The 72,089-nt window shown below is 43.1% G+C and overlaps 5 protein-coding genes across 5 annotated transcripts in view; 1 reads left to right on the forward strand and 4 right to left on the reverse strand.

The window, feature by feature from the left end:
* The first annotated feature begins 15,517 nt into the window (after window positions 1-15,517).
* On the forward strand, window positions 15,518-17,669 carry LOC118560308 (tripartite motif-containing protein 16-like). The gene is made up of 2 exons (XM_036131223.1): window positions 15,518-15,553; window positions 15,814-17,669. Exons 1-2 carry the CDS (start codon window positions 15,518-15,520, stop codon window positions 17,452-17,454), a joined length of 1,677 nt encoding a protein of 558 aa, XP_035987116.1. The 3' UTR covers window positions 17,455-17,669.
* Window positions 17,670-25,350: 7,681 nt separating this feature from the next.
* LOC105920112 (E3 ubiquitin/ISG15 ligase TRIM25) lies at window positions 25,351-28,002 on the reverse strand. The gene has a single exon (XM_012855617.3). It carries the CDS (start codon window positions 27,978-27,980, stop codon window positions 26,322-26,324), a length of 1,659 nt encoding a protein of 552 aa, XP_012711071.2. The 5' UTR covers window positions 27,981-28,002; the 3' UTR covers window positions 25,351-26,321.
* A 31,569-nt stretch (window positions 28,003-59,571) lies between these two features.
* Window positions 59,572-72,089, reverse strand: part of LOC118560330 (E3 ubiquitin/ISG15 ligase TRIM25-like) — a 75,132-nt gene continuing 62,614 nt past the window's right edge. Inside the window, exon 2 of the mRNA XM_036131271.1 lies at window positions 59,572-59,768. The gene's annotated coding sequence lies outside the window, so the exon portion shown is untranslated. The remainder of the gene's footprint in view (window positions 59,769-72,089) is intronic.
* Window positions 59,785-61,440, reverse strand: LOC118560336 (tripartite motif-containing protein 16-like). Its single transcript, XM_036131278.1, has one exon. It carries the CDS (start codon window positions 61,438-61,440, stop codon window positions 59,785-59,787), a length of 1,656 nt encoding a protein of 551 aa, XP_035987171.1.
* Window positions 69,457-72,089, reverse strand: part of LOC118560341 (proton channel OTOP2-like) — a 2,931-nt gene continuing 298 nt past the window's right edge. The window contains exons 2-6 of the mRNA XM_036131297.1: window positions 71,898-72,034; window positions 71,761-71,819; window positions 70,774-70,916; window positions 69,829-70,679; window positions 69,457-69,745 (exon numbers count right to left, since the gene is read on the reverse strand). Of these exons, the coding sequence (XP_035987190.1) occupies window positions 69,575-69,745; window positions 69,829-70,679; window positions 70,774-70,916; window positions 71,761-71,819; window positions 71,898-72,034 (1,361 nt within the window). The 3' untranslated portion in view covers window positions 69,457-69,574. The remainder of the gene's footprint in view (window positions 69,746-69,828; window positions 70,680-70,773; window positions 70,917-71,760; window positions 71,820-71,897; window positions 72,035-72,089) is intronic.

Below are 72,089 nucleotides of genomic sequence, written 5' to 3' on the forward strand. Positions count from 1 at the left end.
CAGAGGCATCAGCCTCAGACCCGGTAAGCCGCTGGCTACCCGCAGCAGCCCCCGCCAAGACCCCGGACCCAGTGGCCCGCACCTCCTCCAGGCCCCAGACTCCGAGCCGCGATCGGAGATCGGGGGTGTGCAAAAGACCCGCGATCGGAGATCGGGGGTGTGCAAAAGACCCCCGATCCTCCCTACGCCCGCTCAGATGTTGTGTTGTTGCATGTTGATCTCAGGTGTGTTTAAAACTGGGAGCACCGAAGGGAGTGCAAGGCACAGCCCACCCCCCCTCCGGAAGGAAGCTGGTGCCAGTGCCCCCCCCCCCTCCAAGCAACTACCCAGAACCCTCAATGTCTAAATGCGAGAGGAGGTGAAGGGAGCCGCCCGAGGTGAGGCTCACACAACATAAGCCCCCCCCCAGACGTCTTCCTCCCACCCCCCCATATCGTGGCCTACATGAATGTGCGTTGTGAAAATGTTTGGAGTGAAAGTGTCTAAAATGCATGATAAAATTGGGGAGAGGGACGTCACCAAAAGGTGGCAACCTCCAGTAACGCCCTCTCCCCAAGGACCTACATGTGTGGCGGCGTGATGGAGCAGGCAGAGGGAGGAGTCCGGGGATGGGGAGCAAAGGACTGGGAAGCCAACCCAGGGAGCCAGCTCCCCTACTGACTCCGATAGGCACCCCCGCTCCCCGAAAGCCCCACCCGGAGAAAGGGGCCCCTTCAGCGGCACCACCATAGCCCGGGGGCCGGGGAGAGGCCGCAGGGCCCGCCAGCCAACCACACACCAGGACCAACACCTCTACCTCCCCCAGCCCACCCCCCAAGCCTACTGGCTTTAACCCCCCCCCCCCAATAAAAATTAACAATAATAATAATAATAATAATAATAATAATAATAATAATATATATAAATAAATAAATTTAAAAATAAGTTACAGTTTTTTACAATTGCTATGACAGATTTTTCAATACTTTTAACAATTTTCCAAAACTCTTAACACAGTTAGCACTACATCCACATGTGTAACCTATACAATTAACACATTTCTTCTTGCTTTAACACATAATGCATACAATTAATGCAAATTAAAATTGCTTAAACTCCTTTTACACACCGGCTCAAACAAGACCAAAACAGTAGAATTTTACAGCCAAATTTACCAATGCTTTAACACTGTATGTCAGAACAGATAACACCACGTTCTAAACCTAACCTTACAGGCTAAAGTCAAGGTGAACAACTCTTCATATTGAATTGAAACACAAATATATTCCCTGTATTTTATTCCATTGCTAATGAGAAACATCTGATTGAAGTTATGCAGTTGTTGAAATCACAGATAATTCCCATCTAGGAAGCACACTCAAGTGTTGATTTTCTTTCAATCACATGATCATGTGCTATAAAAGAGGACTCTTTGGGCTGGTCTTGGCTGGAAAAGGAACAATTTGGAGCAACACAATGTGAGAAATAAATAAATAAAGAAAGAAAGAAAGAAAGAAAGAAAGAAAGAAAGAAAGAAAGAAAGAAAGAAATGCCTGCACAAGGGCGAGGAAGACGTGTACCAGGACAAGGTAGAGGGTTGGGAGTAAGAATGCGTGGTGGTGCTCAAAGAAGGACCAGAGATAAGATAAGATAGTCTTTATTGATCTCAGATTGGAGAAATTCACTTGTCACATCGGCTCAATAGTCAGGAGTAGGAAAGGGTTATATACAGTGGATCAAAAAGAAAATGAGAAAAACATAAGAATATATAAAAAAAAAGAATACAAAAGAAGTCAGAGTAGGCAGATGATGTCATGTGTACCGGTTATATACACACACATATATATATATGTACACACATATATGCACACACACACACACATATATATATATATATATATATATATATATATATATATATATATATATATATATATATATATATATATATATATATATATATATATATATGTGTGTGTGTGTATATGCGTGTGTGTATATGTGTGTGTATATATATATATATATATATATATATATATATATATATATATATATATATATATATATATATATATATAGGTAACTGATCAAATTAGAGCCACTATCATTGACCATGTCATAAACCACGGGCTATCACACAGTGTTATGAACGTGAGTCAGGCAAACCCAGTATTCAAGCCAAACAAGTGAGGTGAAGGCAAAAAACAGTATTTAATAATAAAACTGGGACAGGCAAGGCTCAATGGTCAAAATGGCAGTCCAAAATCCGGTACACAAAAGGCAGTCCAAAATAGGCAGAGGTACAAACAGGGCAAAGCAAGCTCGGATAACCATGGGACAGAAACTAGTCGGTAAACCGGTAAATCAGTCAGACAGGGCAGGAAAAACAGATCAGGGAACAGGCTGGCTCAGAATCAAAAAGGCTCTCGGGTTATCATCAACAGGTCAATCAAGAAAAGAACGCTGGAACAAAACTCACGTGGCACATTAACGTGGCTCGTTAATGATCTGGCAGAGAACTGAAGACCGAGGCAGAACTATATAGTGGAGTGAGCAGGTGAACGGGAGTGAAGACTAATTACAAGTGACAGGTGGAAACTGAACTGAACTGATTGGCTAGTGACTGGAGGTTGACAGGTGAGCAGATCTGATAGGCTGGTAACTGGTGTTTGGGGAGTGACAGATAAACAGATTGAGTGAGCTGGCAGATTGCTGGGAAGAGACAGAACTGAACTGGAAACATAAATAAAATCAAACTACAATAAAATCTAACCTATTCCATAAACCAAAACTAATACAGAACCTAAACCTAAGACTAAACAAGAAAGAGCCCAAAACCAAAACTGATTTTAAAAACCTGAGAGTTAACTAATACATCAAAATTAACAAACAGCTGAAACAAAACCCAAATCCTGACAGAGCCCCTCCCTTAAGGACGGATACCAGACGTCCTTAAACAAGACAAATGATAAACAAAAACGGACTAGACCGGGCGGGTGGAGGGAGGTGCAGGACGGAGGGCTAGAATCAAATAAATGTCCAAATATAAACTCAAACAAAACAAGACGAATCAAGTTCTCAGGCGGGCGTCCAGGAGGACGGCCCCGACGAGTCAGGTTCTCCGGTGGACGTCCCGAAGGACGACCCAGGCGTGTCAGGTTGTCCGGCGGACGTCCCGAAGGACGGCCTCGGCGTGTCAGGTTGTCCGGCGGACGTCCCGAAGGACGGCCTCGGCGTGTCAGGTTGTCCGGCGGACGTCCCGAAGGACGGCCTCGGCGTGTCAGGTTGTCCGGCGGACGTCCCGAAGGACGGCCTCGGCGTGTCAGGTTGTCCGGCGGACGTCCCGAAGGACGGCCTCGGCGTGTCAGGTTGTCCGGCGGACGTCCCGAAGGACGGCCTCGGCGTGTCAGGTTGTCCGGCGGACGTCCTCGGCGTGTCAGGTTGTCCGGCGGACGTCCTCGGCGTGTCAGGCTCTCCGGCGGACGTCCTCGGCGTGTCAGGCTCTCCGGCGGACGTCCTCGGCGTGTCAGGCTCTCCGGCGGACGTCCTCGGCGTGTCAGGCTCTCCGGCGGACGTCCCGGCGGACGACCCCTGTGAGACAGGTAATCCGGCGGGTGTCCTGTAGGACGGCCCCGGTTAGCAAAGATGTCCGGCGGCCGGTGGCGGAACAGGTCTCTCATAGACCGGCGGCGGAGCATGTCTCTCGGAGACCGGCGGCGGAGCAGCAACCTCTGAGGCCGGCGGCAGAACAGGACCCTCAGGAACCGACGCCTGGAGAGAGAGAGAACAGAACCTGGCGCCGGACTAAGAGCTAGAAGAGACGCCTGGCTAAAGAGTTCAGGAGGCGCCTGGCTACAGAGTTCAGGAGGCGCCTGGCTACAGAGTTCAGGAGGCGCCTGGCTACAGAGTTCAGGAGGCGCCTGGCTACAGAGTTCAGGAGGCGCCTGGCTACAGAGTTCAGGAGGCGCCTGGCTACAGAGTTCAGGAGGCGCCTGGCTACAGAGTTCAGGAGGCGCCTGGCTACAGAGTTCAGGAAGAGCCTGGCTACAGAGTTCAGGAGGAGCCTGGCTACTGGCTTCAGGTTCAGTCGGCCCCTGGCTACTGGCTTCAGGTTCAGTCGGCCCCTGGCTACAGGCTTCAGGTTCAGACGGCCCCTGGCTACAGGCTTCAGGTTCAGACGGCCCCTGGCTACAGGCTTCAGGTTCAGACGGCCCCTGGCTACAGGCTACAGGTTCAGACGGCCCCTGGCTACAGGCTACAGGTTCAGACGGGGCCTGGCTACAGGCTACAGGTTCAGACGGCCCCTGGCTACAGGCTACAGGTTCAGACGGGGCCTGGCTACAGGCTACAGGTTCAGACGGGACCTGGCTACAGGTTCAGACGGGACCTGGCTACAGGCTTCAGATGCTCCCAGACCCTTTAACACCCAGAACCTCATCAGTAACCCTTCCAGAACCTCCGACAAAGACAGTTTGGTCAGCCACTTGGGAAATTGGCTGTCAAGCCAAAGATGAGGGGGTAAGAGCTTCAGAAGAGGTCCAGGGGCCTCTAAGTCTCCATGGGGCTCTGGGTGCTTGTCTTCTCGGCGAGACCCCCGACGGAGCTTGTCGTTAGGGCGAGGGCCACGACGCCGCTTGTCGTCTGGGCGAGGGCCACGGCGCCGCTTGTCGTCTGGGCGAGGGCCACGGCGCCGCTTGTCGTCTGGGCGAGGGCCACGGCGCCGCTTGTCGTCTGGGCGAGGGCCACGGCGCCGCTTGTCGTCTGGGCGAGGGCCACGGCGCCCAGTGTCCCGATGAGCCCCCGAGTTGCGGCCTGAAAGAGGGCTCGTCTGAACCCCCTCATCGTGGGCCAGTGGTAGACCCTCCTGGGTTCCCACGTCGCAGACTGGCGGCGGACCCTCCTGGGTTCCCACGTCGCAGACTGGCGGCGGACCCTCCTGGGTTCCCACGTCGCAGACTGGCGGCGGACCCTCCTGGGTTCCCACGTCGCGGGCCGACGGCGGACCCTCCTGGGTTGCAGCGTCTCGGGCCGGCTGCGGACCCTCCTGGGTTGCAGCGTCTCGGGCCGGCTGCGGACCCTCCTGGGTTGCAGCGTCTCGAGCCGGCTGCGGACCCTCCTGGGTTGCAGCGTCTCGAGCCGGCTGCGGACCCTCCTGGGTTGCAGCGTCTCGGGCCGGCTGCGGACCCTCCTGGGTTGCAGCGTCTCGGGCCGGCTGCGGAGCCTCCGGGGTTGCAGCGTCTCGGGCCGGCTGCGGAGCCTCCGGGGTTGCAGCGTCTCGGGCCGGCTGCGGAGCCTCCGGGGTTGCAGCGTCTCGGGCCGGCTGCGGAGCCTCCGGGGTTGCAGCGTCTCGGGCCGGCTGCGGAGCCTCCGGGGTTGCAACGTCTTGGGCCGGCTGCGGAGCCTCCGGGGTTGCAGCGTCTTGGGCCGGCTGCGAAGCCTCCGGGGTTGCAACGTCTTGGGCCGGCTGCGCAGACAGTGCCGCTTTATAGCTGCCGGAGGCCGGCACTGGAGCTGAGGTAGGAGGCGGGTCCTCTGGGACAGGAGCAGGTGCCGGGGCGTCGACTGGACCCTTGGGGACAGGATTGAGTCCACTATAGAAACCCTGGAGAGCCGCTCTATAGTGCCCCTCGACCTCCTTTAATTTAGCCTCCAGCTCCTCTGAATACTGGCTGAAAAGAGCCTCCCTAAGGTCTTTAATAATAGGGGCAAAAGCTCTTAACTGGTCCTCCAGAGCCAGATCCTCAGCATCACGGGCGCCACCAGGAGGCGCTGTGGGCTGCTCAGCTCTGGGGAGCACCGGACTCCGATCCACTGGGCAGGAAGTGGCAACGGACGGGCGCGGTACTGACTCGCCTGTCGGCCGAACAGAACGGGTGAAGGAGCGACCCACAGGTTTCCGTCCCCTCCTCCGACGGCGGGACGGCAGGACTTGCTGGAGGTTTGATTCTGTCGGTAGAGCCGGGATCGGCGGAGCCCACAGCGTTCCCTGCATCTCCTCCTCTGGAGGGAGAGAGAGAAAAAGATCCGGGCGAAGATCCCGCACCACCTCCGCTTCGACCTCCATAAACAAAGTTGGGTCTGGATAAAACCCATGGGCAGAGCCGACAGCGGTGTCGCTGGGTGAGTGATCCCTTCTATTCTGAGCAGAACCTGAATTAGTGACAAAAAGCCCTCCCAATCGTAAGCTCGGAGCAGGCAGCGGGTTACTGCTGCTGCGGCTGCTGGAGAGATGGCGTCTGGGACCGATACCAGGGGGACAGAACGCCAATCTGGAACCCTCCCAAGCCATAGCGTGTGGAGGGGAAAAAAAAAACAACCTCTAAAAACTTGTTGGGCGATAGGTTTTAGTAAGGCCAGATCATTCTGTTATGAACGTGAGTCAGGCAAACCCAGTATTCAAGCCAAACAAGTGAGGTGAAGGCAAAAAACAGTATTTAATAATAAAACTGGGACAGGCAAGGCTCAATGGTCAAAATGGCAGTCCAAAATCCGGTACACAAAAGGCAGTCCAAAATAGGCAGAGGTACAAACAGGGCAAAGCAAGCTCGGATAACCATGGGACAGAAACTAGTCGGTAAACCGGTAAATCAGTCAGACAGGGCAGGAAAAACAGATCAGGGAACAGGCTGGCTCAGAATCAAAAAGGCTCTCGGGTTATCATCAACAGGTCAATCAAGAAAAGAACGCTGGAACAAAACTCACCGTGGCTCGTTAATGATCTGGCAGAGAACTGAAGACCGAGGCAGAACTATATAGTGGAGTGAGCAGGTGAACGGGAGTGAAGACTAATTACAAGTGACAGGTGGAAACTGAACTGAACTGATTGGCTAGTGACTGGAGGTTGACAGGTGAGCAGATCTGATAGGCTGGTAACTGGTGTTTGGGGAGTGACAGATAAACAGATTGAGTGAGCTGGCAGATTGCTGGGAAGAGACAGAACTGAACTGGAAACATAAATAAAATCAAACTACAATAAAATCTAACCTATTCCATAAACCAAAACTAATACAGAACCTAAACCTAAGACTAAACAAGAAAGAGCCCAAAACCAAAACTGATTTTAAAAACCTGAGAGTTAACTAATACATCAAAATTAACAAACAGCTGAAACAAAACCCAAATCCTGACACACAGAGGGTGGTGAAAGAGTACAGCCAAATATCAGCTGGGACACAGTGGCATCTATTGTCCGTATTTTCGAGGAAACCAACAGTTAGGATATTGCTTCTCCTACTCCAAAGTGTAAATACTTTAAAATTACCCTTTATAGTTTTAGAGTGACTTTATGCCTCCAGTCTCTGATATGTAACTACTTGTAACTATAAGCTCCTGAATGAATATGAATATATATATATATATATATAGATAGATATATATATAAATATATATATATTAGGGCTGGGCAACGATTAAAATATTTAATCGCGATTAATCGCACTGATTAATCGCACTGATTAATCGCGATTAATCGCATTGTATTTACAAACTCCAAGAATGAATTCAAAAGTAGTGTAAAGAGCACTTTTATTTTAATGTTCTGCTGCCATATGAACAAAAGTGTTGTAACATTTGTAGCACTTATCAGTAACACATATTTAGTGTAAAGCTCAACTTAAACATGTAAAACAAAAAATAGCAATAATAATAAATTAAAGCTTATTGCCACTGACAGGGAATTCTCTTTATGGGGAAAAAATCTACCAAAAACAGGCAATTTCTGAGGTAACAGCAGGGAGCAGCATTACCATTTTATGTTCAATACCAAAGTTTAACTTGGCAGTGGTTACAACTAACTTGTTTCTGTCATATTCGTTGCTGGAAGAACTTTAAACTGAAATGCTTGCTAACTCGATATGCTTGCGTTTATTTGACGTTAACACGCGGTTTTTTGTTGTTGCTTTCTCGCGCGCATATAGTGAATGGCAGGGGGAAAACAGGCAAAAATACATGGATACTTTGAAACGAGAAGCGACTTCACCGACGGCGTCGATGCAGACCCCCCCCCGCTCCGCTCCGCACAAAACTTGTTCCGGCCGCCAACTCACCGCCTCGCCTAAGCTCGCTCGCGGTACCTGCGGGAAACACCGCCTTCCGCATGTCGGCTTTGTTTTTTTCCGGCCAGCACCTTTCTTCCTCTGAATCCGAGGCTTGGCTGACAGCGAGGTTATTGGCGCATTATCGCCACCTACTGTTCTGATTCAAACCCCTACACCGCAGCAACAGACCTTCACAAAATAAAAGCATGTGACCAACATGCGTTAACGCGCGTTAAAGAAAATATCGCCGTTAATAGTCTAATGAGTTAACGCGAAATTAACGCGTTAACTTGCCCAGCCCTAATATATATATATATATATATATATATATATATATATATATATATATATATATATATATATATATGCACCTGACACATCCAAAATAATGCAGTTTCTGTAATTTCAGCTGATGATAGTGTTTTTTTTGTCATTGTGTTATGATTGACTAAATGTTCCTGTTGGAAGAGAACATGTGTTAGTGTTTTGAATACTTATTTAATTTTGAAACATGTTTGCAGTGTTTTTTAGTGTATTATTGTATTTTGAAAATTAGTTTTGGAGTTTAGTTTGCGATGTGTGAATTTGAACATGAAATAAACAGTTTTGCCAATTGTGTGTTTTAGGTGTGTTGGTGCGTTAAGAGTTTAGGAAACCTGTTAAATGTATTGAAAACTGTGTCATAGCAATTGTAAAAAACTGTAATAAGATGGGGGACCCTGGCCAGCCAGTCCGCACGAGCCATCCCAAACCCAACCCCCCAGGTGAAACCCGCACCGGGAGACTACATGGACCAGGACCGGGACAGGGGGCCGGACACAAGCCCACCAGAACGCACTAGCAGAGTGCCAACCCAAAGAAGGGGAAGAGCATTTGCCCTGAGATGTTAATGACCATGCCCCCCTACCAGCTCAACAGGCCCAAAGGCCCCCCAGCGCACCAGAGGCCCCGTGCAGGGGCAGACACCCGGGCACACGCCGGCCCAGACCCCAAGCGGCACACCCCCCGGAACCGGAACCCCCGAGGCCCCGCCGGGGCCCCCGCCCGAGGGCGGCGCACCCCAGGGACCCCAGGCCCCCAGACCCACCCAGGACCCACCCAGCGACAGCACAGCTACCAGGTCAGTAACCCACGTCTGTCACCGCATAGCTCCCCAAGAGCGCCGCAAGCGGTGCTGTGGGCCACCCGTAGGCCTCCGAAGCTCCTCCCAGATGGGGGCAACAACCCCGGAGTCAGACCCACCAAGCGCCCCACTCCAAGTGCCCCCAGAGTCCCAGGAACCCCTCCACCCAGCCACTGCGCCCTGCAGGAAGCAACCCACCGTCCCCCATTCCACTAAGTGATAGTGCTAATCAAAGGAGCCCAAAGAGATCGAACAGATGTGGATGCAGATGCTGTCTCAAGATTAATATGATCCAACAAAAGATCTCTATACTGATTGATACTGAGATTCTCCTTACTTTTTCAATTCATGAGGATAGTTTTATTTGTGATACATAGTGCAGTGAAAACCATGTAAACTATTTTATTCCCCAGAGGGCTTTCCTCAAAATTACCAAGCAAGCAAACTGATGGGGAAGGTGTAATTTTACAGCTCAAGCACTTTGATAAGTCCTTACATATCTGTGTCCAGAACCTCTGGACTGGTGTGCATAACCATAACGCATGAATATAATTATCAGGATGATTGCCTATGCAGTGTGGACAGATATTAGATTGTGCCAGACCCATCTTGAATAATCTTTGTCCTGTGTAGTGTACTCTGTGAAGGATTTTGTATTGTATTAGTTGTAAGTTGGTGTTTCTAGTCAATTTGAAAGTTCTTAGACATATCTGAGCCCAGAAGTTTTGTTCAAAGCTGACTGATAGATCCTCTTCCCGTTTCATAATAGGAAGAGATATTGAATCATCTATTTTAGTCAGTGTCCTGTATGATTTAGACAGTAGTTTGGGGGGGTTTAAATCTAGGAACTCTAATATATTACTTGGAATTTGTAAACCACCTTTAATATGCTTACATTTTTTTCTAATTATAGATTTAAGTTGTTCATATTCCAAAAATGTATTTTTACTAATGCCATATTGCATATTTACTTTGGAAAAATTTATGAACTCGGTTCCATCAAGTAAATGTTCCAGATATTCAATACCTTTATTCTTCCAGTATGTAAAGTTTATCATATTATTATTTTGTAGGATGTCAGGGTTGTTCCAGATGGGTGTACGACTGCATGGGATAAGTGACGACTTTGTAATTTTAAGAAACTCCCACCATGCTGTCAGAGTAGAGCTGATATTGATATTTTTAAAGCATGTATGCTGTTTTATATTTGAGCTAATAAACGGCAAATCTGAAATCATGATATTATTGCATATTTTCTGTTCTATATCTATCCAGGGCTAGTCTAAAGGATTATGCTTTATCCATTTAGTGATATATTGTAGTCTATTTGCCAAGTAGTACTTATGGAAGTTAGGCAGATCTAGTCCCCCTCTGTCTTTAGTTTTCTGTAATGTCTTTAAGCTGATACGGGGCGGTTTATCTTTCCAAAGAAATTTAGAGATTGAAGAGTCTAGAGATTTAAACCAGTCAGATGATGGTTTATTGGGGATCATTAAAAATAAGTAATTAATTCTAGGTAAGACCATCATTTTAATCGAAGCTACCCTACCCATGTGTGAAATTGGAAGCGATTTCCATCTATCCAGGTCATCTTCTATCTATTTTAAAAGTGGAATGTGATTAGATTTTACTAAATCCGCAAGTTTAGACGACACAGTGATACCCAAATATGTGATGTTTCCTGAGCGCAAATGTAAATCTAGGGGGTTTTGGAAAGAGCAATTAATTGGCAGTACCGTAGATTTAGACCAGTTTATAGAGTAATCAGAAACCTTTGAGAAGGATTCTAGTAATCTAATTACTTGAGAAAGGGAAGAGTTTGAGTGCTGAAGATAGAGTAATACATCATCAGCATAAAGATTAATCTTATGCTCTATATTCATGCATTTTATACCTTTAATAACCTTTGTTTGTCTAATTGTTGCTGCTAGAGGTTCAATAAAAATGGCAAAAAGTGAGGGGGAAAGTGGGCATCCTTGCTTAGTGCCCCTCTGGAGACAAAAGCTGGAAGATGTTTGATTATTTGTCCTGTAGGAGAGCTGTATAAAATTTTTAACCAATTTATAAAAAAATTGCCAAAACCAAATTTATGCAGAGTAGCGAATAAAATATTCCAATTTACTCTATCAAATGTTTTTTCTGCATCTAAAGACATTATAATAGTTTTATTATTTGTACTGTAGGAATAATCAATTAAATTAAGTAATCGGCGTGTATTTGTGGATGACTGCCTTCCTCTGATAAAGCCAGTTTGGTCTGGGTGGATTATGAAAGGAGTGACTTTATCTAATCGTTTTGCAAAGGCTTTACATATTATTTTAATATCCACGTTGATTAAGGATATGGAACGATAGCTGGTGGGCAACACAGGATCTTTGCCTGGCTTAAGCAGAAGACTGATGGTGGCAGAGTTCATATTAGCTGGAAATCTGCCATTTTCCTGAATTTCTTGCAACATTCTGTGAAACGTTGGTGCCAGAATACTCCAGAACTCCTTATAAAACTCAGTAGGGAATCCATCTGGGCCTGGAGCCTTTTTATTGGGCATGCTTGTTAAAGCTTCCTGAACTTCAACTGTTGTCAGCGGTGAGTTCAGTGTCGTTCTTTGGTTATCTGAAAGTTTAGGAAGTGTAATTTTATCCAGAAACTGCTTGATGACATTGTCTGATGGATTTATCTGTGATGTGTATAAAGTTTTGTAGAAATAACGGAAGGTGTTATTTATACATTCTGGATCATGTAATGTATTCCCATTGGAATCTGTAACTGCAAATATAGTCGTTTTGTCTTTATTTATTTTTAACTGATTAGCTAAGAAGCTTCCTGACTTATTGCCATGTTCAAAAATTTCTAATCAAAGTTTTTCTATTAGACATTTGTTTTGCTTTTCAATATACTGGTTTAATTCTAGTTTTATTTTACGGATTTTACCCAACTTTCCCTCTTCCAGGGAAGTTACTAGTAACTTAAGTTTTTCTTCTAATTCCTGAATCTTCTTGTTTTCCAACTTCATTTTGTGAGATGAGAATCAAATTCTTTTACCTCTCATCACTGATTTCCCTGCTTCCCAAAGTATAGATGCTGAAGGGCCTGGCAGATCATTGTGTTCTAAGTAAGAAGCCCACTCTTCTTTGAAAAATGTATTAAATTGTTCATCTTTAAGCAGCGATGTATTAAATCTCCAGCTCTTGTTTTGTGGGGTTATTTTTTTATTTGTTAGGGTTAAAGTAACAGGAGCGTGATCACTAATAGCAATATGATAAATTACAGCCTCTGAAACGTCCGACAGCAGCGAGCTGCTGATTAAGAAATAGTCCAAACGAGAATAAGAGTGGTGAACATTTGAAAAAAAAGTATATTGCTTACTATTAGGATGAAGAGAACGCCATGCATCGCAAAGACCAAAATCACTCATGTATCGTTTGACTATATTTAATGACTGCCAACTACGCTGAGACCCTGTTGTATTCAGCCTGTCTATTTCCTCATTTAGACCAAAGTTGAGGTCACCCCCAATAATTAGAGAACAATCCCCGTGTTTTGAAAGTGCATGGAAGAGTTTGTGGAAGAATGAGGGTTCATCAACATTTGGACCATATACACTAACAATACATAACTTCTGGTTATGAATAGATATTTTAAGTATTATGAATCTACCTTCGGGATCAATAATTTTGTCTAATATTTTAAAACTAACGTTTTTGTGGATTAAAATAGCTATTCCTCTCTGTCTAGAGTTATAGCAGGCAGGAAACACATTGGGAAACTCAGGTGAGTTAAGATCACTTACAGTTGTATCTGATTTATGGGTTTCTTGCAATAAGACAACATCTGCCTTTAATCTTGTAAGCTGGTTAGAGATCTTTAGCTGTTTTTCCCTGGTGCCTGCTCCATGCACATTCCATGACACAAACTTTACATTCATCATAGGTGAAAGTGAGAAGTTGAAAAGTGCATGTCCTCAGAAGAATAGTTATACAAAGACCCAGGTAGCATCATCTGACGTGCTTGTGATTTCCTGGTCAGCAGGAGAGGAGCAGATGAATAATATAAAGAAAGACAGAGAATTAAGAAAGTGCAAAGAGTGAGAAAAGATGAAAAAAAAAATAACCATCACCCATGCCTCGTGTACCCAACCGTGACTAACAACCATACCGTGCCAACGTGCTCTTGAGCTGTGCGTTTATTTCTTTTATCACTGTGTTCCGAACACATTTTTTTTTTTTCAAGCATGACAAGCTATAAATCCACCCTTTGTGCATCTAATAGAGCCAAGGAGTGATCTTCTGATCCCTGAACAACTGACCATTGATATAAAGTTTGTCAACTGCAACGTTAGCTCTGACGCCATCATTAATGTATTTTTTCCTGATTGGAAATAACACTCGCCTACGGTCTAGGATTTCCTTAGGAAACTGGTCATTAACACTGAAATCCGTTCCTCTCATTTCACGGTCATAGCTTTTTCAAATTTGGCTACAATCGGACGAGGGCGGATTTTATCGGGTTTCTTACCTCCGAGCCGGTGAACGCGATGAAAGGTGATGTTTTTTACCTGATCCGCCGGTATTTTCAGCTTCTGCTGGAGAAACTCACGTATAGCAAACTCAGGGTCCTCTTCTTGGCGCTCCGGGATGCCTGCAAAGACGAGATTGTCTCTCATACTTCGCGACTGTATGTCCAGAATGGATTCTTTCATCTTCTTATTTTCGCCGGTCAGCCGCGTCATTCCCTCGGTTAGCTCCGTGACTTTCCCCCTCAGCGCGTCATTCTCCGCTTGGCTTGGCTAAATTCGACCGCTTCTCTCAAAGCCTGGAACTCTTTGTGGAGCACCTCTACCAAGGCGAGGCGAGCGTCCAGGCTAGTAAGCTTTTTGTCGATGGACTCCAGGATGTCGCTGTAGCTCCTGTCGGGAGACAAAGTGGAAGTTGAGGCACCGGTAGAGCTAGATCGGGTTCGTTTGAGTGAAGGTGTGTTTGCGGCTGCGGGATTTTTTTTCTTCCCCATCACAATGTTGTCAAAACACTCGTCCAGGTAGCTCTCCAGGCTCGTCAAGGTCTCTTCTTCCAGTTTGCTCCGTCGTGAAAAGGAGACAATTGTTAATGTTTAAACTTTACTTTGTTTAATTTTCAGTTATTGGTTATTACTTACCTGAGTGGATTTAATTTTGAACTACATGTATGCCGCCATTTTACTTACGCACAGCTCACAGCTCTCGTAAGATATCAACCGCTCATCTCTCCGCTCGGGTGTGTTTGACCGTTTACAGCAATTAATTGCTGCACACCTTTTCACAATAATCTTGTAATCTATGGAACACGTCACCCTGTTAATAATTGGGGAAAGTGATGGTAGAAAACCCTGATAAAATTTTCTGCAGACTTTTAAAGGCATACTATGCAAGATTTTTCAGTTAATTAATGTGTTCCATACCGTTTTGGATGATTAAATGAGTCATTTCAGGTTGAACAAAGGTTTTCTCGGCCGCCCTGGGGGTCTGTGGGGGAAATACCGCACTTGCAATTGCAAGAGCTCTCGGCCCGCACCCACAGGCTCAGAAGTCTTGTGCAAGACCGCTTTACGGCGAGAACTCCATGTGTTTTTTCCCTGCCATTCACTATATGCACGCGCGAAAGCAACAACAAAGAACCGCGTGTTAACGTCAAATAAACATGCAAGCATATCGAGTTTTATTATTATTATTATTATTTTTTTTTTTTTTTTTTTTTTTTTTTTTTTTTTTTTATGTTGGCGAGACGCTACAGCGGCGGCCGCAGCGAGGCGGCGGCGGCCGCAGCTTGGCGAGACGGTGGCGGTAGCGTCTCGCCAACATAAAAAAAATATAATAATAATAATAAATCTGGCGAGGCTGCCGCCGCCGCCGCCTCACCAAGATAGCGCTGCGGGAAGCTTGATGTTCATACCTTCACTGTGTTAGTCATTGCCGTTTTTTCCACTTTTCGTTGCGTTCGCCTGTCTGCTAAGCTCAAAACAACCGCGCCTGGCTTGAAGGAGAAACCAGAACAGCTGAGCATCTTTACGACAGTGCACTTTTACTTTCGCCCTCTGGGGGGAGCCTCGCTGGAAAATCAACCCCGGTTGCATAGTATACCTTTAAGATTTAAGTTGGCTTATGGGTATTTTTATTTGATTTATTTAAAGATCCTTTTTGTGGTTTTGAAGGCTTATGATGAAGTTGATCTACGATTAAAGTCTGATATGGAGTGAAACTGAACGTCTGAGAGGAATCATGACGCAGTTGAGCTGCATTTCACCACTTTACCATCTGTCTCCAAAATGAGCATCAGCCTGGGTCAGAGCTGCTGTGAGGACCAAACATTTTCCCCTCAAGTTTTTTTTTTATAGATCTGAATTTTGCATGGAAAGGGATATTCACACGTTTCAGGCCCATTTTGTGCGTATGCAAGCTTTATAAAGACGACCTCTGCTCCTTATTCTGCAGGCTGTAAAACCTGATAACCCTCCCTGTTCTTCCTGCTCTCAGACACACCTTGAAGCTGGTGGAGCAACATCTGCTGGAGGTGAAAGCTGATTGGCTGCAGCCTCTCTGCTCTGACACGTGATTCGTAGCTCAGAGCTCAGAGCTGTTGCTGTTTTCAGGAAATGAAACTCACACAGTCACTGTGACCAAGAGGAGAAATGGAGCAGAACCAGCTGGACCGAGAAACCTTGTCCTGTTCGATCTGTCTGGATCTACTGAAGGATCCGGTGACGATTCCCTGTGGACACAGCTACTGTATGAAGTGTATTAAAAACTTCTGGGATGAAGAGGATCACAAAGGAATCCACAGCTGCCCTCAGTGCAGGGAGACCTTCACACCGAGGCCCGTTCTGAAGAAAAACACCATGTTAGCAGCTTTAGTGGAGCAGCTGAAGAAGACTGGACTCCAAGCTGCTCCTGCTGATCTCTGCTATGCTGGACCTGAAGATGTGGCCTGTGATTCCTGCTCTGGAAGAAAACTGAAAGCCATCAAGTCCTGTTTATTCTGTCTGGCCTCTTTCTGTGAGAAACACCTTCAGCCTCATTATGATTCAGCTGCATTCAAGAAACACAAGCTGGTGGAGCCCTCCAAGAACCTCCAGGAGAACATCTGCTCTCGTCATGATGAGGTGATGAAGATGTTCTGTCGTACTGATCAGAAGTGTATCTGTTATCTCTGCCCTGTGGATGAACATAAAGGCCACGACACAGTGTCAGCTGCAGCAGAAAGGACTGAGAGGCAGAGAGAGCTGGAGGTGAGACGAGAAAACATCCAGCAGAGAATCCAGGACAGAGAGAAAGATGTGAAGCTGCTTCAACAGGAGCTGGAGGCCATCAAGCACTCTGCTGATAAAACAGTGGAGGACAGTGAGAAGATCTTCACTCAGCTGATCCGTCTCATCCAGAAAAGAAGCTCTGATGTGAAGCAGCAGATCAGATCCCAGCAGGAAACTGAAGGGAGTCGAGTCAAAGAGCTTCAGGAGAAGCTGGAGCAGGAGATCACTGAGCTGAAGAGGAAAGACGCTGAGCTGAAGCAGCTCTCAGACACAGAGGATCACAACCAGTTTCTCCACAACTACCCCTCACTGTCAGCACTCAGTGAGTCTACACACTCATCCAGCATCAAGATCCGTCCTCTGAGCTACTTTGAGGATGTGACAGCAGCTGTGTCAGAGCTCAGAGATCAACTACAGGACATCCTGAGAGACGCATGGACAAACATCTCACTGAGACTCACTGAGGTGGATGTTTCACTGTCAGAACCAGAACCAGAGAGCAGAGCTGGATTCTTGAGATATTCATGTGAAATCACACTGGATCCAAACACAGCAAACAGGAAGCTGTTACTATCAGAGTGGAACAGGAAGGTGACATGGAGGAATAAACCTCAGTCTTTTTCTAGTCATCCAGACAGATTCACTGTTTGTCTTCAGGTTCTGAGTAGAGAGAGTCTGACTGGACGTTGTTACTGGGAGGTGGAGTGGAGAGAGGGAGTTTATGTAGCAGTCGCATACAAGAATATCAGCAGAGTAGGAGGAAGGAATGAATGTTTATTTGGAGCTAATGACAAATCTTGGGCATTAGATTGTTACCCAGGAGGTTATACATTTGGTCACAACCACATCTGGACCTCCGTCTCAGGTCCTGGTTCCTCCAGAATAGGAGTGTACCTGGATCACAGAGCAGGTATTCTGTCCTTCTACAGCGTCTCTGAAACCATGACTCTCCTCCACAGAGTCCAGACCACCTTCACTCAGCCGCTACATGCTGGAGTTTATGTTGAAGGTTCTGCTGAGTTCTGTAAACCCAAATAGACAGAATCCACTGAAGGTTCAGTGAGTTTGATTCTGGTTTTCAAATCTCCAGCAGATTATTTTCTTGATTGTTATTGTTTTATGTCTAAACTGCACAGAAATCAATAGTCAGAGATTGTCAGCACTTGTTTTCCTTCAGAATTGATGTTCTGGTTCTGTTGGGTTTGTTCATTTCTCAACATTGTTTTCTAAACCAGCTGATCAGCACCAGAATATTTGCTGTTTTTCCTCCTTGTTGCTTTCAGCAGCAAAAACTGTGAACTCAGCAATAAAATGTCAAATGATTCCTCAGGTTTAAAAAGTGGAACCAGTTCTTTGATCCGGTTCTGGTTTGGACCTGTTTTGTTGAGTCCAGACACACATGAGACAACAGATATCATCTAATATTGTAAATTTCTCATCTGAGAATTATCATATTTTGAATGTTTTATTATGTTTAATCATTAATTTAAAACTTTTTTTTAAGGAGAATTTCAAATTATATGGACATGACAATGGGAGAGTAAAGGAAGAACCGCGAAGAGGCCGCCGGGAGTGGGCCGGCGCACGCCCGGGAACCCGCCCCAAACCCGAAGCCAACCAATGCGCCAGAGGGCCAAGGCGCCCGCCAACGAAGTGGAAGAGGGCAGGACGTGGTGGGATGGGCTCCGCACCTAGCGGAGACTTGAGATGTTCTTGGGAGAGGGAGCGGACCACACCCATACCTGGAAGAAGAAAAAATAAAAAATAAAAAAATGGAAAACTCATTCACACCATCCCTCCCTTGTGCCCCACTCACCACACACAGAAAAAAAAGACGCTGTACACACATTCCCACATAACACTCACATCCAACACTGACCAGAGGGGGGGGTCACCCCAAATCGACTATACGACTGCTTGTGCCCGACCCCCGGCCCCGGCCCCGGACCAGACGCCCCCCGGACTGGGCCCCCCCAAGAGGGCGGGCCAACAGGAGCCACCCGGCCAGAGCCCCCCTCACCCCCTAAATACCTAATAAACCCCCTCCCTCCCCCACCTTTCCCTTGCCATCCCTGCCCCCCGCCCCTCCTGGGGGGAGCAGAGGCATCAGCCCCAGACCTGTCAAGCCGCCGACTACCCACCGCAGCCCCCCGCCAAGACCCCGGACACAGTGGCCCAGGCCCCAGACTCCTTGCCGCCATCGGAGAACGGGGGTGTGCAGAAGACCCCGATCCTCCCTACGCCCGCTCAAATGTTGTGTTGTTGCATGTTGTTCTCAAGTGCGTTTAAAAACTGGGAGCGCCGAAGGGGATGCACGGCACAGCCCACCCCCCTTCCGGAAGGAAGCTGTTGCCAGCGCACCCCCTCCGGGCGACTGCCCAGAACCCTCAATGTCTAAGTGGGAGAGGAGGTGAAGGGAGCCGTCCGAGGTGAGGCTCACACAACATAAGCCCCCCCCCCCCCCCCCCCCCCCCCCCCCCCCCCCCCCCCCCCCCCACCATGGCCTACATGAGTGTGCGATGTGAAAATTTTTTGAAGTGAAAGTGTCTAAGATGCATGATAAAATTGGGGAGAGGGGCGTCACCAGAAAGTGGCAACCTCCAGTAACGCCCCCTCCCCCAGGACCTAATTTAAAACATTTTTAAGGTAAATAACCTCAAAACAACAAAATCACCACAACTCTAATTAGTATTTCAGTAAAATGACAATTCAGCTGTACAATATAGTTTTATTTGAAACTTAAAATTTACAGGATGTTTTTAGCAGCAAAATCTGCAATAAAGAGATATAATGTGAATTTATGGCCTGTTATTGAATGATGTGTTACAGATTTATACCACAATTATGACCTAAGTCTAATATTTTTGATTAACATTAATGTGTTTTCAATAAATAAACTTTAAGTAATAAGATGAGACATTGTTTCTATCCACTGATAAACTTTATTTTATTTTTCTTTTGGCATTAAACAGTTTTTTTATCATGATCTTTTACGTGTTCTTTTTTTTTTTTTTTTTACTTTTCCTTATTTCAGATATTTTCTGACCAAAACACTTTGAAACTCTGAGCAGCTCAACACTTTCCATTTGTTTTTGGACCAGAACTGCAGGGATTTAAAGCAGATTTTTGCTGCTTTTCATTCTAATTCAGTTGATCTTGAACTCTTTTTGCTGTTGGAAACATTTCTTTGCTTCAGTTTGCAGAGAGCAGCAGTAAAGTGTGGCTGAATATCCAAACCCAGAAGCTGTGGCTCTCCACAGAACCTGGCTTTGTTCTGCTGAAGAGAGGAAACCTTCATCTCAGCGTCCTGCTGTGAATAAACATGCTCTACAGATCTGAGGTCAGATTCACCAGCAGCTTGAAATGAACTGATTGTTGCTCGTCTTGCTGCTGTGACTCATGCAGCCTGTGGAAAACACAGCAGAACTGCTCCTTATTCCAACACCAAACACATTTAATCCCACTTTGGATCGTCTCACCAGAACAGACACACAGACTTTGATCTGATGAAGCGTTTCAAACACCCACAAACAGCAGAATGTCCCATTTCCCTTGAACACAGCTTCTGCTGAGGGTTTTCCAGGCAGAAAGCTGAGCAGTTGATGGAGAAGGTGTTGCATCGCTCCTCAGAGATTGGACTTGTTCTGAAGACCCAGAACCAGCGAGACGCTGCCAGGATCCTCCCAACAGTCCAACACTAATGAGCAAAAGGTGCTGTCATAAAAACTGAAGTTGTTTTTACCATCATCAAGTAGAAACAACATCAGGACCAGAAGTCTGAGGAAGAGCTTCCACATCAGAGGAGGATCTCTGAAACCACATCAACACCTGGAGAAACATCTAATCAGCTCCTTGTTGTTGACTGGAACCAGATGTTTGAAACTCACCTCCACAGATCCAGAGAATGGAGCCTGTTGGATTCTCTGCAGATCTTCAGCCAACTTTCCCCAGTCCACTCTGGGTCCTCACATCCAGGGGCGGTCCTAGCCTGTTTGGTGCCCTGGGCCAACAACCCAACTGGTGAACTCAAATCGTACTCAATGGACTAAATACATTACAGACTTGTTATCAGTGCATCAACCCTCCAGACCACTCAGGTCTTCTGGCTCTAGCCTGCTCTGCAGAACCAGAACCAGACATGGAGAAGCAGCATTTAGTTTCTATGCTCCACTGATCTGGAACAAACTTCCAGAAAACTGGAAAAGTGCTGAAAGCCTGAGTTCTTTTAATTCAATTCAATTCAATTCAATTCAATTCAATTTTATTTATATAGCGCCAAATCATGAAACATGTCATCTCAAGGCACTTTACAAAGTCAAGTTCAATCATATTATACAGATTGGGTCAGATTATACAGATTGGTCAAAAATGTCCTATATAAGGAAACCAGTTGATTGCATCAAAGTCCCGACAAGCAGCATTCACTCCTGGGGAAGCGTAGAGCCACAGGAAGAGTCATCTGCATTGTCCATGGCTTTGCTGCAATCCCTCATACTGAGCAAGCATGAAGCGACAGTGGGAAGAAAAACTCACCATTAACGGGAAGGAAAAACCTCCGGCAGAACCGGGCTCAGTATGAACGGTCATCTGCCTCGACCGACTGGGGTTACAGAAGACAGAGCAGAGACACAACAAGAGAGACAAAAAAGCACAGAAGCACACATTGATCTAGTAATCTGTTCTACATTAGATGGTAGTAGCGGGTGAGCCGTCTTCTCTGGATGATGTCACAGTTAACAGAACGCCAGACCAGGTGTACCTACTATGAAGAAAAAGAGAGAGAGCAAAAAGTTAAAAGCTGAAATGACGACAGTCATTTCAATGTAATACAATGCAAAACTGGAGAACAGTAGACTGAAGAACAGTAGAAATCAGTAGAGTGAGAAAATTAGACCCTGATGTCCTCCAGCAGCCTAGGCCTATCACAGCACAACTATAGAGATAGCTCAGGGTAACATGAGCCACTCTAACTATAAGCTTTGTCAAAAAGGAAAGTTTTAAGATTACTCTTAAAAATAGATAGGGTGTCTGCCTCACGGACCAAAACTGGGAGTTGGTTCCACAGGAGAGGAGCCTGATAGCTAAAGGATCTGCCTCCCATTCTACTTTTTATTTTGCTATATTTTAATCATGTAAAGCACTTTGTATTGTCTCTGTACTGAATTGTGCTATATAAATACATTTCCCTTGGCTTGCCTTGCATCTGTGACCAAGACAGCAAGTGTTTGTATCAAGAGCCACGGTGTCCAGGGTAATGTCAGCATACCACCAAGAAGGATGAACCACATCCAACATGATTAACTGTGGACGCACGAGGAAGCTGTCTGAAAGGGATGTTCGGGTGCTAACCCGGATTGTATCCAAAAAACATAAAACCACATAACTCTACTTATAACTAACTTTCTGAAATATAAACTAAAGGTCACCAATCAGTTCTAAAACATCTTTAGATGTACTCTTGTTGAGCCCTGGAGAACCAGCGTACCAGATTAGCGCCTTACAAAGAGTTTACAATCATTCTGTTACATTTTATCTTTGTGTCTTTTACTCAGGTGAGCAGCAACTCGTGGTCTTGTCTTACTTTTTATTGATTATTTTTTTAACCTGGACACGAACATTCATCACAGGATCAGCCCGATCCAAATAAACTGAATCATTTAACACACTTACCAACACAGCAGCTCCCCATCACCGTTTATGACAACGAACTTCCACTTCTTCTTCTGTTTTAAAAGTGGTGCGCCCTTCTTCTTCTTCGTGTTTTAATGGGTGCTGACCACATCCAAAAGGATCATTACCGCCCGTCTAGTGGTGCGCTCTGTTCCTCATCTTTATATTATCAGCAGCGCAGCCAGCTACCGTAACACCTGTTTCTGCGCGCAACCGCTCTACCGTAATAACAGTCTACGCGCAACATTTTCCCCTCGGTAAAATCGGAGACATTTCCGGGGACAGCTTTAGCGGGGACAGGTGGTCCAAAACGGGGACAGTGCCCGGAAATCGGGGACGTCTGGTCACCCTAGTAAAGATAGCCAGTGTGGTGTTAGCTTTAGGCTAGCACGCACCCCCCTCCGCGGTTAAGCCGGCTTTGTTTACGTTCCGGTCGCCGGCTGAGTTGCACTTCCGCCCGGCCGGGAGAAGTCGGCAGGATCCAGTGTTCTGGAGATCTCTAGGATGATGGGAATATCGGCGATAAATGTATCACTGTTATAGCTACGACGGTCCAGAAACTCATGTGTGCTATTGCGCAGCAACGCGGTGCAGTTTTGGAAGAACAAGTCCGGTGAAAAATAGATTAAAAAAAAAAGGAAAACTTTGTCGTTTTTTGATGTGAGACGCTGCAGAGCTGAAAAGTCCATATTGCACCTGCTAATGAGCAGTAGTTCTTGCTGTTGCAATTTTTTCATCATTCATTCATTTATATCAGTTGTTCAAATTATTTATTTCTTACTTGTAAAAAAAATAAAAATATTGGGTGCCCCCAGTGGGTTGCGAGCCTGCAACCTTTGTTGCTGGAGCCAGAAGACCTGAGCGTAGGTAGTGAGCCGTCTTCTCTGGATGATGTCACAGTTAAAGGCATACTATGCAACAATTTTCAGTTAATTAATGTGTTCCATACCGATTTGGATGATTAAATGAGTCATTTCAGGTCGAACAAAGGTTTTCTCGGCCGCCCTGGGGGTCTGTGGGGGAAATACCGCACTTGCAAGAGCAAGAGCTCACGGCCCGCACACACAGAAGTCTCGCTTTACGGCGAGAACTCCATGTGTTTTTGCCCTGCCATTCACTATATGCACGCGCGAAAGCAACAACAAAGAACCGCGTGTTAACGTCAAATAAACATGCAAGCATATCGAGTTTTATTATTATTATTATTATTATCTTTTCTTTTTTTTTCTTTTTTTTATGTTGGCGAGACGCTACCGCGGCGGCCGCGGCTGCGGCTTGGCAAGGCGGTGGCGGTAGCGTCTCGCCAACATAAAAAAAATAAAATAAAATAATAATAATAATAATAAAAGATAGCGCTGCGGGAAGCCTGATGTTCATACTTTCACTGTGTTAGTCATTGTTTGTACTGCCGTTTTTTCCACTTTTCGTTGCGTTCGCCTGTCTGCTAAGCTCAAAACAACCGCGCCTGGCTTGATGGAGAAACCAGAACAGCTGAGCATCTTTACGACAGTGCACTTTTACTTTCGCCCTCTGGGGGGAGCCTCGCTGGAAAATCAACCCCGGTTGCATAGTATACCTTTAACAGAATGCCAGACCATGTGTACCTTCGATGAAGAGAGAGAGAGAACAGAAAGTTAAAGCATTAATGGCAACACATAATGCATAATTGAAGAACAGTAGAACTCTATAGAGTGAGAAAATTAGATCCTGATATACTCCAGTAGCCTAAGCCTATAGCAGTAAAACTATAAAGGTAGCTCAGAGTAACATGAGCCACTCTAACTTTAAGCTTTGTCAAAAAGGAAAGTTTTAAGATTAGTCTTAAAAGTATACAGGGTGTCTGCCTCACGGACCAAAACTGGGAGTTGGTTCCACAGGAGAGGAGCCTGATAGCTAAAGGATCTGCCTCCCATTCTACTTTTAGAGACTCTAGGAACCACCAGCAGACCTGCGGTCTGAGAGCGAAGTGCTCTGTTAGGAACATAAGGGGTAATCAGAGCTCTGATATATGATGGAGCTTGATTATTAAGGACTTTATACGTTAGAAGAAGAATTTTAAATTGTATTCTTGATTTAACAGGAAGCCAATGAAGGGAAGCTAAAATTGGAGAAATATGATCCCGCATGTTGATTTTCATCAGAACTCTTGCTGTAGCATTTTGGATCAGCTGAGGACTTTGAACTGCATCATCTTTACAATATTAAATGATATCTGTTGTCTCATGTGGGTCTGGACTCAACAAAACGGGTCCAAACCAGAACCGGATCAAAGAACTGGTTCCACTTTTTAAACCTTGGGAATCATTTGACATTTTATTGCTGAGTTTACAGTTTTTGCTGCTAAAAGCAACAAGGAGGAAAAACAGCAAATATTCTGGTGCTGATCAGCTGGTTTAAAAAACAATGATGAGAAATGAACAAACCCAACAGAACCAGAACATCAATTCTGAAGGAAAACAAGTGCTGACAACCTCTGACTATTGATTTCTGTGCAGTTTAGACATAAAACATCAATCAAGAAAATAATCTGCTGGAGATTTAAAAACCCGAATCAAACTCACTGAACCTTGTCGATTCCGGCTTTGAACTATAACCCCACTTCCCACATCCTTTCTATTTTGGGTTAAAGCTCAGACTAGCTGGGGTTCTAAAGATCTCTGAATCTAACGAGTATTACCCTGATTAGAATTCCTGTGAGACCTTTTCAGCTAGATGAATAGGACCTGCTAACCACCTCCGTCCAAGAGCCACACCCTTCTGCTGTGGACAGGTCAGGCAACCTAGTAGCCTGAAGCCACCTGTACCCCGACCACCGCCCTAGTCAACGGTGGCTCCTATTTCTATAAATCGGCACTTGTTACACGATCAGTATTTTTAAAGACTCAAAAGTCCCTAAGGGTGTTGTTTTAAAGTTTGGGCTACAAGTAACCTTTTAAGACCTCCAAAATATTTCTAGAACCATGCACCATGACTGTTTTACAATCATAGATGAACTCAGAAAAATGTTGACTCAATAAGAGAATGTCCACAACTTCTAATAAAATTTTATATGCTTCTTTAATTAGTATACTTTAGCCGGGGATTAGAAACAGCATTAGGCAATTTAACGGATTACAAATTAATATTTAATCAACGTCCTATCTCTTATCTAAGGCTGCTTACTAATATGTTCAGGAGAGGATTTATTATTTGGAGGAGCAAACTGACCCGAACCCCAGATGGAATCGCAAAGTGACTTTGATTGCTGGATAAGGAGTTGTTCAGTCGAACAACGTGCCTTCTCTTGATGGCAACTCCGATGTCCCACTAATGTCCCACTCACAAAGACTCATGCCTGGAGCCCTTTGCCTTGATGTCTGTGTCTGAGGTCCGTCTTTTCTGCTAGACAAGTTGGCTCATCTTCAGAACTGACATCTCACGGGTGCAACTCACATCTTCTTGACATCTAGGATCTTCTCATCAACCAGGTCAAAACCACAGCAGTTCTTCTTGACAGGATTTGCAGATCATTGGCCCCAATTTGTGGAAAACATGAAAAATAGATAATCTGACTCAGTCTCGGCGGTTCTCAGAGACAGGGGCACCGTGTTCTTCCTTCAGCTCAACGATCGTCCTTCTATCTTGGGTCTTCTTTTCTTCTGCTCTGCGCTGCGTGTCTTCTGAGATGAGAAACTAAGCCACGAGCACAGATAATCTTTCCTTTATACCTGGTGAAAGAACGGTTGTGAGGTTGCAGCGCTTCACACCCTCCACCTGCATCAAACAGCATCACCTCTCTCATTTCGTTTGGTTCCTCTTTTGTCGGTTGAGCTCAAGGTCTAGTTTCCTTTTTCTACCATTGCAAGGGGCCCCCTACTCACCAGGGTGGGTTGAATCAAAGGTCTCGTTCCTCTTCTTTCTGCTATAGATGGACTACATCCTCCTCGCTGAATACGCTAATTCTATTATCTACTCATCCTGTCTGCACTAAGACACTCATTGCTTCATTTATTCAAAACATAAGTACTTGATCCTTTTAGAAAAAGAAAAACAATCAGTCAATCATATAATTCAATACTGAGAACACAATCAGCTTAAACATACAATTACAGAGCTCTCTATGTTGTCCCTTTTTTTCTTATCTTTACAAATTCAATGTCCAAATTATTTCTTAATTTGTAAATAACAGGGAATATGGTCGGGCTCAACACATCACCGATTTTAGAGGTATTTTGACAACCTTCAGTGGATTCTGTCTATTTAGGTTTACAGAACTTAGCAGAACCTCCAGAAAAAACAAAAACCCCAGCATGTAGCGGCTGAGTGAAGGTGGTCTGGACTCTGTGGAGGAGATTAATTATTTCAGAGACGCTGTAGAAGGACAGAATACCTGCTCTGTGATCCAGGTACACTCCTACTCTGGAGGAAACAGGACCTGAGACGGAGGTACTGATGTTGTTGTGAACAAATTTATAACCTTCTTGGTAACAATATAATGCCCAAGATTTGTCATTACCTCCAAATCCACATTCATTCCCTTCTCCTGCTCTCCTGATATTCTTGTATGCGACTGCTACAAAAACTCCCTCTCTCCTCTCCACCTCCCAGTAACAACGTCCAGTAAGACTCTCTCTACTCAGAACCTGAGGCCAAAAAGTGAATCTGTCTGGATGACTAGAATAAGACTGAGGTTGTTTCATCATTGTCACCTTCCTGTTCCCCTCTGATAGTAACAGACGACTGTGTGCTGTGTTTGGATCCAGTGTGATTTCACATGAATATCTCAAGAATCCAGCTCTGCTCTTTGGTTCTGGTCCTGACAGTAAAACATCCACCTCAGTGAGTCTCAGTGAGATGTTTGTCCATGCGTCTCTCAGGATGTCCTGTAGTTGATCCCTGAGCTCTGACACAGCTGCTGTCACATCCTCAAAGTAGCTCAGAGGACGGATCTTGATGCTGGATGAGTGTGTAGACTCACTGAGTGCTGACAGTGAGGGGTAGTTGTGGAGAAACTGGTTGTGATCCTCTGTGTCTGAGAGCTGCTTCAGCTCAGCGTCTTTCCTCTTCAGCTCAGTGATCTCCTGCTCCAGCTTCTCCTGAAGCTCTTTGACTCGACTCCCTTCAGTTTCCTGCTGGGATCTGATCTGCTGCTTCACATCAGAGCTTCTTTTCTGGATGAGACGGATCAGCTGAGTGAAGATCTTCTCACTGTCCTCCACTGTTTTATCAGCAGAGTGCTTGATGGCCTCCAGCTCCTGTTGAAACAGCTTCACGTCTTTCTCTCTGTCCTGGATTGTCTGCTGGATGTTTTCTCGTCTCTCCTCCAGCTCTCTCTGCCTCTCAGTCCTTTCTGCTGCAGCTGACACTGTGTCGTGGCCTTTATGTTCATCCATTAAACAGATAAAACAGATGCACTTCTGATCAGTACGACAGAACATCTTCATCACCTCATCATGACGAGAGCAGATGTTCTCCTGGAGGTTCTTGGAGGGCTCCACCAGCTTGTGTTTCTTAAATGCAGCTGAATCATAATGAGGCTGAAGGTGTTTCTCACAGAAAGAGGCCAGACAGACTAAACAGGACTTGATGGCTTTCAGTTTTCTTCCAGAGCAGGAATCACAGGCCACATCTTCAGGTCCAGCATAGCAGAGATCAGCAAGAGCAGCTTGGAGTCCAGTCTTCTTCAGCTGCTCCACTAAAGCTGCTAACATGGTGTTTTTACCCAGCACAGGCCTCGGTATAAAAGTTTTCCTGCACTGAGGGCAGCTGTGGATTCCTCTCTGATCCTCTTCATTCCAGTGACTTTTAATGCAGTCACAACAGTAGCTGTGTCCACAGGAAGTAGTCACCGGATCCTTCAGTAGATCCAGACAGATCGAACAGCAGAAAGTCACCCAGTCTGCCGGTTGTTCCATTTCTCCTCTCAGTCAGACTGACTTTTTGAGCTCCACTCCCGCAGAATATGTTTTAAGCGTTTGTTTCTACAGATGAATGCAGTCTGTCTGGTTTCACACCTACATGTCAGTTTAACCAACCATTAGTTCCAAAGATTGTGGAATAACTGGTCAGATGTGTTGATCAAGAGCAGGAAGAAGAGGTAGAAAGGCCCGGCTTTCAATCTAAGACAATAGTTAGAGCAATAGACTGTGTATTAGGAATATAATTAATTACCACCATAAAGCGTTAAATTTCAGTTCATGTAAGCCATTACCACATTTTTCTTTTCATTTGGTGTGTGAGGATTCTAAATCGACAGGCTACAAGCAGAATGCATTCGAAAGAAAATGTCAGCTAAGAAGTAAAGTTACCTAAGAAATAAACAGCGATTCAAACATCAACAAACTGTGATTGCAGGGAGATGATTGGCTGAAATCTAGTTAGAGCTGTACTTAAGTAAAAATGGTGGAACACACGTAATATCAATCTGATCCACCCAGGTAAGAAGAAACCAATAATTTAACATTAAACGAAGTAACGTTTAAATTTTATCAATTTTAAAATTTTTCACAATAAAACACGTTTGATGAGTAGACCTTGACCAGCCCTGAGAGCCACTTGGATGAGTGTTTTGAGAGCCTCATAATGGGGAAGCCGAAAAGCACCACAAACAAACCATCATCAAAATGGTCCCGTTCAAATTCAGCCAGCGCTGCTTCCACGATATCTCCAGATAGGAGCTACAGTGACATTCAGGAATCCATAGATAAGAAGCTAATGAACCTGAATGTCCATCTCGCCTTGGTAGAAGTCCTACACAAAGAATTTCAAGCTCTGAGAGTCACTGGAATGAAGCCAGGAACAGCTTGCTTCTGTCACCGCCTAGAATTAATCGCTGAGAGAGGAATTCAGGAAGCTCACCGATGGGATGATTCAGCTGACCGGTGAAAATAGTAAAATAAAGGAATCCATTATGGATATTCAGTCACGAAGCATGAGCAGTAACCTAGTCTTTGCCAGTAAGAGGAGGATGCAGAGGAAACAATTTGTGAGTTTCTCCGGCAGCAGCTGTAAATCCCGACTGACGAGAAAAAACACATGACCTTCTACCTCGTTTACCGGCTCAGAGGTAAGAAGCCTGATAAAACCAGGCCTCGGCCAATTGTAGCTAAAAAATTATCAGTTTCCTAAAGAAATTCTTGGTCAAAGGCAAGTTTTATTCCCAATCAGAAATAAATACATGGCTGAGGGCGTCAGGGGTACAGTTGCTGTAGAAAAGCTTTATATTAATGGTCAGCTGTTCAGGGATCAGAGGGTCACTCCGTGGCTTTATTAGCAGCACGACAGGTGAATTTAATACATGTGATACTTGTTAAAAGAGAATAGAACTGAACACAGTGATAAATTAAATGCATGCACAGCTCAGCAGGACGTTCGCACGGTATGATGGTTAGTCACACCTGGGTTTCTGGGTTATGGGTTGTAATCCTTTTTCTGTCACCCCTTCTCACTCTCTCCACTTTCTTAATTCTCTGCATTTCTTTATGTTCCTCTGCTTCTTTCCTGTGGATCAGACAACCACAAGCACTTTATATGATGTTTCCTGGGTCTATGTACATCTATTTCTTTAGGGACATGCCCTTTCTAAGCTTCAGCCTTTCACTCACACCTATGGTTAAGCTAAGGTTTGTCACATGGAATGTGCATGGAACTGGTACCGGAGAGAAAATTAAAAATTTAAAGGCAGATGTGCTCTTATTGCAAAAAATTCAACAAACTGCTCTAAGCTCTGATCTACGAATCATGTGTCAGAGCAGAGAGGCTGCAGCCAATCAGCTTTCACCTCCAGCAGATGTTGCTCCACCAGCTTCAAGGTGTGTCTGAGAGCAGGAAGAACAGGGAGGGTTATCAGGTTTTACAGCCTGCAGAATAAGGAGCAGAGGTCGCCTTTATAAAGCTTGCGTACGCACAAAATGGGCCTGAAACGTGTGAATCCCCCTTTCCATGCAAAATTCGGATTTACAAAACAAAAAAAGGGGAAAATGTTCGGTCCTTGCGGGAGCTCTGACCCAGGCTGACGCTTTATTTGGAGACGGAGAAAATTGGTGACACAGTTGGTAAAGTGAGTTGCAGCCAAACTGCGTCATGATTCCTCTCAGACGTTCAATTTCAATCTATATCAGACTTTAATCATAGATCAACTTCATCATATGCCTGCAGAACCGAAAAAGGACCTTTAAATAAATAAAATAAAAATGCACATAAACCAACTTAAATCTTAAAAGTCCACAGAACATTTTATCAGGGTTTTCTACTATCACATTCCTCTCCCCGATTATCACCAGGGTGACGTGTTCCATAGATTATTATTGAACGGCAGAGAACCCAGGATGGACCCTTGGGGAACCCCACATGTGATTTTTGTCATCTCTGATGTAAAGTTACCTACTGACACAAAAAGTCTCTGTCCTTGTTATAAGAATTATTATTCTGAAGTCACTATGGCCTCACACCACTCGGACAGAGAAGGCCTGGAGACCTGATGTCTGTGTATAAGATCCACTGTTTTATGATTGCAAGGCCAAATGCTGCAGCTGCTGAGGGATACTGATTGTTTACGATAGACTGTCTTTGTTTTGTCTCATGGGAAGGCCACGGTGCAGTATTAGGGGAAGCCCGAAAAGTGACACAGACAGAGACAGGGCAGACAGAGACTGCAGCGGAACCGTGGGGTGCGATTACTTTCCATCTATGTGAATCTCTGCTCTGTTTCTCAATAAAAGTGCTGGAACGTTATACCACCGTCTCGTTAATTAGTAAAGATGGGAGCTCAGTTACTATTGCTTAGAATTTCACCCAAAACTCCCACAACAATTTGGCGTAAACGAACAAGATCTCCGACCGACGAGCTGGGGAGTCCGAGGACAGGAGCTGCTTTGGCCGGCCCGGAGAGGTTATCCGGCCTCTGGTACCCCGAATGGATTTTCAAGGGATGTGGAGGAGCTCCTGGTCTCGGAGCGTCTCTGGGCGTCGGCGCGAAGATCCGAACCTTTCTTTCATGAGACGGTAAGGGGATTATTTTCCAGCTCTTTTAAAAACAAACGCAATTGGTAAAAAAATGCTTGCAAGCTTTTAAATTTTAAACCCCATTTTAAAGTATACCTCAAGAAATTTTAAAATTAAAAAACTGTAAACCTAAAAGGTAGTAAAAGTAAAAGCCGGTAGAAATAATGAATTATATTTAATCCTTAAGGCAAATAAAACAGGGTTCGCAATACCGAACGGTGACTAAGGTTTAAACATTAAACTAAAATTCAAAATTTAATTAGAATACGTTTTCAGCTGAAATACGGACTTTCCCACAAGGGGGAAGGAGGGGCAGAGTGATTTTCACCTGGAGAACAGGTGACCGGCTGAGCAGTTTCCAGCTGGTCCATTAAAGTCCTCTTGTCTTGGGTTTGTGCAAGAGGCTGTCCACTTCTGTTGTGGATGAAAGCGGCAGGGATGCTTAAGTCCTTGACTGTTGCGAAGACGTTTGCAGCTTTGATAAGTGGGGACCCCGACCATTATACCAAAAAGGCGACCATCGGATGTGAGGCCTTTCATTTAGTTGGTCGATCGTGCTAAGGACGAGTAAAAAATAATAAAAAACACAAAAAAAGGATAAAATAAATAAAAACAAAACAAAACAAAAAAAAGTCTGGATGCAGAAGAGTCAGTGTAATGGGGGAAAGGCAGAGGTTTTTCAGGGTCAAGCCTAGCCCCAGGGTGAGACGTTCGATTTCATGCTGAAAAACGTAGGGGCCCAGACGCATGACATGCATAAATGATTTGAAATGATTTGATTAAACATGCATATTTCTCACATAGGGGTTATTATTATTACTATTATTTTATTTTATTGCAGTACTGCTACTAAATAATAAAAATAAAATTAAGAGAAAAAAGAAAAGCGATAAAAACAAGGAAACGGAAACGAAACTAAAAAGGCGTTGCACCGGGGAAGCGTTTACGTGGGGACCGATTAGGCACTTTCGTTGTGGATAAAAGTGTTTTGAACTGCTAATAGCGACGTATAACTTTCAAAAATGGGTAAGCGTCCAAGTGTCTGCGAGACACAGAGTTGTATCCTTGCGGGACTGAAGCGTAAAACCGCGTGTGGACGAAGCATCGGGGGGTCGTAACCAGCGCACGCTCTCCACCTTTTAAACTAAGCGGGAACTTAACGCGTTGAAAACATCTTTCGGCGTTGACGTTTAAAAATTATGAAAACATAGAACTATTTAAGATGGTGAAAAAGCAGGCCTGCACGTGTTTGTCTGTCTGAATGTCATCGTTTGTATGTAACTGTACGTATGTATGTATCTATGTAACTAAACGTTCATCTGTGTGAATTAATTCGGGGTAAAAGTAATGTTCATGGTTTCAGAATGTTCATTTGTTTTGGGAGAACTGCAGCTCCGTAATTCAAATGACATTTTAAGCATGGACTATGTTAACAATAGAGGTACAGTAAAAGAGAGATTTAAATAACAAAGTTTGTTTTTTAACATTAAATATCAGGACCAAATTAAATTGATACACGGAGAGATTAACATGTCTTGAACGGAAATATTTCAGCTTTGTTAGAAATTGGAAATAAGCGTTACATAAGCTTGTTAATAAGTTTACTGTTTTACAAATTTAGGCTGAGATCCTATCACTTGTTTTTTAGCCCTAAAGTAATTTAAAATTACTGAGATCTCATTTCTTATAATAATAATGATTCATCACAAACCAGTCCATGTGAAAGAAGTTTAGATATAGATGATTTTTTTTATTTTATTTAAATAGATGAGAAAAAACTGTGCTTTGAACAAACCTGTATGGAACTAAATATGAATTGCTTTTCTAAGGGTTTTCTATTCATTTATTTTATTTATTTTTTACTTGGAATTTGAATGCAACTAATGAGAAATTTTGAAAAGCGTCAAAATATCAGAAGGCCACGTTACACGCGTCATCAGTTACAAAATCATCTGATGTTATTAGTTATGCTGAACTGAGGTGAACCTCAGACGGACAGCATAACCTGAGAAGGACAATAGATATGATAAACAAATCTGACCATGATGTAAACATCTGAATGTTTATGGCGAGGCTGGGTCTGTGTGTTCTGGCCTGGGGCACGAAAACTATGTCAGAGGGGAAAAAATAAATAAAGCCAGCTTCTGTAGGGGTTAAATTCTAATTCTAATCTTGGTTTGTTTTGGGTAGCCTTCTCAATGTGCTGAATTATGGGGAAAACTCTTATCATTTATAGAGAAACACTAAAAGCTCAAAAACTAAAAGGGAACAATCATTGCTTTAAAGTTTCACCCTTGACCAATTAGGTTCGATAAGGTATATATGAATAAACGTATTACTAACAGCAATTACACATGGTCAAAGGACCAGAAGGATATCAAAAAGGTTTGTAATAAGTCAAAAACCTATGTCATATTGGAAAAGACATAATTGTGCTCCTTGGAAAACAATTTTGTTTTAAGTTTTTTTGGTTCATTTCTTTCGTTTTTTTGTTTTCTTTCTTTTGGAGGTGTTTTGAACAGAGTTTCAAAGGAAAGGGGAAGAATAGAAACCTTCCCAGGATCAAAGAAAAAAAGGGAAAACATCACGTTAAAGGGACACTAAGGGGACCAGGGTTTTAACTGCATGCTATTAACACTCTTGTTTTTCTCTGAGTTATTGCTTTCAGATTAAAGGAGACGCCACCTTTTCTGCCAACAGAAGACTCTGAAAAGATAGTGATAGCAGTGCGGTAAGGAGTTATAATCAGATTTGGACACTAAATTATACTTAGTTTTAACCAAGTTATGCCAGATCTTCCAGCAGGAAAGGTGGTGTCTTAAAAATGTTTGTTGCTTTCTGCTATTAACAGCTCTATCTTTCTGCTTCTTTTTCTTTGCAAAGAAACCTGGTCAATATGATAGGATTGTGCTAACATAGAGATTTAGTCTCATTTTAGACATTCTCAGATGCGAGAGAATGCAGAAACAGTGCCGCAGTGCCATGGGGGCTGATCCTTGGGACAAGGACTAAAGGTGATGTCATTGACTTCAGCCTGATCCAGTTTTGAGTTTTATTTTGTCAGAGACAAAGTTTGATTTATTTTTTTATCCTTTTGTTTCTTTTATGTTTGTCATGTTAGAGGGAACACTGTAGTTAAAATGTTTGTGACTGTTTTGCTGTAATTTCTTTTCAACCTATGGAGCGTTTTCTTTGGCAAAAAATGCTGGCAGAATTCATTCTGTTTGCAGGCGTGAGGACTGGAGGATGGACTGTTGAAGGGAAGGAGAATGTTGGGCTGCTGAATTTAGACATTGGACTGAAAATGGACAATGAAGGACTATGACTGAGGCATCGGACAACCTTCGACAACAAACACAGATGAGTTCTGCAGACACGACTTCATGCATTTCACTTCAGATTTTGTTGTACACAATTAAAACAAAACACACATTACGAAACACATTAAGATTATGTAAAGGTGAAAACTTTTAAAGAAGCACCTTGATGGAATCATGGATCAACTTAATAAATTAAGTGGGTTTTATATCAACAGTTTAATAAATAAATGAATTAATTAGTTTTCACTATATAAGTAGAGTAATCTGAACTTTTAAATACCATTTCATTTAATAAACATCTTAAGAGTAAGCTGATTTCTGCTACTCTGGCAGGCATCAATAAAACGCAAAGAAAAGGTTACTGGCTAAAATGGGTAATGTTGCAATAAAATTAGCATAATGACACATCCTACTAACTAACATGGGTAAATTTAGGATTAAAGCATCAGGGTACAATGGTTACAATATTTATGGAGATTTAATATCTTTCAACTAGAACACAAATAACTCAAAAGTCTTTTTAACAACCCGTTAACCTGACAGCTTTTAGATCAGGATAATTTAATGGATATCGTCTTACATACAGAAAATAAGTAAGATTAATTTAATTAGATTAAATTATGGGGACATTTTGGATCTGGTCAGGATGGTTGGGGGGCTGTGATGATAAAAGGGTAACAGCTTGAAGGTGATATCAATGAATGAAGGTTTTCTCTGAGGAACATTAAAGCAGCAAAGACACCCCACATTGGAACTCCTGTTTTGAACGGGACATAAGGTGAGATCCTTACAATGAGAGACGTTCCACACAGGGGGTTGTGGAGACCCCTGGGGCATGGCACCCAGGACGAGCTGCTGTGGACTTGACACAGCTGGTGGAACCAGAGAGACGACAAGGTGGTCCCACAGGTTACCTGACACCTTACACTGACTGTAAAGGGTTCTGGGTTTTCAGGGTTGCTGAAAACAGAAAGCTTCAGAGAACCTTAACCTTTCCTGACCAGGCACTCAGAATACATAGATCATAGATCAGATTGCAGAGGCCTAGACAAATAGGAACGCAGAGACGCGTTCACCCAAGAACTTCTTAATAATAGTCCTTAATCCTCAGTTTAAGAAAATAAATAATCACATGTATGGTTTACTTTATTTTAGGATTAATTTGGGAACTAATTCTGATTTGCTTAAGTAGCTTTGGTTGTTCAACAATGTTAGAACATTTTCAAAAAACTCCTGTTCTCTCCTGCTCTCTGCTTTGTTTTGTGTTGTAGAACCTTGGCATCCTTGAACAGTAACAGCATGGTATAAATATTTTGTCTTTTCTGTGCAGAACAGCACCTCACTTAAAAAAAAAAGAGAGAGAAAGAGGGAAAAGGCTTTCACATGGAAAGGCTTTCTTTTTCTCAGTTGGGTTTTCAAAATAATTGGGAAATGACATGAAACGAATATGTTAATGAAATTATGTTGCAGAGAACTTCAACTGTCAGACAACAACAGTTAAGACACACTCTGTTAAGAATTATTATGAATTTACTGCAGATACATTTGAACTTAAAGATTACTATTTTAATTAATAATTAAATTACAGAATTCTGAAAGCTAAATAATTGTGCACAGAAATATCTTGAATGTGAAAGTGCTTGGAGGATGTTTTAATAAATGACACATGAAAGGGGTTTTGATAAGAACACTAATAACACCTTGTTTCTGTTCTCCAGTGGAAACAAGGACTCGTGTCTGCAGACCATCTTCACAAAGTGTTTTATTAGAGAGAAATGCAAAATAAAATGCTCAGTGCCCATCCAGAACTGAACGCTTATTACCATCCTGCTCAATCGTCCAGCCTGCGAGGAGGAACCATGAAGAGGACTGGGGATGAAGAAGCCAGAGAACGCTGATTCCTTATTCTTCAACGGGAGGAGTTGCCTGAAGAGACACTAAGCGCGATTAGATTATTTTCTGCCTTGTGCCTGAATGGCCTGAAGGCTTCCTTAACTTTGCGTTCTTGACGTTTAGAACTCTTCTCATATTGTGTTGCTGTTTGTTTAACTGCTCTGTTCCACTGACTCACATGTTTGATTTTTTTGTGTTATGAGATCTACACTTTAATGTTACATCATGTTGATCAATATGGTTTTATGGTAAAAAAAAATGGAAACTGTTTGCTTCAGACACACAAGGATCTATGGTTTATGCACCTTTTTGATTTGATATAGGAAGAACCAGGATCGGATTGGCTCTAAAGATCCTTTAACATTAGCTGGTAATGTTAACACTTAGATTCAATACAGGGTTTTCAGGCTCAGATTGGCCGAGAGCAGATCTCCCTGGGAGGGGGGCTTGCCAGTTTTTACTGCCCCCTAGGGGTAGCTTTTTCTGGCGTTTCCCCTGCCCGCACTGAACCTCTCCTGCCTTTGCTCCTGGTGTTGTAAGTTTGGAGTGGTGGATTATTGTCCATCGTAGGGGTGAGTGGAGAAAGGAGTAGGAGGGTATTCAGGGTGGGTCAGAGTAGACGGATTCGACCTTGGTTACTGAACAGGGTTTAGCTTACCATAGTCTAATGTAATTTTAAAATAATGTGCGCATAGGTACCTAAAACAGGCCTTACCTAATTAGATGAATCCTAAATTGTAGACAAAAGCTAAATCTTTGATCTTGTGTGTTAAAGCTCTATGAAGCATTCATGTTGATCTGTATTAAAAGTTCCAGCACTACCCGGTTCCAACACGGGAACCCTTTGGGTCCCACTTTACGAGTTTACAGAAATGGTTCCTCTGTGCTTTGTTCACATTTTCAAGTGATGGGTCATCTTGTTTTGTCTTGATGCTGACGACGCCATCATCAAAAAAAAAAAAAGAGAGGAATGTTATAAGAATTATTATTCTGAAGTCACTATGGCCTCACACCACTCGGACAGAGAAGGCCTGGAGACCTGATGTCTGTGTATAAGATCCACTGTTTTATGATTGCAAGGCCAAATGCTGCAGCTGCTGAGGGATACTGATTGTTTACGATAGACTGTCTTTGTTTTGTCTCATGGGAAGGCCACGGTGCAGTATTAGGGGAAGCCCGAAAAGTGACACAGACAGAGACAGGGCAGACAGAGACTGCAGCGGAACCGTGGGGTGCGATTACTTTCCATCTATGTGAATCTCTGCTCTGTTTCTCAATAAAAGTGCTGGAACGTTATACCACCGTCTCGTTAATTAGTAAAGATGGGAGCTCAGTTACTATTGCTTAGAATTTCACCCAAAACTCCCACAACAGTCCTTCAAGTAAGATTTAAACCAGTTGAGTGCTGTACCAGAGAGGCTGACCAAGTTTTCCAGGCGCTCTAACAGAATGGAGCACAGATGGGGACTCGAGTTTGTGACTCGTACACGAGTCGCACTTCAGTCGCACATTTAATGACTTCAGACTTGACTGAGACTTGCAATTTCCGACTTGTGAACAATCTTTTATTTTTAAATGTTTTTTGTTTTACTAACTTGACTGATCGCTGCTCGGGTTCTTTTCTTACCCGCACACATCAGAGGTAGAAAAACAGCAGAGGGGCTGTCAAACAGTCACGCAGCAGAACTTAGCATCACTGACGTAACGCGAAACATGCACCCATACAGATATGGAGGCGACCATAGACATCATATACGTAGATGTCCCATTGGGCGCAGGTTTCCACGTCGACGTCACCGCCATATTGTATGTGGTAGAAAGTAGTAAACGTCTATGTTCCCTGTATATATGTTTTAAGTATTCAGATAGAAAGATATAGATGGAGCTTATATATACTTGTAACAAAATATATAGAGATTAATTCATAGAGATTGGTGGCAGCCAAATTGGCTTTGATCGATGTTTTGATTGATGTGCATATATAGATTTTGAAGTATTCTAAGTAAATAAGTGTTTATATATATATATGTGTGTGTGTGTGTATGTATGAATGTATACATAAGTAAGGCAAGGCAAGGCAAATGTATTTATTTCAGTAATACAGTTCAATTAGAACAGTCAAAGGCAGTCATAAACAAATGTGTTTTTAATCTTGATTTAAAGGAACTCAGGCTTTCAGCACTTTTACAGTTTTCTGGAAGTTTGTTCCAGATCAATGGAGCATAGGAACTTACGGAGCCCCAGAACTGACATGGAAGAAAAAAGAGATACAGCGTGCACACAAAATACTAATTTGTTCCCACGAAATACTACTTTGTTCCCACAAAATACTAATTTGTTCCCACGAAATACTAATTTGTTCCCACAAAATATTAATTTGTTACCACAAAATATTAATTCCCACAAAATACTAATTTGTGGCCACGAAATATTAATTTGTGGTATAAGTATTGTGCTGTGGAATAGAATGCTCTTGTACTTTTATATAAAAGAGTACAAGAGCATTCTATTCCTAGAATCCAGTTCATTTAGTGACTCCCAGAATCTTAAAAAAACAGGCAGGGAGATAAAGCCTTCAGTTACTGAGCTTCATAACTGTGGATCCAGCTCTTTTTATGGGTCAGAGAAGCAGATATTCCAGCAATTTCAGGCTTAAAACGTTTGTATGACAGAGTCATTCTAGAGCTGCAATCCACCATAATGCATATCCCAAATGGTTTCAGTTTGTCATATGAGTCTATGTGCCACAAAAAGTTAGGTCCCTGAGCAAACTATTGCCTCCTTCTGAGACGTCTGGCCTGGCGAGCTTGAGAACCAATGGGGTCCAGCAGAGAGAGGAGGACATCCTCTTTTCTGACACGAATACCATGTTGTACGCACTTAGCATACATCCACTGATAACCGTGATCCTTTCCAGAGCCTTGCAGTTGGTCAACAATAAAGTCTATCCCAGCATACAAGTTGTATTTCTGCCGGTGAAGCGACCTGGCTCTTAAAATTCTATACAAATGCCTCTCATTAATTAGAATCCCTTGAAACATCAAACTTCTCAGGATGTCTTTGTAGCTCATCCCCAGCCTAAAATAAAGCTTGATCAGGCTATCTTTGTCCATTAAGTTTCGTTCCTCTGAGAAGGTGTGCTGTGCAGGAAGATCATGTTTAGTGTTTTTTATGCAAACGTTATATATGTTTTGTGGCCATGAATTAGTATTTTTGGGAATTAATTCATATTTTGTGGTAACAAATTAATATTTTGTAGTAACAAATTAGTATTTTGTGGGAACAAATTAGTATTTTGTGGGAACAAATTAGTATTTCATGGGAACGAATTAGTATTTTGTGGGAACAAATTAATATTTTGTTGCCACAAATTAGTATTTTGTGGGAACAAATTAGTATTTCATGGGAACAAATTAATATTTAGTGGGAACAAATTAGTATTTTGTGGAAACAAATTAGTATTTTGTGGGAACAAATTAGTATTTTGTGTGCATGCTGTATCTCTTTTTTCTTCCATGTCAGTTCTGGGGCTCCGTAGGAACTAAATGCTGCTTCTCCGTGTTTGGTTCTGGTTCTAGGTATGCAGAGCAGGCTGAGGCCAGACGACCTGAGTGGTCTGGAGGGTTGATACAATGATAACAAGTCTGTGATTTTTTTAAGTGCTAAGCCATTCAGGAATTTATAGACTACCAGAAGTATTTTAAAGTCGATTCTCTGAGATACAGGGAGCCAGTGAGTGTTTGGGGGGGGGGGGGTGTTGGCCTAGGGGTTAGAGCAGTGCGCTTGCACTCAGAGAAGGATGCAAGTACCCGGTTCGATCCCCAGCGCCTGCACTCTGGCTCCCTGAGCAAGACCATTAAACCCAGATTGCTCCCCGGGCGCCGCACATGGCAGCCCACTGCTCCCCAAGGGTGATGGGTTAAAAGCAGAGAACAAATTTCATTGTAATGTATGTTTCAATGTATGTTTCAATGACAATAAAGATGATATTACTTTTACTATTACTATTACAGTGGAAGGACTTTAGAACCGGGTCCATGTTCTCTACGTTCTTAGTCTTAGTGAGGACGCGGGCAGCAGCGTTCTGGATCAGCTGCAGCTGTCTGATCCACTTTTTAGGCAGACCTGTTAAAACACCGTTGCAGTAATCAATTCGACTAAAAATAAACGCATGGATTAATTTAGTACATATGTATACATGACAGAGAGAGAGAGAGAAATACATATATGTGTATGTGTTATGACTATAAAAATCAGTTGGTTAAATCTGAACATTGTAGTCTTCATTATTTCATAAAACCGTGTGAACCTTTTAAGATCTGGTATAGACACAGATTATCAACATACTTTTTAGGGAGTATTAAAGAGATAAAATTACTACTATGAGAAAAGTCATAGCAGAATAAAGTAAAAAAAAGTCAAAAGTGGTAACATTATGAGAAAAAAATGTCATATTATGACAATTAAGGGGGAACATTTCCAGAATAGTCACAGTTTGCAAAACTTTCTTAGTCCTGGAGTAATAGGGCCAGGAAATATTCTTATAATTGTTTTTATTCTTTACGAGAATAAAGTCAGGAGAATGAAGCCAAGAGAGATACGAAAATAAACTCATAATATTATAAAAATAATATGAATAGAAAGTATATTCTGAGATTAAAGTCCCTCTGATACTGTGTCTCTTATAAGTGTCTGAGTTTAACTGCAGATTTGCCACATTCAACATGGCGGACGCTCTGACGCATCCCCAGCATAGGCAGAACCTGCCCAACGATCATTCCATATATATAACAGTGCGGCTCTCTATGGAAACCATTTAGCAAGTCTCATGATAGATCATTAGTACTATAAAGGCATTTTACTCAAATACCCAGGACTTTACCCAAGACTTGGCCTGTCACAATTTTACTGGATGATATTTTTTTTCTAAAACTTATTGTGATAAATCATATTATTGTCATTTGGGGACCTTTTTCAAATAATATGATTACACCATAATAACGTGAGTATATCCTCTTGACCTTCTGAGTCTGACAAATTAAGCAGGTGGCATTGTTTGGTTTAAATCCTAAAACCCCCATCCTGCAGATGTCGTGTTTGAGAGAAACATACAGTAACACAGTGAGTAAAGTTCTCCTCTGGAATAAAACCTTGGGGTCAACTAACCAAGCACACTAGCAGTTATTAGCTACAGTACCCGGTAAAGGGCTGTACCCCTCCTTCAAGCTGCACTGCGCAACACTCCTCGTGCTTTCTCACACACCTACCATGAGCCACCAAACGACTATTGTCCAGATTCCCCCATTTTCTATGGGAATCCATGGCAAGATTTAACCCCTCCTACACTCATGAAATTAGAAGGAAGGGAGGGGTGAGCGGACACCGATGCAGCGTAATGAAACCTTTTTGCTATCCCATCTTAGTGACGGAGATGAAAACACAAGGGTAAACAAGCAAGCATGCTTATGCAAATTATTGCACCTATTTTGATTAATTAATGTGATTAGAATTTATTGTGCGATTAATTGATTATTGCGACAGAACTACTCAAGACTTGAGACTTGACTTGGACTTGCAAAAATGATTTGTGAACATGTTTGGAATTGTTAGGGTATCAACGAGGTCAAGTGGAATGAGCTGTTTATCCTGGAGCTGCATGGCACACTTAGATGGCACCGACCCAAAAAGATTGGCACATATCTATCAGATACCACCCCGGAGGTGTCACAGTTTGGATGTGTACAGCCTTTGCATGGGTGTGTACCTAGATCCCTATATAATGTATGTGTATTGAGCAATCGGGGCTTCTTGCCGATCAAGAGCCCATCAGCGCTGGTGTGACTGTAACTGTTTCTCTGTCTTTACGTAGATAAAATATAACTAAAAGCATACTTGTCTGTTTTATGCGTCCTACATTCAAGGTAATAAGTAAGTGGGGGTCGCCTGACTGGGTAAAAAGAGCTGGGTCCACCGAGGGTGCTTCACCGTAGACGGAGTACGGTGAAAACAGTAACAGAATGGAGTGATCGACAGTATCAAATGCTGCACTGAGGTCCAATAGTACCAGCACGGTGGTTCTTCCACAGTCTGTATTTATATTGATGTCATTAAACACCTTGATAAGGGCGGTCTCTGTACTGTCGTGAGCATGGAAACCAGACTGGAGAACGTCAAAGCGGCTGGTCGTAGTTAAGAAGGTGTATAATTGTTGAAACACAGCTTTTCAATAATCTTACTGATAAAGGGGAGGTTTGAGATGGGCCTGTAGTTCTGGAGTAGTAGTTTGTCTAAATTGTTATTTTTTAACAGTGGTTTGATAATTGCTGTTTTTAGGGACTGGGGGAAAACACCTGACAGAAGGGACGTGTTTATTATCTTAGTCAACTCAGACGCTATTGTTGTGCCAGTTCAGACGTGACAAAAAGCGGGCATCAATTCGGGACGTAACGGACTGCGTTACCCATGATGCAATGTGGTCAAAATGGCCACCAACTCATGTGGTCAAAATGGCCACCAACTCCCATCACGCAACACGGCAAAATGGCCGGCGATCAAGATAAGGTTGCTATGGTGATGGCTATAAAAGCCGATCACACACGGCAATCTTCCTTCTTCCCTGGCTTTTAGCCAACCCGAGAAGACACACACACACAGCTGTTTCTGTTGGGGTGATCCCACGCCACGTGTTCGATTACTCGCTGGACCGAGATTTTTTGACGCAACGGTTATTCCCTGCTTTTTATAACAGGAGGTCGACTAAAATAAGTACTTTTAAATTCCCTCTGATCAAAAGACTGAGAGACGCCGTATCTCCCAGTGATCGAAGAGGACCCCGCTTTGTCTGGCCAACAAAGCGACTGTTGAACCCGGAGGAAGAAACGAAGGAGCTTCTTCCCCGTCCCGCTGCAGCCTGCGGACATCTGCGCTCGTCAAGGCGCGTCCAGAAAGCCATTACTCGGAGCGCTCCGGACCAGCCCCGAGGCACCTCAAAGTAACGGGGTTTTCCCTTTTATTTCTGTCTCACCAACAGGGTGTTTAGAAGTGCCTGGGCAAGCGTTAGAACTTTGTAGGTGTTGGTTAATGCTTTTATTCCACGACGAAGTTGGAATTATTTTGCTGAACATTTTCTTTGTATGTGCATGCATTTTACAATTGATTTTGCTGTGTTGATTTGTGATCCGTCAAGAACCCCGCCGTGGGTCACTGTTTCAGTTTCTTTTCCATCTTCTTCCCTGCTTTCCCCCCCTCTCTCTTTTCGCTTCTTCTTATCAATTTAATCTCTTTGTCCGAGCTCAAGTCGCGGGCTTTGCTTTAAACTCCCAGTTAGCTGCGCCCTCTTGAAGCGAGGCATTATCCCATCAGCGTAGGCATGGTTACGTCATTAGGACCTCCCCTCATACGTCATCGTAGCAGCCATCTTGGGAGGGTGACGGGTATCTGAACTGTAGGTAGCTTAGCTGAACTAGCTTTTGTGTAAGACATCAAAGCGTCCAGTGAGATTCCCGAAGCTGTTCTGTCTGTCAATGCCGATACGTGAAATGCCGGTGTTTCGAGGGCGGTGTTAAATAACTGCGAGTTAAGTTAAGATCTGCGAACCGCTCATTTTAATCCATTGTTTATTTTTGTTTTGTTCTTTATTTCCACATATATAGTTTGCATGTTAGTTTAGTAATGAGTAAGAATTCCAAAGTTGTTGAATCAGAGAATTACTGTAACAGGGAATTGCTTTTGGTTCAATAAAACCAACGACTGCGGAATAGACATTGTTTTGTGTTCAATCCAATATACAGTTGCCTGGGTGTTCAGAAATCAGAGCTAACGTCCTTTGGAGTTAACATCTGATATTAATACAGAGACAATATCATTGGATGGTGATAAGGAATAAGGATTTAAACTCTAATTGCAGTTACATTGGGATTCTCACAGCCTGCTGGATAAACCTCGTCGGTTAACAGTCCGACCTGATCATTTATTCCAGCATAAATGAGTTCATAACAGCAAATTAACTAATGCATTAGTGGTATAAATACTTACAAGCTTATAGCTAACATCACCACCATTTGAACTATATTTGTTATAGCGGAAATTTGAGTTGAATGATTTATTATTTAAATTATAATACCAAATTATAATTAATAATAATAATAAGCATATTCAACCAGCTTATGGCATAACATAAATTGGCGTCCCTGGGTGGGCATGAGTCTACTTATTGGCGTTCCTTTAGACTAAATCGAATAACCAGCAACTTATGAATTTAATGAACACAATCCATATTCCAGCATTTTGACTGCTCACCTTGCCAAAAGGGCTATTCAGTCATAATTGATTAAGGAGGTATCATTACTAAATATATACGTGTTTGTGGTGGTTTGAGGTTGTTAACCGGAGGTTTGAATATTGATTTCTGGACTGGAAGTCAGCTAGATTGAAATAGACAGCAGCCAGCGTCTGCTACTTGTCAATCAGAGTCTGTGTCGTGTTCTGCTTTGAAAAGAGAGACATTGCCTCCATCTGGTGGACGTTGTGTGTAATTGCAGCATAATTGTTTTAAAGAGGGACCCGATTCCCCATCGGCTGGACATTGTGTGTAATTACAACTCAGTCTTCCCAAAGTGAAGGGCACCCTGCCTCCATCTGGTGGCCAGGATAGGTAGTTGCAGTCACGGTTTTAAAGACAGCTTATATCGCTCAGTGTCCCGGAGGGAATGTTTTGAAAGTCAGTTTCTTTAAACTTGCCTTATGGTTACGCCTTTTTGACACTTTAATTTTATTTTATTAATTTTTCCCCAACTTATTATCATATCTTAATTTTTTTTCCCTTTTTGAATTTTTTTTAATTTACTCTTATTATTATTTTATTTTGAAAATTTTTCTTTGCTTTCCTCCCTTATCCCCTTCTGCTCACCATAAGTGGTCAAAATTGAGCTGTGATTTTGAGACTAAGGTTGCAATTTAGCGGTTTTCAACTGTCATTCTTTGCCACCTCTGAAGCTCCAAAACACTTTGCTATTTTTCCACACATGTGTAGAGCACCTGTTTCTGAAATAACTTACATCACAAACAAAGCTACAGCTTTATCAGTGAATCACTGGCCGAAAGGTTAGTGGTCCATGTCACTCAAAGTTAATATTCTCAAAGTTAAACAAGCATACTAACCGTTCCTAAAACATAGGAGTTGTAAGTCGCAGGGTTGATTTTCCCCTGCGCAGCCTAATGTGTTTGCTGTTAACAGTTAAAGTGAAGCCACTTAACAGTTGTTGTTAGCAGTTGTTGTTTAGCGCTGAGCTAAATTAAAGTGTATGCGTTGTTGCTTAGTGCTAAGCTAAAATACAGCGTTGTTATTTGTTGTCTGTCGTTTAGCGCTGAGCTAAACTACAGTGTTGTTACTTGTTGTGTTGTTATCCATAGCTGACAAAGAATGGATAGTAGCGGTTCTTCAGTCAAAGGAGCTGAAGGTCCAAACCATTCCACTGGAATGGAGGCTCAGGGTGTCATTAGCTCACTGCTTAAAATGACACCGGACGAACAAACCCGTCTGAATCAGTTTAACATAGAGGACTGTGAGAGGAGAATTCAGGAATTGGTGGAGGAGGTCCAGAGCAAGCCAAAGGGTAGATTGGTAGCAGATGTCTTGGGTGAGTTATCTGCATTATACCACCGAAGGTTAGTGATAGAAACTGAGAGGCGTGTTTTAGCTGAGGAAAGAATCAGGGAGCTAGAACAGAGAAGGGTTCAGGGCAGCTGTCATCTCACAGAGGAGCGAGAGGAGGATTGCATTAGCTTGCAGACAGAAGGATCTGAGTGTGAGAACTCCAAAGGAAAACATGGAGATCACACCTGGAGGACATTGGATGAACTGGGCCCTCAGACACCTTCTGAGCGAAGGGTAAGCGAAGGTCAGGACAGATATAGCAGTGTGATACGGAAAGAAATGCCTAAACAACTTACGGTGGCAATCAGGACTGATCCACATGATGTAAATCATGGGAAAACACCTGCTTCCCACCTGACCCCTGACACGGCCCGCTATGATCTTTTCCCCCCACCAGGGCGACGGGAGCACCGTTCCTGGGACACAGGTGAACCCCACTCCTCTAAACTGCATCCACAGACAAGAGTTCATGACAGGGAGGGTCCCCCTGCGTCCCACGAACGGCCGCCTCCGCCAGGTAGGTGGTCAGAACTGGAGCCTCCCTCCTATCGTGGTTACCGCAGGCAGGAGTCGTCAGGAGAGGACTCAGATGGACCAGCTCCGATCCCTGAACAGGGACTGCGGATGCGTCAACTTGAGTCCCTGGCCCGAGACATAGAGCGTTTTGATCCTAGCAATACAGAATCCACCATTGATGACTATCTCAGAGAGGTAGAGCGCTGTCTGCTAGACTTATATAGCCCCTCGGCTCGAGAAAAGTTGAGGCTTATCTGGAAAACCACGTCCAGAAGTGTCCATGTTTTCATAGAAAGCCTCCCTCCAGCTACACGTGACCGTTATTCAGCTCTTTGTCAGGCTTTAAGAGAAGAATATTCTGTGTTTACAGACCCAGCTTCTGCAACTCTTGGAGCTTTTGCAATTCAGCAAAAGAGAACTGAATCACCAAAAGAGTACTACCATCGCTTGCGGGCTGCTTACTTTCAGGGACGAAATGCTCCCGGCTTGGAGGAAGACCACACTTTCAAATCTTTGTTCCTCCATAATCTTCATGAAAGCGTGCGTTATGAGGTTACCATGCATTGTAGAACCAAGAAACTTACCATGCAGGAAATCAGGAAATATGCGCAGGTGGCATGGGAAACACGTGTCCGGCCCAACAAAGGAGCCGATAGTGATAAAAAGGTTCTGCAGATTCAAGCCGAACCAGAAAAGAGTTTAGGTCTGGAGGGACATGAGATGCCTCCCTTCAAACCTAAAACTAGATTTGGTCCTAAGAAGCAACATGGTTTTGAGCCGCAGCAGAAGAAAGCTTCTCAGGATAGTAGAGGTCAGCATGGCAGCATGGAAGGTGAGAGGTTTCAAAAATGGCACAGGCCGGATCCAGTTCGATACGGTAAGCAAACTGACAGGCCGGAAAGGTCGAAAAGCACACATGACAACAAAGGCTGGAACCTGCGCATGGAGGAGTCAATGAGAAAGGAGATGGAGGAGACTTTTCGCAGGTCGCTAGTCGAAACAGTGCATCAGATCGCGCCGCAGCTGTCCCAGCCATCATCCAATCCTGTCGACCCTCCAGGTAAGCCAGGCCCAAAACCCCCGCCAGCATGACTAGGCGTGGACCAGGCTCCCCCTTCTAACAGAGTGTATCTGATTAAGGGGGGGGGACCAACCGAAAATTCACAGACAACCTTCTAAGATCCCATCAGCAGGTGATCAGAAAACCACTTTTCTAAAGTTTCTAGGTGAGCTAAACCATCATGAAAATGCGCATCGCTTATACTGCTCGACAGTTATCGGAGGATGTGTAACTGCAAATGCTCTTTTAGACACGGGTTCCGAGATCAGTCTAATGTGCTCAGATTTGTTTGATGAGGTGACCAGAGCTATGGTGTCTCTTGGGAAACCGTTCCAGGTGGAGACCTGTAACGTGGGCATCACCAGCTACACTCAGGATCAGTCATGCATCACCAAACGGGCGTGGTTAGACATCACTTTCCGTGACATGACCCTGGTGCACCCCATCTACATATGTACTTTGGACACAGAACCTTTTCTTGTGGGTCAGGACCTGTTGAACAGGTTAGCCCCACTCATTGACTGCTATCATGGTCATCTTTGGGCCCAAGTGGGGACTCCAAAGCCCCTCACTTCTGGGAGTGGACTGTCCGTCCCTATCCACCAGGTGACCTGCTCAGAAGAGCCCAAAGAACTTTTAGCACCATTTCTGCCTTCCACAGAGCCGATTTCCAAATCCTCTGACACACCACCGCTTCTCAGCGATCAGAGAACTTCTCTCTGCAGCCACACATCTTTCCTCTGCTCACTTAAACACTCTGGAGTTGAACCCTATAACCCCAGAGTGGCCGAAGGTGTGCACCTGGAAAGCACATTCATGCCAGACGTGCTGCTGGCTCTTTGGTCAGAGAAATCTGCGATCAGCAGAGATCTGTACAGCTCTCTGTGCCGTGAAAAGCCCCATCTGGCTGAAACAAAACACAGCCACTACCTGCTCTCAGCAGACTGGCCTCGCCGGCTTCTGAAAGCAACGGGGGTGTGCTTACTTTATGCACAGATTGGCACAAGACAGCTCTCTCATCCTTTCAGCATTGTGGAGAATTTGCATCCTCCAGTGTTTGTTGGTGCTGATCTTCTGATACGGCTGGGTGCACAGCTGGACACTTGTAACCAGGTCCTGTGGGCCCAAGCTCACGTGACCCCAAGTTCCTGCCTGGGCATCCCTGAAGCCATGCGATCAGGGCAAACCATCCCACAGGCTTGCCAGGTGGCTAGCGAGACAAACATGCTAATACCACCACAGACTGCAGGTGTACCTATTAGATTAGCCATCCTGAAAGGACAACAAAGGCAGAGCACACAGGTTTTCTTTCAACCCCTTTCTTATTTCCAGGAATCCAACCTGGTCATCCGGGGCACACCCCTGCTTGAGCTGAACAATCGCTCAGCTTACCTGCTAGTGGAGAATCCAACCCACATGCCGATCCAAGTGGTGGCGAAGAAACCTCTTGGGGTGCTCATCGAAAGCTCTTTCCACGACTTTGAGCTGAGCATTCCCGTCATCGGAGACCTGCCCTTATCCTTGACCGGCAGACAGGACTCTCCAGACACCGTGTTTACTTTTCCTTCCAGCATGATCCAAATCAGGCGACATGAAGCTCGGCCTGCTGGATCCATTTGTGGTGCTACGCTTGAAGTTGAAGGAAACCTGTTGGTGTATGCGACAGCAACCAACCCAACAGAACCAGCACCAAATCAACCAGAGAACCGGGACTCACCCACTGAGCCCTGCCCTGGTTTCGAAACAGAAATTATGCAACAGCTGGGAAAAGCTGATGCACTGACCACTGAAACAGAGGAAACAGCACTTAAGGAGTTGTTTTATGAGTTTCAGCCCATTCAGCCCAAAGATTCAAATGAACTTGGGATCACATTGACACACATCCATGGCTCACCAGTAGGAGAACACAGAAGCTACAAAGCTAATCTGAAAACTCTCCAACAGGTGGCGTCCCGGCCTTCAACGGCCCAGGACAACCAGGAGTATGTACAAGGCTGCTTAACCTGCAGCCAGTTACAACCCACACGACCGCCAGACCGAGCCCTGCTTCAGCGAAGGGGGGTTATATTTCCATGGTCACATTTGCAGACTGACTGGATCGGTCCAGTCCCCAAATCGTCAAGAAATAACAAATATCTTTTGACAATAACAGGCAGTTTCACAGAATGGGTCGAATGTTTGCCGGCACCGAATGACACCGCTGTCACCACAGCAGCCCTGCTGCTAAATCACGTTTTCAGCCGGTGGGGCCTTCCCCTGTCCATCGACTCGGACAGAGGAACGTCAAACATTATGACCGTGCTTTTCAACATGTTGGGCGTGGAAGTTAAATTCCACATCACCTACCGCCCACAGTCATCCGGACAGGTGGAGCGAATGAACTGCACCGTGGTCAGCATGTCAAAGGAACATGCCAGCAGCCATGACAGGGACCGGGATACAAAGCTTCCCCTGGTCCTAATGCTAGTCCGCTCTACCTCACCATGCTCCACAGGGGTGACACTTTTCCAGATGATGACAGGAAGACAAAGGACACTTCCCCTGAATCTCATCTACCAGCCCGAAGACGTCAGTGTGACAACCGTCTACACTGCACACCAGTGCGTCACTGACTTAAAAGACCGTCTCCGAACGACTTTCGCGTGGCCACGAAAGAACCTAGAAGCCAGCGTGCAAAGTCCAGAGTACACATGGGTTCAAGCGAACCAAACTAAACCGTCCACTAAACTCTCCTCACAGGGAACGGAGCCTAACCCGCCCCCACCGAAGAGAACAATGCATAGCATTAAATAGGACAAGTGCATGTTCAATCAGGACACTTTAAACATGCACTAATAAAGCAAGTGTCCATACATAACTTCACGTCTATAATTTCACACTCAGCCATAACACCATGCATTGCTTTGGAAACGCTCACAGAAGTGGTAAAGAATGACATGATGTATACTCAGGTTGTTAGAGATTTTATGCAGGACCTCACTCGAGAGGTTAGCTCATCCATAAATAGCCTTGCTGAAGGACGGACTCCTCCGTACCTGGTACCAGTAGATTTGGTCGAAAAGGTTCTCAAATCTGCCTCTAGTGAAACACTGCAGCCACCACAAATACACCTGGCGTACAGCCTAGGTAGTGCAATTCCGATATTTGTAAATCCTGACAACTTGGAGATAGGATTTATGCTAAACCTTCCCATCATTGAAAGAGCTAATGTGTATAGGCTTAAATCAGTATTGAATGTCGGTTTTTGGCAAGGTGAGACCCACGTACACCTACAAACTCCCTCAATATTGGCCTATCATGATGCTGACCCCAAACTTTATTTAGTCCCTAATTTGGATTTGTGTACCAAAACCAAAGACATCCACTGGGTATGCCCAAGCAACCCATTTATCAGAGACATTACCCATTACCTGTGTGGTCTAAGGAATGAATCTCCTGAACAAAACTGTCAGGCTAGAATGACCCTTAAAGATGCAGGTGTGGAAACCAAAATTCAGCGGGCAGGTAACCGCTGGCTCGTTAGCACCCCAGAGGCAGAAGCCCTGTTATCCTACGAGCAGCATGACACAGTTACTAGACTAAAACTGCCCAACCAAACCATTTTCTGTTCCCCACCTCAAGGCGCTGTAGTCCACATTGGAAACATGGTTCTGCATCACCTTGACGTTGACAAATATGACTCAGAGATTGAAATAATAGATGTCTTTAAGGGATACAATTTCAGCATTGATGTCGGCATTGAAAGACAGCTTTTACTTGCAGGCACCCAGCTGATTAAATTCAGTCTCACTTCATCAGAGTTGAGCTCGGTCCCTCTGCTTCGCTTCCCCAGAGCTACAGAGTCGACCGACACTCACATTATGACCATTATTGTGGTTCTCCTTGTATTTGGATGCGCCATCACTACTGCGATGGCGTATGCAGCATACAAGCAGATCAAACAGTTGCAAACCAGGATTGACACCCTCACCTTCGTCGCCCCCAGGTTCGTAACATCAGCTCCTCAAAGGCCACAAGCTGATCAGACTAGGAACTGCTGTCTCTTTCCTTTGCCTTTTCCCCTCTCTCCTTTCTTTGGTTCAAAGTTCAAACCTGATGACCAATGAATGTATTGACAATGGTGATTGTGAAGTTTGCATTTCTTTTTTTTATTATTACTTTATTGTTGCCTTATTAGCCAATAGAAATGACTAGCTATAGCTTAGTCCTGCCCAGGCTAGGTCACTGACCCAGGCACAATGAAGGTTTTGTTTTCCTCCTCTTGGATGATGAACTGAACTGCATGAATCCCAATGGACTACTAGAAAGACTATTAGGTTGTTCCACTCATGCACAACGGATTTTCGTCACGCCAGAATTGACTTGGTTGTAGCTTTAAAGACTGTGACCAGCATCCCACTCTTCAAAGCTAAAGGGGGGTATGTTGTGCCAGTTCAGACGTGACAAAAAGCGGGCATCAATTCGGGACGTAACGGACTGCGTTACCCATGATGCAATGTGGTCAAAATGGCCACCAACTCATGTGGTCAAAATGGCCACCAACTCCCATCACGCAACATGGCAAAATGGCCGCCGATCAAGATAAGGTTGCTATGGTGATGGCTATAAAAGCCGATCACACACGGCAATCTTCCTTCTTCCCTGGCTTTTAGCCAACCCGAGAAGACACACACACACAGCTGTTTCCGTTGGGGTGATCCCACGCCACGTGTTCGATTACTCGCTGGACCGAGATTTTTCGACGCAACGGTTATTCCCTGCTTTTTATAACAGGAGGTCGACTAAAATAAGTACTTTTAAATTCCCTCTGATCAAAAGACTGAGAGACGCCGTATCTCCCAGTGATCGAAGAGGACCCCGCTTTGTCTGGCCAACAAAGCGACTGTTGAACCCGGAGGAAGAAACGAAGGAGCTTCTCCCCCGTCCCGCTGCAGCCTGTGGACATCTGCGCTCGTCAAGGCGCGTCCAGAAAGCCATTACTCGGAGCGCTCCGGACCAGCCCCGAGGCACCTCAAAGTAACGGGGTTTTCCCTTTTATTTCTGTCTCACCAACAGGGTGTTTAGAAGTGCCTGGGCAGGCGTTAGAACTTTGTAGGTGTTGGTTAATGCTTTTATTCCACGACGAAGTTGGAATTATTTTGCTGAACATTTTCTTTGTATGTGCATGCATTTTACAATTGATTTTGCTGTGTTGATTTGTGATCCGTCAAGAACCCCGCAGTGGGTCACTGTTTCAGTTTCTTTTCCATCTTCTTCCCTGCTTTCCCCCCCTCTCTCTTTTTACTTCTTCTTATCAATTTAATCTCTTTGTCCGAGCTCAAGTCCCGGGCTTTGCTTTAAACTCCCAGTTAGCTGCGCCCTCTTGAAGCGAGGCATTATCCCATCAGCGTAAGCGTGGTTACGTCATTAGGACCTCCCCTCATACGTCATCGTAGCAGCCATCTTGGGAGGGTGACGGGTATCTGAACTGTAAGTAGCTTAGCTGAACTAGCTTTTGTGTAAGACATCAAAGCGTCCAGTGAGATTCCCGAAGCTGTTCTGTCTGTCAATGCCGATACGTGAAATGCCGGTGTTTCGAGGGCGGTGTTAAATAACTGCGAGTTAAGTTAAGATCTGCGAACCGCTCATTTTAATCCATTGTTTATTTTTGTTTTGTTCTTTATTTCCACATATATAGTTTGCATGTTAGTTTAGTAATGAGTAAGAATTCCAAAGTTGTTGAATCAGAGAATTACTGTAACAGGGAATTGCTTTTGGTTCAATAAAACCAACGACTGCGGAATAGACATTGTTTTGTGTTCAATCCAATATACAGTTGCCTGGGTGTTCAGAAATCAGAGCTAACCTCCTTTGGAGTTAACATCTGATATTAATACAGAGACAATATCATTGGATGGTGATAAGGAATAAGGATTTAAACTCTAATTGCAGTTACATTGGGATTCTCACAGCCTGCTGGATAAACCTCGTCGGTTAACAGTCCGACCTGATCATTTATTCCAGCATAAATGAGTTCATAACAGCAAATTAACTAATGCATTAGTGGTATAAATACTTACAAGCTTATAGCTAACATCACCACCATTTGAACTATATTTGTTATAGCGGAAATTTGAGTTGAATGATTTATTATTTAAATTATAATACCAAATTATAATTAATAATAATAATAAGCATATTCAACCAGCTTATGGCATAACACTATGACAGGCAAAACTTTCTTAAAGAAAACTGTGGGTAGAACATCAAGGCAGCAGGAGGAGGAACATAGCTGTTGAATGATGTCCTCTAAGCTTCAGTAATTTATTTGGCTGAATTGGGACATTTTGTCAAGTTAAGTTCTAGTTGGATAGAGCCTAGGTTCTGGAGTTGATATGGATGTACAAACTGATCGTCTAATCTTTAGGATTTTCTCAGTAAAGAAGTTAGCAAATTCATTGCAGGCCCTGGTGGAGTGGAGTTCAGAAGTCACGGACACAGGAGGATTTGTTAATCTGTTGACTGTGGCAAATAAGACACGAGCATTATTAATGTTTTTCTTGATGATCTCAGAGAACAGAGATTCCCTTGCATTTTTCAGTTTTAAGTTATATCAAGGTATATTGAGTTAAACTAAAGTTTAAGTGTGACACAGTTCTTTCGCAGCTCTTTCTTCAGGGTTGTCAACATAAAACTTGAAGTCTCCCAAAATAATTAAACAGTTATAATCAACACAAATCAGTTAGGAGGTCACTAAGATCATTAAAAAAGTTAAGGGACTTAGGAGACCTGTAGACATTCAAGAACATAGTTCATACCAGGCTCTTTACCAGAAGAGCCAAATATTCAAAAGAGTTGAATTTTCCTAAAAACACCTTTTTACACTTTTTACACAAACAGAGTTGCGACTCCTCCACTTTTCCTTCGCTGTCTGCTCTCGCAAAGAAAGTTGTAGTTTGGAGGAGTCAACTCTATTAGAATAGGTGCTTCATTAAATTCAAATTAAGTTCACGAATGAGGGGAAGATGGAGCGGGAGATCGACAGGCAGATTGATGCGGTGTCTGCTGTGAAGCGGGCGCTGTACCGGTCCGTTGTGGTAAAGAGAGAGCTGAGCCAAAAGGTGAAGCTCTCGATTTACCGGTCGATCTACGTTCCTACACTCATCTATGGTCACGAGCTTTGGGCCGTGACCGAAAGAACGAGATCTCGGATACAAGCGGCTGAAATGAGTTTTCTCTGTAGTGTGTCTGGGCTCTCCCTTAGAGATAGGGTGAGGAGCTCAGTCATCCGGGGAGGACTCAGAGTAGAGCCGCTGCTCCTCCATGTCGAGAGGAGTCAGTTGAGGTGGCTCGGGCATCTGGTCAGGATGCCTCCTGGACGCCTCCCTGGTGAGGTGTTCCAGGCACGTCCCACCGGGAGGAGGCCCAGAGGGAGACCCAGGACACGCTGGAGGGACTATGTCTCCCTGCTGGCCTGGGAACGCCTTGGGATTCCCCCGGAGGAGCTGGCCCAAGTGGCAGGAGACGTTTGGGCCTCCCTGCTGAAGCTGCTACCCCTGTGACCCGACCCCAGATAAGCGGAAGAAGATGGATGGATGGATTAAATTCATATAACCATGTTTCTGTGTAAGACCCACTGTTGCAGAATTACAAAATTTTTTTATCATCCCAAAATAAACTTTTTTTTTTTTTTTGGTTCAACTGCATTAACATACTCATTGGGTCATGTTGTTTGGTCTCACAATGCTATTGGGTCCTACATTTGTATACAAGACCTGCCCTCAGGTGAAGAAGTCACACAACCTCCAGATTTTTGCTTGAGCATCATCCCCTCAATTTACTGGACTGGATTTATCTAATTGAAGTAAGTAAAAAGCTTTGCATATTTTTTTCTGTGTTTATTACAGTGTCTACAACATGTAAATATGTAGTTATTGTGGAAAATGTGCCCTACATTTTATCTAGAGCTTGTTTTGTAATTGTTGCAATATTACAACATTGGGTGAATGTGGTAGTCAAAACAACCCTGTTTTTGAGAGGAATGTCTTGAGAGGAAGTTTTCCCAATATAGCTTTGAACCACTCGGTATTTTTCCCTTATCACAGAAGGCAGGGCTTTCTAACATGTCTACAACACAACAGCCATGTTGTGTATGTCTGCCCTTTGTCTTGGCTATTGATAAGGAAATGTTCCAATCAATTCATAGTCAAAGCAGGTGTGGGGGATGCTTGGAGGGGCCTTTGCATTACATTGCTCTGGAAGAGGGGTTGATGTTCAGGAATGTAAGGTGTGGCTGTAAGTTGGAGGCTACTTGCATTCCTATTTTGATGATAAACAGAGTTTAGAATTGATCGGCCACACAGTATTGTGTGACCAGTGAAATGTGTGAATGGGTTACTTCAGTGCAATGTGTAAACACTTCAAATTAAAATCAATCTCTTCACCACCCCGTCTTTTCCTGCAGATTATCTAAAATGCCAGCAGCAAGGAAAGATCCTCAGTACAGTGTGCAGGATATCATTGCAATCATCCAAGATGGAGAGAGTGATGTGGACATACCCCTTGATGACACCGATGCGAGTGACAAGGAGTCAGACAATGATCCCTGTGTGGACAAAGAAAACCAAGAGCCATCTGACTACCCAGCCAATGTGGACATTGAGCCCCAAGAACATGAACGCATCAAGCCCCGTGACAGATATCACTGGCAAAAAAAGGATTTTATCAGTCCCAATACCGATTTTTCTGGTCCACCTGTCACAGACGATGTAACCTTCCTCCACACACCACTCCAATACTTCCAAAAGTTTGTGTCAGAGGACATGATTCAAGCTCTGGCTACAAGTACAAATGAGTACAGCGTTCAAAATGATGGAAGATCTGTTAACACTAATACAAAGGAAATACAGAAAATGTTTGCCATGTACCTGAGGATGGGCTTGGTACAAATGTCTGGAAGCCGTATGTACTGGGAGACAGATACGCGGCACCCCTCTATTGCTGATGTGATGCCACGCAACAGATTCCAATCTCTTCTGACAAAATTACATTTTGTCAACAATTTGACAGTGTCAGAGATTGAAAAGAGGGACAAACTCTGGAAACTCAGACCATGGCTTGAATCATTCAGGGAGAAATGCCTGCAGGTGGTACCAGAAGAGCACAATTATGTGCTAGGAAGAGACCATCTTTAGATGATGGGAGTCCAAATTGTCCCTCCAAGAAATCATGTGCACACCCCACGTGCGCACCCATGTGCGCAAGGACCTCACTGGACATTTCCCCATGAAGGTCAAGAGAGGACGTCAAGAGACATTGCAGTAAAAGGAATACGAATACCCATTGCAGCAAGTGCGATGTTCGCCTCTGTTTTTCAGAGGAAAGGAACTGTTTTTGGGACTATCATTGTAAATAAAAAGTTCTCTTCCTGGAATAAATTAAAAAAAAACTGTTCATAACAACATGACTGAGATTATTTTTCATGTAATACTGTCCTGGGATAAAAGCAAAACCTTGCAAATGAATCTGTAGTTATATATTGTTGTTCAGACAACAAGTACAAATAGAGGAAATTCTGCTCCCCATTTGGCCCAATGTTGCAATATTACAACATTTCTGTAAAAACTTACTAAAACATAAATTTTTTGAAAACACTTCATTTTCAGCCTCAAGGGCCCCCTACAACAACATCTGAGTGGTTGAAATTTTTTTTTGTGTATTTTTCTATATTTGGGTTTTACAGGTTAAAACATGACACCAATATTATTGTCAGTAATGGAGTCATTGATTAAAAGTGATTTCCAGGGTCGGGCATACTTTCATGATCCTTGGAAGGATGATATTATAGACACCAGGCCACTGTTCAAAGAGTTATAAATCAACATATCTGTGTTTTTCTTGTTACAGAAGTGTTTAATTTTACATATAGATCCATTGAATAATATTAGGGTTGTTGGTCCTGTGGCTTGTTTTTTCTCTGGTAGCTTAGAGTGAAGATTGTTGACATACTCTTGATTGTTGTCATGATCTTTCTGGGTCTCATGTTGGAGTGGAGCAAATCTGTTTTGTAGTGAAATTCTAACATTTCCAACAGGTTTATTTCTATGATTTGTTGTTAGACCAGACTGTTTCACTTTTATTGGGACACTTCTCTGTAATATCGGCCAGTTTTCTTTGTCTAGGTAAGATAAGGTAAGCTAAGATAGACTTTATTGATCTCACAGTGGAGAAATTCCCGTGTCACATCGGCTCAATAATCAATGAAGGTGCCAAATGGAGGAAAAGGTGCATGAGGTATAAACAGTGCGTCCCCATATATACTGTGGATTGAGAAAAAAAATAGAAATAAAGCAAAGATTTAAGATGACTTATGTACATTTAAGATGACTTAACACATATGGATTTGACTTTGTACATTAAAGTGGTACCAGGTAAAGAACAACAGAGGTAGTGAGATAACTATTACAGCGGAAGTCTTATTTAACTTATTTAACATGATTATTGCACAGGTTATAGCACAGGGTATTAAATAGTAATTGCTCATAAGTTATTACAGTTATAGTGCAGCATTGTAAAGTCTGATGGCTGCAGGGATGAATGACCTGCGGTAGCGCTCCTTTTTACAGACAGGGTGTCTAAGTCTGTCACTAAAGGAGCTGCTCAGCTCCACTACAGTCTGGTGCAGGGGGTGGAAGGTGTTGTCCATGATGGATGTGAGCTTGGACAACACCCTCCTCTCAGCTACTTTCTCCACAGAGTCCAGAGAGCAGCCCAGGACAGAAGTGGCCTTCCTCACCAGCTTATTCAGCCTCTTTCTGTCTTGTCTGCGCTTCCTGAGGCCCAGCAGACGACAGCGTAGAGGAATGCTGAGGCCACCACAGAGTCGTAGAAGGTCTTAAGCAGAGGCCTGCTCACTCCAAAGGACCTCAGCCTCCTGAGAAGGTGGAGGCGGCTCTGGCCCTTCTTATACAGAGCTTCGGTGTTATGAGTCCACTCCAGTTTATTGTTGACGTGAACACCCAGGTATTTAAAACTCTCCACAGTTTCTATGTCCTGCCCCTGGATGTTCATGGGGGACTGAGGTGGGGGTCTTCTCCTGAAGTCGATCATCATCTCCTTGGTCTTACTGGTGTTCAGACACAGATGGTTCTTCTCACACCAGTCCACAGAGTTCATGATGACCAACCGGTAATCCAGCTCAGACACACAGCCCACAATGGCCGAGTCATGGGAGAACTTCTGAAGGTGGCAGCTGTCCGTGTTGTAAGTCCGAGGTGTAGAGGGTGAAGAGAAACGGAGACTCTGAGTACAGCCGCAGTGCTGAGGGCAGTCAGTGAAAACAGGTTGTGGAAGAGCTTGTATAGCAGAGGATGGTTTCAATCCATCAACCACCTGCACCACTCTGCTGGCCAGGTGTGAATTAGGGTGAAACTTGATATGAATCAAAACTATTTGAAAATATTTGAAATACAGAAAAGCAAAAATTAAAATAAAAAAAACATCTGAAGGATTATGCTAAAACTATTTAATGCCAGCAGAAAAAATAAATTAAAGTGACTCAGTGGATACAATGAATGTCTCACTTTAATAAGCCTTTATTTATTGAAAACACATTAATGTTCATCACAAATATTAGATTTAGGTCATAATTGTTGTATAAATATGTAACACTTCATTCAGTAAAACACCATAAATTCACATTATGTCTCTTTATTACAGATTTGGCTGCTAAAGACATCCTGTAAATTTTAAGATTCAAATAAAACTATATTGTACAGCTGCATTGTCATTTTTACTGAAATACTAATTAGTTATGGTGATTTTGTTGTTTTGACGTTATTTACCTTAAAGATGTTTTAAAAAAAATTATTAAACATATTAAAACATTCAAAATATGAAAATTTACAATATTAGACGATATCTGTTGTCTCATGTGTGTCTGGACTCAACAAAACGGGTCCAAACCAGAACCGGATCAAAGAACTGGTTCCACTTTTTAAACCTGGGGAATCATTTGACATTTTATTGCTGAGTTCACAGTTTTTGCTGCTAAAAGCAACAAGGAGGAAAAACAGCAAATATTCTGGTACTGATCAGCTGGTTTAGAAAACAATGTTGAGAAATGAACAAACCCAACAGAACCAGAACATCAATTCTGAAGAAAAACAAGTGCTGACAATCTCTGACTATTGATTTCTGTGCAGTTTAGACATAAAACAACAACCATCAAGAAAATAATCTGCTGGAGATTTAAAAACCAGAATCAAAGTCACTGAACCTTTAGTGGATTTGGTCTATTTGGGTTTACAGAACTCAGCAGAACCTCCAACCCAAACTCCAGCATGTAGCGGCTGAGTGAAGGTGGTCTGGACTCTGTGGAGGAGAGTCATGGTTTTAGAGACGCTGTAGAAGGACAGAATACCTGCTCTGTGATCCAGGTACACTCCTACTCTGGAGGAACCAGGACCTGAGATGAAGGTCCAGATGTTGTTGTGACCAAAGTTATAACCTTCTTGGTAACAAATTAATGCCCAAGATTTGTCGTTAGCTCCAAATCCACATTCATTCCCTCTTCCTGCTCTGCTGATATTCTTGTATGCGACTGCTACATCAACTCCTTTTCTCCACTCCACCTCCCAGTAACAACGTCCAGTCAGACTCTCTCTACTCAGAACCTGAGGCCAATCAGTGAATCTGTCTGGATGACTAGAATCAGACTGAGGTTGTTTCATCCATGTCACCTTCCTGTTCCCCTCTGATAGTAACAGCTTCCTGTGTGCTGTGTTTGGATCCAGTGTGATTTCACATGAATATCTCAAGAATCCAGCTCTGCTCTTTGGTTCTGGTTCTGACAGTGAAACATCCACCTCAGTGAGTCTCAGTGAGATGTTTGTCCATGCGTCTCTCAGGATGTCCTGTAGTTGATCTCTGAGCTCTGACACAGCTGCTGTCACATCCTCAAAGTAGCTCAGAGGACGGATCTTGATGCTGGATGAGTGTGTAGACTCACTGAGTGCTGACAGTGAGGGGTAGTTGTGGAGAAACTGGTTGTGATCCTCTGTGTCTGAGAGCTGCTTCAGCTCAGCGTCTTTCCTCTTCAGCTCAGTGATCTCCTGCTCCAGCTTCTCCTGAAGCTCTTTGACTCGACTCCCTTCAGTTTCCTGCTGGGATCTGATCTGCTGCTTCACATCAGAGCTTCTTTTCTGGATGAGACGGATCAGCTGAGTGAAGATCTTCTCACTGTCCTCCACTGTTTTATCAGCAGAGTGCTTGATGGCCTCCAGCTCCTGTTGAAGCAGCTTCACATCTTTCTCTCTGTCCTGGATTCTCTGCTGGATGTTTTCTCGTCTCACCTCCAGCTCTCTCTGCCTCTCAGTCCTTTCTGCTGCAGCTGACACTGTGTCGTGGCCTTTATGTTCATCCATTAAACAGATAAGACAGATACACTTCTGATCAGTACGACAGAACATCTTCATCACCTCATCATGACGAGAGCAGATGTTCTCCTGGAGGTTCTTGGAGGGCTCCACCAGCTTGTGTTTCTTAAATGCAGCTGAATCATAATGAGGCTGAAGGTGTTTCTCACAGAAAGAGGCCAGACAGAATAAACAGGACTTGATGGCTTTCAGTTTTCTTCCAGAGCAGGAATCACAGGCCACATCTTCAGGTCCAGCATAGCAGAGATCAGCAGGAGCAGCTTGGAGTCCAGTCTTCTTCAGCTGCTCCACTAAAGCTGCAAACATGGTGTTTTTCTTCAGAACGGGCCTCGGTGTGAAGGTCTCCCTGCACTGAGGGCAGCTGTGGATTCCTTTCTGATCCTCTTCATCCCAGAAGTTTTTAATACACTTCATACAGTAGCTGTGTCCACAGGGAATAGCCACCGGATCCTTCAGTAGATCCAGACAGATCGAACAGGAGAAGGTTTCTCGGTCCAGCTGGTTCTGCTCCATTTCTCCTCTCGGTCACAGTGACTGTGTGAGTTTCACTTCCTGAAAACAGCAACAGCTCTGAGCTCTGATCTACGAATCACGTGTCAGAGCAGAGAGGCTGCAGCCAATCAGCTTTCACCTCCAGCAGATGTTGCTCCACCAGCTTCAAGGTGTGTCTGAGAGCAGGAAGAACAGGGAGGGTTATCAGGTTTTACAGCCTGCAGAATAAGGAGCAGAGGTCGCCTTTGGGGGGGGGCGGTATGCTTTTCTTTGTTCCGTTCTTTTACGGCACTTTGAATTGTCTTGTTACTTAAATGTGCTTCAAATAAGAATGCCTTTCCAACTGGTCACTAGGCAATTTTATTTGTAGCAAATTTCAGTACAAAGATAATGCAAAGGGCTTGACATGATTAAAATATAGGACAATAAAAACAGAATAAAAGCAAGTTGGAAAAAATTTAGAAAAAATAAGCAAAATAAAAAATAGGAAATGGAAACAGAAACCAAATATGAATAATTTTAAAAACTGCTGGACTACAAAGTTTAACTAATGATGTTTCAGTAAATTAGTTTAACTAGAACAGTTGAATGCAATCCTAAACAGATGTGTTTTTTTTATCTTGATTTAAAGGAACTCAGGCTTTCAGCACTTTTACAGTTTTCTGGAAGTTTGTTCCAGAGAAGCGGAGCATAGGAACTAAATGCTGCTTCTCCATGTCTGGTTCTGGTTCTGGTTCTGCAGAGCAGGCTGGAGCCAGAAGACCTTAGTGGTCTGGAGGGTTGATGCCCTGATAACAAGTCTGTGATGTATTTAGGTGCTAAGCCATTCAGGGATTTATAGACCAACAGAAGGATTTTAAAGTCTATTCTCTGAGATATAGGGAGCCATGGAAGGACTTTAGAACCGGGTCCATGTTCTCTACTTTCTTAGTCTTAGTGAGGACGCGGGCAGCAGCGTTCTGGATCAGCTGCAGCTGTCTGACCCACTTTTTAGGCAGACCTGTGAAAACACTGTTGCACTAATCAATTCGTCTAAATATAAAAGCATAGATTAGATTTGCCTGCAAACATGGAAGCCAGTAAGAGAAGTGGCCCAGAAATAGAACAGAATACAACATCATAAATTTGTCCTGTGGAAGAAACATTCTGTGGGGTTTCCCAGAATCAACGGAGCGTTATGAAACTACAGGCTGTGTGTCTGTTCGGTTCTAAATTTTAACTACTAGGTGTCATTCTTACTTATTGTTTCTGTAAATACCAGAGCTAGATGCTTAAATGCATCAGGTTGCTGCCATGTGATTTATTGTTTTTACTAATTGTGATCAGGTAAAGTTAATGAAATCCATGTAAGAAAATTTAACTTGATATAATATGATTGTTAAAAATGACAATTTAAATCTTCTCCTTTGAAAACTGAGTTTACAGTTTATATTAATGTGGTTCTTTCTGGTACACTGCAGGACGTTGACAGCGTCTTCACTGATGTGCCTCGATCTCAGTATGAGGATTATTTGATTTACTTTAAGATACTCAGAGCTCCTTTCCCTTCTGCTCACGCTGACATTTTATATATTCTGTTCCCATAAAGTATTACACCCAGAACCATTGCTCTTTGGTAGCTCGCAGGAACTCTCAGCATGTTCTAACAAAATTATTGGAAGATTTATTAAAACCCTTAAAAAAAACTTGCATGTGGAGATCAGGATATAGCAACCCTTCATCACATTACTCTTGCCCAATTTACTGATTGTGTTGGCTGATATATTCAGCGGTGCTCTGCCACTGCAAGGTGTTGAACGCAACTCGTTCAAGGTTACGTTGGTGCTCAGTTTCATCTTGTTCCTAAACATCCTCACCAACGTGCTCCCTGAAGACAGTAGATGCTGTGAGTCGGGGTACAGACAAAACGATTTGTACTGTGCAAATAGAGCAAAACATATAAAAATGATAAGCAAGACAAATAACTATTATCATCTTAATGCGGCACAGGAATCCATTTCTGAATTTCTTAAGTCCTGATGGTGACAAGCATCCTGGTGTCAATAGTGTTGACAAAGGTGGCTCAAGATGGGTTTGTCTTTTATGCCTGCTTCTGTAAAAACGTCAAAATGCCAGAGACCACAAAGAAAACGAGGATGGAGATGAGTCTGGGTTTGTTGCCAGGGGAACAGGGTACACATATCGAGACTGAAGCATTTTCTCAGTGAATTTTGTCCCATGGAGTGACCAACTCTATCTGTAACTTTGATCTCTGCAGAAGCCAAAGGTGACATCAGCATCATACGGCGTGATGCGTCTGAGGACTCTCAAAGGCTCCTGAAGATGGTCAGATTCCTGGAGGCTTATGACACCAAACAGGCAGAAAGTGAACATTATCAGATGCTTGCAGATAAGCTGGATAAGACCTTTTATTGTTAATGTGGTATACATTGCTGCCAAATCCTCTAATATTCTACATTATGATTGCAGATTTCACCATTTTACTTTTTGGGAGTAACATAGCAAGCAGATAATACCTAATTGTCTTTGATCCCTAAATTAATAATAGATGTAGATCCTTATAATAGGATTATTTGCTAAAAGCACTGTTGTCTTAAACCATGTTACTTGTCAGTACTTAAGCATTTCCAACTATTTCATCAAGGTACTCGTGTATAGGGCCACTTTTTATTAAAAACTACAAATACAGTAAATAATATAAGCAAATTGCAAGCTTCACATCGAAGGGTATAGTAAAACAAATTCAAAACAAATACACAGCTTTTCAGAGGCAAAAAAAGTCACTACCTAAATTTACCAAAGCAAATAGGTACTAGGCCTCCCATAAGTGCACTATGCCTTGCAGCAAGAAGGTCCTGGGTTTGACTCCAACCCTGGGTCTTTCTGCATGGAGTTTGCATGTTCTCCCTGTGCGTGGGTGGGTTCTCTCCAGGTACTCCGGCTTCCTCCCACAGTCCAAAACCATGACTGTTAGGTTAATTGGTCTCTCGAAGTTCTCCTTAGTGCGTGGATGGCTCTTTGTCCTGTCTGTCTCTATGTTGCCCTGTGATAGACTGGCGAGAGGCGAGAGGTGGAGTACACCCCGCAAAGGGTGTACCCCACCTCTCGCCCATTGATAGCTAGAGATAGACACCAGCACTCATCGCGATCCCATGAGGGATAAGCTTGTATAGATAATGAATGGATGGATCGACCTGGGTCAGGAGCTGTCCAAGACATTACTGAAACTGAAGGGATTGTGGGGACCCTTCATCATCGTGAAAGGAATGTGATACAAATGCAAATAATTTTGGTCAAGGGAGCATATAGATTGGTCTCTGGTACTAAGAAAGAATGTAACGTGGTCTAAAGCAACTAGATGCTGGTGAAAATGGTCATTCCAAAAAAGCAAAAAACAAAACAACTGGACTTTTCTCCGAAGTTTGAAAATGTTTCGCTTCCTATCCTGGAAGCTTTCTCAATTCAAAAAGTCTGGAATAGTGTGGAGTACCAAGCTTTATACTACTGTCCAACAAAGACCTTGTAATGGCTTAGATAACATGCAAATTGAACTGAAACAGCTCCACCCCCTTAGTAACGAGCAGTCCTCATTACTAAGGGGGTGCAATGGGGAGATACAATAACTAATAATCAATTATTATGATTATCAATAATAATCAAGCTAGGTATATTAAAGTGCATTTATTTGCCAAATAATTTAACACATGGTTAATACTTTAACCATGATGTTTGTTGCCACCTTGTGGACAAATTTTTACCTGGAGTGTCCCCTTCCCCCTCCTACTAAATTAGATTTATCCAATGTTATTACTAGAAGAGCCCCTAGCTGAAATATTCTAAAATAAGTACATATTTGACACATGTTTTGGACAAACCCAAAAACAAAACAAACATTCTCAAAAATGCTATTTGTAGATAATTATTTTATTTTCATAGTTATAAATGTATCAGAATTGATCATCTAGCAAACTATAATAAACTTTCACAAAGAAACATACAGTTTGGTCAAAAAACATTTTTATATTTATACAGTTTTACATTTACACGTCCTCAAGCTACCAAATATTTTTTTACAAAAACACGCTTAAGCTTTATTTTTATCCTCATTATAATCTAACACTGAATTTCCTCAGAACCACCACATGTGAAGGAACAAAAAGAAGACCCTCTACCTTATCAAGCGAATATAATGGATCCCTTCTATTCTGAAACTGTTTTTGTCTGAAGGTTTCCTGTTCAGTTTCAGGTTTTCTGTTTCCTTCGTTGCCTTTTTAGAAGAAGAAAAACAAAGAGGGTCAGAATATGTTGGACCATATTCCAAGTAAATATAAGAACGCTATTTCTCATACCTCTTTGAAATTTTTTCTATGAAAATTCCACGCCTGGTTTAGTTAATGTGTTTGTTACTATTAATTCCATGTAGGTCTGTTTTATAAACAAATAAAAATAACCATAAACCCTATTACTAAGTATTATTTTACTAACCTTCACAGTTCAGAAGTTGCACAACAGCAAAAGGATGATGGTGACCATGCAGACAATAAAGCCAAAACTGAGAAATTCACATAGTAAATAAACAAAGATGGTACATGTCCGGATTAAGAGGTGGAAGAAGGATGCCAAAGGGTGTCTGCAACATCCGTTGCATTTTATGTTTCAAAGATCCGCTTGGTAATGATAATGTACTGATAGGGTGTAAACACACACACACATCCTTGGTTTAAATACTTACTGAGGATCGTGCCTTGACTTCCTTTCATTTTCAATCCTATCTATGGGTACTTACTCTGACCTTAACCCTAAACTTAACCTTTTCCAGTATAAACCTAATCCTAACCTAAACCTAACTGACACCTTAATCCTAACTCTTAACTCTAGCCCAAAAAATGCGGGGACCAAAAAGAAAGGGTTACATCAATGTCCTCACGTTACAATTAAAATGCCCAATTTTTCCTCACTGAGCAGCAAGTACACATACAAACAATTTCACCTAATGTTAGATCATTTTAGCCTAAAGGTTTCGTCCTCCTCACCAAAAAAAGGAGACTCTTGAGAGTCCTGGAAAATAGAACGCACAACAAAATCCACCAGAAAGATTAACAAGAATCTTGCTGCCGACTCTAAGCACGCATTTTTGTCTATTTTAGATATTAACGAAAATGTGACTGAAATATGCAATACGCTCCTAAATGCGACAAAAAAATATAACTATTAAAAGAAAATCACCAGTTGATGCATTTCTGACGCAGGATTTTACCTGGTGGCGTGGAAGGACCCAGAGAAAGGGTGGCCGTCAGTTTGCCTGAGTTAAATCTAAATGTGTACTATAGTTTCAGCCATGTGTTGCCTTTCAAAAATAAGCCACTAACGTAACATCGGTTTATGAAAAAAAGTGTTGGCATGATCCATATAAGTCATTTTATAATTAAAAGTAACTTTGTGGAACAGTTATGCCACAACTGTTATAATAAATGTGATGAAATTGATACAGGTAGAATAATATTGTTATAATGTCTGTCATGGTGTTTTCGTGTTTGGCCAACGTGCAGAACACACTCGTGAGGCAGGAGAATGGTTAAGATGTTTGTTTAGGCTACGGGCTGTACAGGGTGGAGCATGGGCAGTGTTATGACATAGAAGGCAACAGGGAGTGCGGGAGACAGGGAAGCATGGAGGAGAGTCTTTCCACTTAAAGATTTCATGCATCATTTGCAACTACTTGGGCATATTTAGTTACTTTGATGCAATTGTTTCATGTCCTACCCTGCTAACATAAAACAATTGTGCTAAAGTAACTATGCTTAAGTAGATGGAAATGTGCATATATTTTTTTCAGTGAACAGCAGTGTATGTAATACTTAGCTAGCAAGAAAACAATATTTACCACATCAGACGTTTCATTATCTAGACCAGGGGTGTCAAACATACGGCCCGCGGGCCGGATCCGGCCCGCAGAACAATTTAGTCCGGCCCTGTGGCTAAATGCATTATCATTATAAAAATAAAAAAAAATGTTTTTTTTTTTGTTTTTTTTCCAGTGTCCTGTCTGGCAATGTGGCAATAAGATGCCACAAAGAGCTCATCAGATTTGACTTTCACAAGTGGACAAGATAAATGGAAGAGAATGATAAAACAATTATTGAAAAAAACATGTACTTCATTTAATTGAAAATATGCAGTTCCTATATTGTCCACGAGGGGCGCTGTGTTTTAATTATCAGATTAAGCTTCAGGTGTGGAAAAATTCAAATCATTTCTTAATTTTTATCTATTTGATGTATTTTGTCATGTAGGACAGTGTTTTTAAGTTCCAAAAAATGTGAATAAATGTTTTTCAACATTGTACAATCACTGTGATCAGTTCTTATGCATAATGCACAAGTAAATGTTTAACTGAGTAAAAGTATTGTTGAAATTGCACATACTTTTCTTAAAAACGCTGAGGTTATTCATAATATATTGTGTAAAAGTGAAATTAACTTAATATAAAAATCAACAACAAGTCCACATTTATTAGTTCTATTTAATCTTGCAGTGAGTTAACGCGTGTGGCCCTCTTGAGATCAGATTAAGCTGAATGCGGCCCCTCAACCAAAATGAGTTTGACACCCCTGATCTAGACCATCAACACAGTACACATGATGGGTGATTGAAAACTGTAGAATGTTTAGTTATTTTCAACATAACCCTTCTTTGATGTCTCTCCAGAATGTACTTGCGATAGAACAAGTAAAAAGGTGTTCAGGGGAATCAGCAGAAAAACGGCAGAAGGCAAATCCAGTGACAATGAAGAAAATGGAAGGAAAAAAATTAGGATTGAGGTTTGTAAATAAACAAACCAATAAACATTTGCGCTAACAACACGCCCACACTGTCGGACCTCCCAGAGGGGCGTGTTTGCTGCTGGTTGTCTCCGCAGTTATACCCTTTGAAAAAAAATAAAAAATCTGCTCCCAAGCCTAGTGCCTCAAAACGAAAGACAAATATGCGGGTGGGGCATTCAAAACTCAGACTGTCTGCCTTACGCCAGACGCGTGGTCACCCTACCGTAATCCGTTATTATTGTGTTCTTTCCTCCGTTATTGCAGTTTTGCAGTTGTTGTGTACCTCTGCAAGATTTTGCAATGTATGCTTTGTTTAATAAAAAATAATGGAAATAAGAATAAAACAAAACAATGGGAGGATGACGTCACACCCGGTAATGACGTGCAGTAGGGACGCCCACACAGCGCTGCGGTCATTCCTTACTCAAAGGGGTCAGAGCCAGCAGAGGCCTGACTGGCGTTGCCTGCTGAGTCCTAACAATGTCATTCTTTAGTTTTTTCTATAGGTTTATATTGTTTTCTTAAATCCGCCATTGCTGGCAACAGTTTCCATTATTCTTTTATAGATTATGAACGTAAAGGTTTTGTGAGCCCAGTTTTTCAAGCTTGCTCTTTGGCTATTATAGTGACACTTTTGTACCACCAGGGGGCTCCGTTAAGCACATACCCGTTTGTTCCTTTAGAAAGCATAAGATTTAAGATGAATGAGATATTTTCTATTCTATGACTTTAGTTTTTATGTAACACCTAGTTACATTATTTTGGGACCAACTGGATGATTTTTCAAAACTAAAATTCACGTTATTAAATCTGGGTCAATTATGTATATACATTTATTTATTAATTTTAGAACTAATAATGGGAAACCATTGTTGTTAATTGTGCACTAACACCAAAACATGGTCTCTGACAAATGTATTGCTTTACATTAGCCTAAGGGCAGCAAAGTCAACTGCAATTTATGATGATAATAATAATAATAATAATAATAATAATAATAATAATAATAATAATAATAATAATAATAATAATAATAATAATAATAATAACATTGGCTTGGACTTAGATTCCTCTTTTTTATTGCTTGCAAACAGATATTACTGTGTAAACTGGATTGCACAAGATAAGCTTTACAAGACATTTAAATTGCAAAAATAAAGTTTTAATATATTTACATTGTTGCATAAACATACTACTAAATAAAAAATAGAAAAAAATAAAACAAGTTATTCAGTTTCTCCTTGACAAAAAATGCAAATCAAAAAAGGCTCCACAAAACAGTTAAAAATGCCAGTTTACAACTTTCTGTACACTCTTTTCCATGTGCTTATTTACAACTTCTGGTAGACTTCAAATAAACTGGCAACGGAGTGCATTCGGTAAAAGATGCCAAAAGGAAGGCCCACGTTCACAACAGCAGCCCACATGCTGAACTGGTAGAACTGTGTTTCAGTGTCGTGATCAAACTGGGGACGAGCACCAAAGGCTGGCATGATCCACAGCTGTGAAAGACAAAAAGAAGAGGCTTAGCGTCCAGGAAACTGGCTGCTCTGAATGTGAGAGAGAACGGGAGAAAGATACTTACAATCACGTTACCCAGTAGCAGGAACGCGCAGACCTCTCTCAACACTCGCCTCTTCCACAGCTGTTTGTGTCTGTCTTCCGCTGCCCTACTGTGGCCACGTGCTTCAGTGTCAGGGTTGGATTTTTGGTCTAAGTCTCTAACTTGTAATCCGCTTCCATCTTTGCTGGACTCCGCCGCATATGGATTTGCAACCACCGTGTCAGGCTCAGCCTCATGAAAGGGCTCCCGGTGCAGGCCCACAATTATGAAAAAGTTCTGTAGGCCAAGCTGGAGTACCATCAGTATGCCCCAACTCAAGTTGAGCCTGTTCAGGTGGCCCTTGGCCCCAGTTGCAACCATGGCAATAATGGAGAAATAACTAACAATGAATTTCCCCAGTGAGGCACCCACCAGCAGGCCCACGTCCAGACTCTGGGTGGGGTTCTTCTCCGAGATGTGCTCCCTGTGGTCCACCATGAAGATAGCGCTTCCGACGATGGTGCAGACACACATCGTGGTCGCAATGACTATGTTCATGACAAAGTGCATCATCAATGCTGTGTCATGGCTTTCTTTGTCAGAGAAATTCGTTTTCATATCGATTTCATACACAACGAAGGTCGCGATGCCTGCTGCCACGAGGAGGATGCCCAAAACGAGGCCAATGACCACATCCTTGAGGCTGAATCTGGCGTGGTGGTGGTGGTGGTTGCTTTCGGGCGCTGCTCGGCCCACATTCTTCCACATGACGAACGCCATGGTGGAGGCAAAGAGGCTGTACTCGATGTTGAAAGGGTACAGGTAGTAATAGGCATCCTTGAAGATGTCACAGGAAGTGTGGCTGCACGTACACTGGTCATCTCCATAGCTGGCTGTAAGACCACAAATCATATAACACGATATAAAAGTGTTCCATTGTTTCTGCATATTGACTGCAAAAAATCAGCTTTCATTTGCTGAGCCTACCGCTCTTGATGTACTGCTGCCGTCGTGAGAGCTTAGCGTGGTCGGTTGAGAACTCAGGAGAAATTGTTTGGTGAAGGGACTCCTCTGTAACTTCAGTCATCCATAAAACAAGGTTTGTGGAGAGGGTGAGCATCAGTCCGCAGCTAAAATATGAAAAAAGGGGAAAGATTAACAATGATCAAGCTGAGTGGCACCAACCCATCTGCCAAGTTTTCCTTTGACTGAGATTGACTGGCAATCTGTAGGTCACATACAGAAAAACCTGAATCAATCAATATGTAATTAATGTAACACCAAACAGTGAGCATTTTAATGTACTTCATTTAGTATTTTCTAAAAAATACTATGATGTTTAAATAGTTGATTTATGCATAAATGAGGTATTTAATGTAATCCTTTCATTTACTGTTTGAAACCCACTGCTTCTATTAGGGCACCTAAAGCAGTTTTCTTTTTTTTTATGTTATAATCCTCAGACAAATAAGCAACGGCTTCACAATCAATCAAAATCACCCAAATATAACTTGATCAGCCCATTTTTAATTATTACAAAACAAAGGCAAGGAATCTGTCTTGCAAAAACAGCTGTTAAACAAAAGGTTATTAAGTGAGCTACTGGACTAGGATGAGCTTCTTGTAAAGGCCCATTTGGGTGAGGCACATAAACCAGCATTGGCAAAACCACATGGGCACGCCATAGAGGCCTTACTTGTGTCTTCAATGTGTATTTTTTATCACCACATCGGTGCTAAATTCACCTTATCTCCCAAGTTGTGTTGATTTCCCACATACAGTATTAATTCAACTGACATTTGGCCACAATGAGACCTGAGATCCAATTTTTAGGCCATTTCCTATATTCCTCTGGACCCGATTTGTAAATGTTGGTTTGGAAGGCACAACTTGAACTTTTATTTCTCTTAGGCTACCCCATGTGTTTGGGGACAGAACGTTGGCAGATAATATGCATACACCTTAAAAGCTTACAGTGAAAGGTTCTTTTGGACTTGCACACAGTCCCTTGAATGGATCCAGAAAAAGTATGTCTACAAGTGCAATATGCAAAATATCAATACTTTTCAATCATCAGGACTGAAGAACATTAAAAAATATTTGATTTCTACCTGTACGAGAACAAAGACAACTTGCACCACAGGGAATGCAACTTTAATGGCTGAATCACAGTGGAGGTACCCCACATAGCTGACTATCTTAAAGATGTCCATGATGATACTGAGGATTTCAAAGAGCAGAAGTCCACCTGAAGGACAACCAACATTTAGAGAAGCAGGCAATTATCGATTTGTCCAAATAAA

Source organism: Fundulus heteroclitus, unplaced genomic scaffold (genome assembly GCF_011125445.2).
Source record: "Fundulus heteroclitus isolate FHET01 unplaced genomic scaffold, MU-UCD_Fhet_4.1 scaffold_42, whole genome shotgun sequence".
In the NCBI taxonomy this organism is placed as follows: domain Eukaryota; kingdom Metazoa; phylum Chordata; class Actinopteri; order Cyprinodontiformes; family Fundulidae; genus Fundulus; species Fundulus heteroclitus.

What these genes read in the sequence shown, in the direction of transcription:
- LOC118560336 (XM_036131278.1), bottom strand. Translation starts at nt 61,440, where the DNA reads ATGGAGCAGAACCAGCTGGACCGAGAAACCTTCTCCTGTTCGATCTGT.
- LOC105920112 (XM_012855617.3), bottom strand. Translation starts at nt 27,980, where the DNA reads ATGGAACAACCGGCAGACTGGGTGACTTTCTGCTGTTCGATCTGTCTG.
- LOC118560308 (XM_036131223.1), top strand. Translation starts at nt 15,518, where the DNA reads ATGGAAAGGGATATTCACACGTTTCAGGCCCATTTT. An exon ending in ACACGTTTCAGGCCCATTTT is followed by an intron (nt 15,554 to 15,813) that starts GTGCGTATGCAA and finishes GAGCAGAACCAG; the next exon opens with CTGGACCGAGAAACCTTGTC.